Below are 72,089 nucleotides of genomic sequence, written 5' to 3' on the forward strand. Positions count from 1 at the left end.
ATTGCAACCCCCGATGAAAGGACAATTAAGAGGATAAGAGCAATGAGAATGTCCTCTAACCACATTATTGCTTTCATAACACTAGAATTTGCACTAGTAACAAAAGTATATAGTTTGGGCTGGAGCTTGGGTTGAACTGGAGTTACAGTTAAGGTTGGAGTTAGGATTAGGGCCAGAGCTAAGGTTTGGGCTGGAAATAAGGTTAGGGCTGGTTGGAAATGTAATTTGAATGAAGTGATCTGTAGCCGAATGAAGGTATACAACATTAACCTGGGCTACTTGGCATAACACAGTTAGTTCAAGGCCAGGAATGGTTATCAATCAATTCATTCAAAAAGGACAGCTGTCGGCATGTTGGGCTTATCTTAGCCTATGATTAGTTGGCTACTTTAATAAAAGTGTATTAACTCATTAAACAAGCAAAGATTTACTGAGGGAATATAGGAGTAGGTTTGGGAAATAAAACTTGGTTCCTACACTGCCACGCACCTCCATTCATAAGCTGTTTTTTGTTCTCCCAAAAGACAAACCCGAGCTGTAGCATAGTAGTATGCTTAAAGGGTTAGTTCAATATTTTTCAAATTATAGTCAGATGGCTCCTTACCATATAGTCTATGGGCCAGGAAAAGAAAAGTGAAACATTTCTGGCCAAATCAACTCAAAGTAACTTCCAACAAAGTCAGAGAGTTCATTTGAGGTGATTGTGGCCACAAATGTTGAAAATACAATCTGACTATATGTTTAAAAATATTTAACTAACCCGTTAACCCTTTTTCTATCAGAAACCTTATACTGCATAATATTTAGAATCACCACATTTCTCACAGGGAAGGTCACGTGTATAAGTGCAATAATCAAGATTTAGAGAATCAACAGATCACACAATGATCTCTATCAGCACAATGAACCTTTATTTATTGTGTGTAAAAAACAGTGATTTATTCAGCCTCATGTAGAATAATAATAATGAAAATATCAATAGCGACCATAAATAACACAGCTAAATATTGCCAAATTGATATATTGATAAAAAAAAAGTGCACTTTTGATTTCTTGGTCAAAACAATATAGCCCTCTTGTACACTGCACTCCACTCTGTCAGCACGTTCGTTAAACCTTAAACATATCGTTCCGCCAAGACTCGTTAATGGTACGCAGCAGGTGAAATTAAACCGTGATCACTGCTGAGCAGGTGCATCAAATTAAAGCTGCTTTAAACCAACACAACTTGACGTTGTAATTGAGTTTAAATTGAACATTCCAGGACACACTGCATGGATAATAAACTGGCGAAGTTGCGGCATTTTCCATACGTTGGAAGAGGCCCAGCAGGTCTGCTTAGAAATAGAAGTTTTCTTGAGTTCCCAATGTATTGTTTTTAACTGTACACTTGGCATTTTAAATCATGTTTACCCTCGCCCTGTATACATTAATTAATTAATGAAATAATGTTAGGGTTAGGGCTAGAGCTAGGTTTAGGGATAGGGTTAGGGCTAGTTAGGGTTAGGGAGTTAGGGTTATGACTAGAGCTATAGTTAGGGGACGTAGGGGACATAACCCGCCCTAAATATTACAAGAACTACGGCAAAAATGTTGCCTTACTGTGATATTAACAAGGCCATAAAGGTTTCTAAACTGAAGAAAATAGCTGACATTATGTTAGAGCTCATAGATGGATACCTACTGACCCCTTGTGGCTCTAAATGGACATAATCTGAACACTATGAGAGAATAAGGTGAATTATCTTTATAATTATCCAGATGGTAGCCTAGAGGATAAACGTATTGCCTTCAAAGTTGGATATCAATTTGGACTATTATTCATGTTCATCTTTCTATATTGTTTGTGAGCAGGATGGAGAGGAATCTCCGTCTCCAGAATGTTGTAACTCGTTGATATCATCAATGACATCAGTCGTGTCGAGTTTAAAGCGATGTTTGTAATATGTTGGTTCTTCTATTACAACAAAGCACTGATACATTTTACAGTTCTCACACACAGGGAGGGGATATGTCTGTGTCCAGAGTCGCTCGAGTTGCGCAACGCTGCGCAATTACGCACACATCAATGTTGTTTCTGGCTCCCTAGCTTACATTAACACTACCGAAATAAATATTTTGGTATGTGTAATTTCAGCTATACAATTCGATCGGCTGGCATCTCTCATTTTGACATCTGAGCTGTGTGCATCTGTTTTCATAGCGATCTCTCTTTGTGCACTATTCTGCGCAGTCGGTACACTAGTGAAAGCAAAGGAAAACTGACAAGGGATTGCCAAATCATTTCCTTGCTTTGGAATGACGTCCCCCGAGCACATTCCAGTTATATTTAGAGCCTATATATAGTAGAGTCGCCCCCTATGCGTTGTTGATCCAGCTTCACTCGGAAGCCTTTCCTGAACTTCGAGGGAGACATGTCCTGAAATATTGATGTCACATAGAATCACAGAAGTCAAACTGTCATGATGATTGATTTGTATTAGTATAAGCTATATATCAGCACTACTTTATTTCATTAGAGACATTGTTTTAGCGCTGGCATTACGCCCTGTGTCACCGTCTGAGTGAAAACACATCGATCCATGAGGTTTCATAAAATAGCTGTCGACATAAGCACCTATAGCTATTGGGGGTGGCAGAGGAAACAGAGTTTTATTGTACATATTGCGACACTCGTAAGGGATATCGCCGAAACCGGTTGAAATCCTCTGCTATGCTTTCTGGGTAGTGAGCTGTACTACGCTGCACCCGGTATCCGCCCATATTCGCGTTTAGGCCAACCTCAGCTGAATCGAGAACAGCAGGCCGAATGCTGGATCAAATGGAAAGTTCAATCGATTAATTTCCTCTCTTTCATTTGTTCTCTTTTGCATTTCAAATAAATTAAAGCAACACAAATGCGGCCGTTTCAGTGTGAGGTAGGAAATGCAGAGATCGTGTGAAAAAGGAGGACTAACTGCTTGACTTGTTATTTGGTCGCTACTTCGGACGCGGAACTCCACACGCAAAAGGTAAAACAATTGTACAAGATCGTTTCATTAGTATCCATTTAGACAATGACTGTCTAAATGTTGCGACATTGTATCTCCTTGCCGGTAATTTAATTCTAGGTTTGGGACTCTAATGGTTTCATAATTTGCTGGACATTTTCAGCTAAAAGTGTCGATGTTTATGCAAACTACGCCCAATTGTTAACCTAATGTCTGGCCCTGCAATGCAGACCTATGCGGTATTTATGGCGGCTTAAAACTCATCGGCTGACCTGAATGATGCAGACTACCGGGTTTACGCATATCATTCAATCAATTGTGCCTACATACTATAGAAATGGGGTGCAGGACAGGTTCATCCCAGTTTATTAGGCCTACTGTGAATAGCCTACTATAGTCTACCCATGTGTACTCGCTCTATTTAATTTTTGCCTGACCGACTTCCAAATGTAATAAAGCTTCAGTTTTATCAGCTGATGCTCCTATCAGATTCCATACAGTCGTCTTGGAAATAGGTAGGCCTAGTGGTATACTTTATAGGTAGGCTACAGTAGGCTAATCTACATGCTGTCATACGGCCTCGGGTGCCAATGGAAATGTTTGAAAGCCTCAATATATTACCATTGTGAATAAGCAATATGTTTCAAATGGACACTTGTTCCTTTTGTGGCTAACAATTTTGTTGTATAATGTTTCATACTTAGGCCGACAATTCTTACTCTTCTAAGGCAACTTCTGATTGATAATCGAGAAACAAACTCGGGGAGAGTGCTTGATTGGACGTAACAACCTTGTTGATGATTGGAAATGACAGCTGACTGTACAGGTGTCAGATCGAGCCAATCATGTGCAAGCTTTCGATTTCCAATGTGACAATATGAAATGGGTGGCACTTGAGTCAACTTTGCAAGCATTGTAGTTTAGTAATTAGGCTACAACAATATTAGGCTACTTAGTGGAATAGGAAAGTCACGTTTCACTTGCTCCACATCTTACCCACTGGAGGATAGGTAGGATACAGGTATTTTTTTGGGGATTACCGGTATACTCCTTTGTGGTGGCACTTGCAGGCCTATTTATGATTTAATGCCATCTACCCACTGCTCTCTGCCATTCCTTTGTTAATGGTGTTGGTGGTGGGGGCAGTGGAGCAGGTGTGGAATGTTACCTACTTGAGGCTGATCATTTCAAGAAGAGTTAGAAAAGTGTACTGCAACACTAACTTGGTTAGTAAATGTATACCATAGTTTGCGTTATGCCTCTTTATGCTTGGGGCTTCTTTTTGTTTGTCTAGACGTGCCAAACACCTTAGAACATCTCCATGACCGTAGTGCTTTACTTAGAAGTGTTTTGAAAAGGGAAAATCTGTGGTCAACACTATTGATAGTTGTTGTTCATATTAGTCTGAGTAGAGGAGTGTGCCTCCCAGTTGCTTGTCAATTTTGGAACCTTAATGTAAGGTCATAGATTTATGCCTGGGGTTAGTTCCCATTGTGTAGCCGTTACTCAGAACTGACTATTGAATTTGTGTCACTAGATTTAAAGAGATATTTCAGTTTGTGAAGGGTTTAGGTCTAATGTATTTTATCTGTTTACACATGTCTCTCTTATCTGTCCCCATTTTGACGTTATATAGCCTAGTTTATATTTGTTTGTTTGGTCCTTATTGTGTTTATATAACAGTCAGAATAGAATGGAACATTATTCATGGCAAACATTCAATATATCTGCAGAGGTTGTGATTTTTGTATTCCTTCTTGTCTTGAAGAACAAAAAATGGCCATTGTGCAAATGAAAGGCAATGTGGAGATGATCGGGACCAAAATCTAATTTTGCATTTGGCGGGCTATGTGCACATGAGAAGCTTAACAGATAGGGAATGATCACAACTAGACCAGATGGTTGTGTGGATGTTTTTTGTTTTTTTTCTCAGCTGAGTCTTGTGTGAGAAGAGTTTGTTTAGTGTTGATGGCCTAGCTTAATAAGTGTAGCTACTAAAATGTTTATTTTTTTTACTGACCGTCTGTGCTTTTCTCTCTCACAGGTGAACATGACAGAATATAAGCTGGTAGTGGTGGGAGCAGGAGGCGTGGGCAAGAGTGCCCTCACCATCCAGCTCATCCAGAACCACTTTGTGGACGAATATGACCCCACCATAGAGGTAAAACTGAATTTTGTGTGTGTGTTTAACACCAAGGTATGCCTGTTGGGCTCACTCCTTTGAAAAGGTCTTTTTTTGTAGGTCTTTTAAAAAACGCCTTTATAGCAGGTTTTTCTGGTTGAAGATGAGAATGACACCAAACAGGTTTTTGATCATTTTAGTGCGTCTGCCTACTCGAGGGACGGTGCTGAGCCATATGAAACATAACGGCAATCAGAATATGATAGTTTTATTTTAATAAATTATCCATGTGAAAATGCAAGTTAAAAACTTCAACTTGAGATTGTGTTATTGAATGCATGAATATTGTAATATCAGAAACAGTGTTTTAAGTCAGTCCATCAGTCGGTGTAATTATGTGGGTTCGGTGAAGTAAGTTGATGATGGATATCTGCTGTATGTGATTAAATGCTTGAGTGCTTTGATGTGGGAAATTAAGACCTCATTATATTCTCTGAAAGCCATACATTTAGAAGACTCCTGTAAAATTGAGTATATCACTCTACAGGAACCCTCTATTGTCTCTTATCCAATCTTACACAATCCCATCCACTCTGTCTCTCTCAGATTGTAACTATGATTTCTCCTCTAAGAAGTGATCCAACAGTAGTAAGATCATACTCTAATGTATGGCTCATTACCGCCACTTTATCAGATGTCATATGGAAGTATCCTGATCCGGCTTTCTCTCTCCCTCTTGTTCCCTCCTTCAGGACTCGTACAGGAAGCAGGTGGTGATTGACGGGGAGACGTGTCTGCTGGACATCCTGGACACTGCAGGTCAGGAGGAGTACAGCGCTATGAGGGACCAGTACATGAGGACAGGGGAGGGCTTCCTCTGTGTCTTCGCCATCAACAACACCAAGTCCTTTGAGGACATTCACCACTATAGGTGAGCTGAGACCTAAAGTCTGAAGGGCCTTTTGATGGCAAGTTGATGGTCCTCACTGGTTACAGGTGACGCAGTGTTTCAGGTGTCTAAATCTGGCAACTAGGAGCCAACATTGTGCTCCACATTAATGCATTTGTCTATTTTTCTAACCCTTTCAGATGTTTGAGTGTTTCTGTTTAACACAGAGAAAAAGGAATATTATGTTAATTGAATCTGAACGTGATATGTGTGTATTACTGTACTGCTATTCAAATAACCACTTACTTGGGATGACCAACACATTGCACAGTGTTTGATTGTTGTTGTCCCTGTCCCTGTCCCTGTCCTTGTCCAGAGAGCAGATCAAGCGAGTGAAGGACTCTGAGGACGTCCCTATGGTGCTGGTGGGGAACAAATGTGACCTCCCGTCTCGGACGGTGGACACCAAGCAGGCTCAGGATTTAGCACGAAGCTACGGCATCCCCTTCATTGAGACCTCAGCCAAAACCAGACAGGTGAGGGACAGAGACGACACACCCTAACTAGCATCCTCTCACATGGGTTAAATGAAATACATGTATTTTATATTGTGTTCTATCTCTATGGGTTAAACAGCAACTGGGCTTGGGTGAGTTTTCCTGAAAGCTTCGTAGCACTATGATCGTCTTGCAGTCAATGCAGTCCATTGTAGTCTATGGGCATCCAGGTGCTATGAAACTTTTAAGGAAATTCCGTCCTGTCTGATTGACAGGCATAAGTCCCATTCCCAAGGTAAGATTTCGAATAGTGAGGGGGGTTGCCTGTGGTGACAAGGGTATTGGCAGGCTGGAGAGGGGGCCGCAGCCATTTAAACGACTTTCTCCACAGATCAATTTTCATTATTACAGAGAGATTAGTTCATACCAGCTGTGTCAGGCGTCATTGCAATGGCTTTTTTTAATCACAGCGCTTCAATCTCATGAAATGCCATGGTCTCTTGACTCTTGAGGGGCTTTTGATTTGTGGTGGCATCAGTGGCTATATTCTGTCTCTAAATGGTGTTTTGAAACATATTGGGTAATGTACTGTATGTCGTTAAACCCTCTTTGGTTAATTGATTTTTTTTATTTATGGGTTCATAATTGAATCAGTTGCATGCCCCTCTGTCATGGAAATGTGGAATTCTTTCACCATTAGGGACATCCATAATAGATCTTGCATCGTAATTCATCAACAGATCAGTAAATACTTGTCATAAAGTCGCCATGGCACGGAAAATTGTGGGTAATCATTTTGTGGGGTCATAATCATGCTTGACGGACAGTGGGAGTGATCTAATATGTGGTGTGTGTTGTGATGCTTGCGTGGCTGGTTGGCTGCTGCTGCTGCTGTGATCTGTGGGGCAGACAGACCCTCTCCTGCTCTCTCTGCATTGGTCAAATCACAACTCCTTCTGGTGCTGGGGACACATCTCGGACAGTGATTCATCTCCTTAAGCTCTCCCCTCCAATCCCTCATCATGGGTGCTCGCGCAATTCGGTGGCTACTTGGTGTTGCTCTTCTGCTGCAATCGCGAGTAATACACACCACTTCCTCTGTCCACAGCTACTCGCAAAAATCTTAAAGGAGTTCTTCTGAGTATGATGTTTGTATTAGACATCTCCCAGTGAACAGGTAGCTTAATGACTCATGATGACAGTACTCAAACTGCATGCAGGCCTACTCTCAACACATACATGTAGCTCTACATTTAGATATCTGTCCAAACACAGCTATATGTAGTCTTGTCAGTCATATGCAGCCTATATGCTTATTATGGCACTGCACCACACCATAACACCTTGAGAGTGCATAGTTGCCCTGCCAACACTGGGCTGCTTCTTCCATATGACTGCCTCTCCCTGGCCCTACTGGTCCAGCTAGCCCTCCCCTGTATTCCCTAACACTGAGGGGAGTTGTGTTTCGCACTGCAGAGAGTGGAGGATGCCTTTTACAATCTGGTACGGGAGATCAGGCTGTACCGGCTGAAAAAGCTCACTAAGGAAGAAAAGACTCCGCGCTGCATCAAGCTTAAAAAGTGTGTTGTGATGTGAAAGGGGTAAGTGTGTGAAGCCGCGCTCCCGCCAGATGTGTGTGTGTATGTGTGTGTGTGTGTGTGTTGGGGTAAGGGGGTGTGAGTGAGGGGATGCCCTCTGCTAGGCATGGTTGACGGAGGGATGACGGTGCTTTGTGGGGTCCATCCCTTTCCAAGCTAACCTACTGGGATCTGCTGGGGATTCTGTGGGATTCTATTAGAAGTGGTTGGTCGTGATTTCTCCTCCTGTGGTGTTTGTGTGTATCCCTATTGGTGATCATTCTGTAATCTGCTGAGATCAAAATGGAGAGAGGAGTGAACTGGTGATTAGCTGAGACTGCAATCATGTGGGTTGAAATTAAGTGTTAAAATGTTCTCAATGACGTGTGATACCAAGAGGGTGGCAGAGAGAGAGAGAGAGAGAGAGAGAGATATGTTGCTGTGCACCAAATGCAAGTCCAGTCCTGTGTGTGTGTAATATATATTCCTGCACACACACACCCTTTGTCTCTATCTATCTCTCTTCCTCTCACACTCTAAGGTGACTTGGAGCACTCTGCTCTGCAATTTCCTCCTCCCTGATGCAATGGCTAGCAATGTCATGCTTAGTGAATGGCAATGTCCTGGTTATTCTGGTCCCAACCTGTTTCTTTGTGCCATCCCAGATGTAAGCTAAGCATTGTGTCTGTTGTTGTCTGCTGGGCCCACTCCCACCAAACATCCACAGTGAAAAATCAATAGGTGATGAACATGTTGACATAAGCTAATCTAACTAGCCCGCACACTCCATGGTATTTGTATCTGGGTTATGTTTGCTGACAACTGAGTTGACGTTCAAAAGCTTTATTGTGCGTTTTCAGGATAAAAATTAAAATGAGTATTCAGCTTCCATGGCAAACTTCCATTTTTATCCTGAAAGTTGACAATATAGCTTTGGAATTTGAATTCAGTTGTTATGTACGTTTTTGAGAGGATTTTAAACTAAAAATGTGTATTCTTGATTTATTTTACAGGGCGTTGATGATGCCTTTTACACATTAGTGCGAGAAATCCGGAAACACAAGGAGAAGATGAGCAAGGAGGGAAAGAAGAAGAAAAAGAAGTCCAAGACAAAGTGTATACTTATGTGAATAACCATCCCCCTTTTCATGATAGACTAAAAAAGAAAATGTGTTAAACCGTTCAAGTAATACATTTTGTACATTACACTAAATTATTAGCCTCTTTGTCATAGTACCCACAATACTGAAATGAACCCTATTTTTCTGCCTTTTCTGTTATTTGCTATTGGGAAACAAATAAGCTTTATTTTCTGTTTAGTGCCAGTTGCCCACAAGTGTTGGTCCAATAGCTCGATTGATTCTGTAAGAGGGTACACAGTCAAATTTGAGGAGGATTTTATGTAACTGAATTTTTAGTTATTAATTGGTTTTTATACACACATTTTGGACAACATATTTAATAAGATTATGAAAATGCATTTAATTTGTTCCTCTGCTGGGAGGGGCTGACCTATAAAGGTGGTATGCTCCTTCCAGCATGGGATGCCAAAGAGTTTTTAATTCCATCCCATTCAATTGGACAAGGAGTAAGAACTGGAGGCAGGACCAACACTTTAAATGGGAAAAATCCAAGTGTCCCAGCCACTGTGTAATGCCCATCCTCTTATTTAGACTCCTAGATAGGAATTAATAATGTCATGCATTTAATGAAAGCATGCATGTGAACTTCTACTGTACCTAGTTTAACATGTCCTGGTTACCGATTAATTCACCTGTAATCTGTTAATGCTTTTGTAATTTCTGGGTAGTGATTTTTCTTGCCTACAGGAGAGATTTTCCTTTTTGCATGCAATGTGTTCTTACTAGTTAACTGGGAATGGCAAACTGTTGCTAATACTGTATATGACACAGCCACTAAAGCCAGGAATGGGGAACTGGGGTCCAGGTGGGCCCCATAGGGTTTTGTAGTGTTTCAGGGTTTGAGTTTATTGATATTCATCATACCTGATTATTTTGGTAGAAAAATCAGTTTCTGTATGGTCAGCAACTGAATGCCCCCTAGTGAAGCAGGCCAGCTGTGAAGCAGAGAGTGCTGAATTGAATCTTTTGGGCATAAAGGAAACCAGCAGACCACCAAGACCTTGCTCTGTTAGTGATGTTGAAGAGGATATGCAGCTGGTATTGTGGTGCTCAGTGGCACTGCATGTTTCTTAAACCCATGCATTGTCACAAGCCAGTGTGTTCTGTAGTTTGGTTGATTCTGTTGGTCAGTTTATCCTGCTTATTCTGATCATTTTAAAGATGGGTCAATGCCTTTGTTCCTGAAGAGACTTCGTTTGACCTTTGGATTTCCCCCCTTATCCTCAGGATTGTTGTATTTAGCTTAAGATGTTGTGTTTTTGAAGGACAAACCTCTCCCATTAAAGGGATAGTTCAACCAAATTACAGATTTACTTCATTTTACTGTACCTCATCAAGTGGTTTATTTATAGCAACAGCCATTTTTTTTTATTTTTTTTTTGCATTTCCAGGTGCGACCCATGTTGGCATGCTCCAAATTGCCTAATTCAAATTAAATAGTATTTGTCATCTAATTATGTAAATTTGGTATTTGGATGAACTTTCTCCTTAGAAATATTTGATTCTCTGTCTTAAAATGCAAGACAGGATCTTAAAGCCCAGAGAACAGAGTATGCCTTGCACATTTCCCCAGGCCTTTTTTTTCTTTTCTTTTTTTAAATATATATACTTGCTGCCATAAACCTACTCTCCTGTTTTGGATAGGCTAGATTAGGCAAAGCAACTCTTCAAAGAAGGCCTTTTTTGTCGAACCACAAATCTTTTCTTCTGCTCTTTTCCTCATGTTTTACTACTACAAAAAATGCATCCCATAGTATGTTGTCATGAAAAGGGTGTTTAATATGTATTGTTCATATGAATTTTCTAATTCCAACATTTACATTTGTATCGTAGGAGTTTGGGGTTTGTTTGTGCTTGGCCAGGCAATGGTTTGCTGGGCTGCCTTTCAAGTGAGAATTACTGTCTGGTAATATTTTTGTCATTTTGTCTCTCACAAAGGTTGTGTCTGAGTGATGTAACTGGAACTGATGTCTGTAAATGAGGCAATAATTGCCATTAAATTAGTTTTTAGAGAAAATAAAAGTCTGAATTTATAGATAATGGAATAGTTACTTTTCAGGGTCATCACATATTTCACCAACCTATTTCCAGGCTGTTCCTAGGGGCTCTTACATATTGCCTTTTATGTTTTCATTGGGTGCTTCAACCTCCAAGCAAGGCGAGCTGAGACAACATTAACTCTTTCAAGTCTCAGCTTAAAAGATCAACAAAACAAAAAAAATGCTGTTTAAAGGGGCAATCTGGGATTGGTACATACATTTTTGGACTTTTATATTAATAAAATATAGCTATTGATTCTTGAATATAACTTAAATGCGTCATGAGCATAGTTCAACTGTCTTACCCCATCAGAACCAAAAATATAAACTGGTTTTACTTCATTGTTTGTAAACAATGTAATCGTAAACAAACACTGTATTGCTTCAAAACATGGTTAAAACTGTCATTTTGATCTCATGGATGGTCAGTCCTCACATCCATAGCTCTGTCTAGGAAATTGAGTGGTTACATTTCCCCATCTCCATCCCTCAGCTGTTTACCAAATAAGTGGCGGGGAGACCGCTTTTTTGTTGTTTCAATCCCAGATTGCCCCTTTTTAAGGCAAACACAATTACAAGTGAAATGAAAAACACAGAATACAATAAACTTAGTTTTTAGGATTGATGCTTTTTGACCCAATTGTATTACCTCTTTTTGTTTGTTAAGTAGATATTAACAGTTAATGCATTGATTATGGAACCCATTTGTTAACAATACTGTTTCAAAAGTGATTCTACCGAAATGTTTGAAATGCCCCCCCCTTTTTTGCGTGCCAACGGCTGATTTCTGAAATGTATCATTTATACCTGGATCGTATTTTAACAACCTTTGTATAGTTGTGATACTGAAAGGTGCATATTTTGTAAATTGTGCTTCATTTCGTTGGTGTGTCTAAATGAATGTTGCTTTAATGGAGTGTCACTCCTGTTTGTGTATGTGACTTGGGAGTGTGACTGGGTCCAGGGCTTGGGGAGTGAATGAATGACCACTGTTCAACACATCCATTGAGAGCTCTCTGTGGGCAGTGTGTAGAGTGGTGATCTGATGTCAAATCAGTCTATTTTTTGCCATGAAACTCACCACTCCTATTTAATGTGTAATAAAGAAAACAAATAAAAAGGAATTCACTCTTTTCTTTTGTGTTCTTGTCTTTTCTAATATTTGTGCCATACTAATTGTAATTTTGGTTTGTCTATCAATACACAATAGCACACCCAGAATATTTACACTAACACACTACTTAGTCATATTCTTCCTGGTATGCTGTTTGGTCTTTATTTATGAGCCAGAGCAAGTTGTAGGTGGTGGTGATGTGTCATAGTGTTGGCTAGAAATAAGCCTACTACTGTATGTAGGCTTCATCAGGCAAATGGCTTCATCATCAACAAAATAGATTGCCAGATAACTGACTGTAGATCATATGCTAGAGAAACAAAAGCCTAAAAGTTCAGGTTGAAAGAGATAATTGTTTTGTAGATTCTTATGTGCTATCAGATCATGAATTTGGCCACCAGGGGACACTGTTTTCTTATTCTCTGCTGTCTGACCAAGGCTCACATACTGGGATTCATGTCACCGCTGAAATGAGTTCCCAGACATCCTTCTGCAAATTGCATATGATACCACAAACACTCCAATTATATTGGGCCGAGAGCATTTTAGCTCCATTTGAAAAAATATTTGATCAAAGTAATTTACGTCACATTTCTACATTTCTCTTGTTCGTACCACTTCAGCAATCAACAAAGCATGCACAAAAACATTTTTGCAGTTTTGATGTATCAAAGGGTGAAAATATCATACCGGGTAACCGTCTGAGGTTGAATTTGAACAACAAAAGTGCTTTGAAATTGGTTTAATTCACATCACAACTGTAAATGATTCATGCCGGCATAAATGTACATGGGTATGCTACCATATAAAAAGATATTCGGCAAATATTAAATTATGAAGATATCATTTCATTCGAAATACTTGTGCGCAAATCTGAAAAAACAAACAAACACTCATATCATATGGGGTAACCAACTTTCTTGACTGCATAACATGAATTTTCTCCATGTGTCATGATATCAAAGCCTACACTGTGATGGATCCTCTGTGCTCCAAAATTTCAAATTATGTTACAATGCACTTTATGTTGCTTCTTTCAATCAATCGCCTATCTCCACTGATGATGTCATCATGTCTTTGCACACCCAGGTAAACAGAAATGGTGACAGCAAGCTAATTTTCAGTAACAGGCATACTTTATTTTAAACTTGAGGCAGTTTAAAATCACTTAGAGTAAGTGTAATGCACACACACTAATTCTAAGTTATCAATTTCAATAGATGGGCTACTTACACCTCTATAGAGGCTATTGTGGATGCATTACTTATATGTCTCATTAGCTAGCTAGCCAATTACCAATTAGCACTAACATTAGCCAGCATATGACTTGGTAAATACTCTGCAGTCTTTAATTAACGTGAGATGTTGGGTCACACTTTACAGTGTTCATATTAGTGTAATTGTTATTGTAGTACACTATTGTGACTAGTCATTGTTACATTGTAGGCTACTACTAACATGTTAGGCTATATTCATCTGCACTAAAATGAAGACTAAAATAAAAACTATACCGCAGTCTAAATTATTTCAAAATTGTAATTATTTGATGAAATCCAAGACACTGCCTGAGTCCCATTTGTCCACCCTTCTCCTGAATACGATTGGTCTAAACATGGGCTTTTCTACCAATCTATTCCCATCTAAATAATGCTATTAATCAAATAGGATGCATATGCAATGTCAAATCTGTATGGTAAGGCTAGACGTAATTCTTAAAAAAAAACAAAAAAACATAACAATATAATAATGTTAAAAATAAAAATGTACCTTCTAAACTCATCGTTAACATAGGGGTATACATGTGTTGAGAATTGCCTCATGAATTCACTAGACATCATAGCCAGCCCTCTGGAATTAACCTGACATACGAGTTATACAATCTTGGATCATACAGGGTAACATCTATTTTGCATTCCCAAAGGCTTCCAATTACTGCAATATTTTTTCTCTCACATTGAAACAGTCCTATTTCTATGGGAATAGATGATTTTAGAATGCTTTATTTGAATTTTTATCTTTTTACAGGAATTTCCTCATGGACAGTTCTTATAACTTTGAGTTATAGTAAGTAAAGAACACAACATTGCTCCTTACATTATGTCATTAATTTAGATTTATTAATGCATATGCATCTGAAATAGTCTAAGAATGACCAAATACAAATATTTTGTGAGACTTTTACTGAAAATGATTAATTGCAAAATAGAGTGGTTACCCAGTATGATCATTTTCATGGCAATCCTGTTTAACTTTTTTTTTTCTTTTTTTTAAAATTAAAAACTGAATTTCAATAACCCTAACCCAAACCCATCATTAGTTTATAGACAACACTTTAACATACCCCCCAGAACAAGTGCCATCGGCAGGCACAGTGCTACACTTTTTTTTAATAACGGCAATGTAGGGTGTTAGGGGGAAGAGAGGTCTCAGGAGGAAGAGCCCAGGTGTACCCTAAAGAAATGGGTCTTTTGTCTACGTTGGAAGATTGGTAGTGACTCCGCCGTCCTGACAGTGGTGAGAAGCTCATTCCACCACTGTGGTGCCAAGACAGAGAAGAACCGTGACTGAGCAGAGCGACCACTACTGTATGTCCTCGTAGAGATGGCGGTGCCAAGCGGCCAGCAGAGGTGGAAGAAAGGAGTGATCGGGCCGTGGTTTGGGGACTGACCATCGATTGCAGATAGGGAGGGGCTGTTCCCTTTACCGTGTCAAACATGGCAGACAAGTCCGGAAGAATGAGAACAGAGGACGCTCTGGCAGTGTGGAGGGCCTCTGACAGCAAGGAGAGCAGTCTCAGTAGAGTGAGCAGCCTTGAAGCCGGATTGAAATGGGTCAAAGAGATTGTTCTAAAAGAGATAATGCGAAAGTTGGTTACAAACAGTACGTTCAAGAGTTTTAGATAAGAATGAAAGAAGGGATACCAGTCTGTAGTTTTAGCAGATTTTTTTAGCAGAGACAAGTTTTAGGACGTCGAGAGAGGGGAAGTGATGATAAACCACAGCCAAATCTACTAGTGGTAGTAGTGATAGCATGATATGTGAAAGAGCTGCTAATGTCATCAGCCTTCTTTACAAAGTAGGTGGCAAAGTCATCTGCAGAGAGGGAGGAGTGAGGGGGAGGGGAAGGGGGAGGGGGAGGGGGAGGGGGAGGGGGAGGGGAAGGTGGGTTGAGGAGTGAAGAAAATGTGGCAAGCAGTTTCCTTGGGTCAGAGGCAGACGATTGAATTTTAGAATGGTAGAATGAAGCTTTGGCATAGAGAACTTCAGGAGGAGAGAGTGATAAGATGCTAGGTCGTCAGGGTGGTCAGTTTTCCTGCTCAAAGGCCTGTTATACTAGTTCAGAGGGATTCAGACAGCCATGGTGCGGAAGGAGAGGAGAGTGGACACAGAATCAAAAGATGAGGAGAGAGTGGATATGAGGTTGGAGGAGGCAGCATCAGTAGATAAAAGGGAGAAGGATTCAGCCGAGGGTAGGGACAATAGAACAGAGGAAGAGAGAGGTGGGAGAGAGGGTCCACAGGTTGCAGCGGGTAATAACAGAACAGTGGGTTTGAATGGGAGGGGATGGATTTGAGGGGAAGGGAGAAGGATACAAAGTAATGGTCAAAAACCGGAAGAGGGGTAACAATAAGGTTGGAGGTGGAGCAGGATCTGGTGAAGACAAGGTCAAACTGATTGCCTGCCTTATGAGTCGGGGGAGAGTGAGACAGGGTAAGGTCAAATGAGGAGATAAGGTTAAGAAATCCAGAAGAGTAACATTTCTCTGATTTGATGTTGAAGTCACCCAGGAGCATGAACGGTGTGCCATCCTCAGGGAAGAAGCTGAGAAGGACATCCATCTCATCTCGGAAGCCGCCAAGCTGTGCTGGAGGGTGATAGATAACAAAAATGTGAAGTTTGACAGGGAAAGTAACAGAAACAGCATGGAATTCAAATGAGGATATGGACAGATGTGATAGAGAAAGAACATTAAATGTCCACTTAGGAGAGATGAGGAGCCCTATGCCACCCCCTCGACCAGAGGCTCTAGAGGTGTAAGAAAATGAGTAGGCAGTGGAGAGTGCTGCTGGAGTAGCTGTGTTCGCCAATGTGATCCATGTCTCAGTGAGAGCCAGGAAGTGGAGAGATTGAAAGTAGGCAAAGGATGCCTCTGCTTTCCTGACTGCTGACTGGCAGTTCCAGAGTCCTCCGGCAACTGCAAGATCAAGACATCTTGAGTGTGTGGGGTACACCAGATTGGATTGGTTGCTGCAGTGAGGTGGAGTACCTCATCTAAGTACCCTATGGAAGGTTGAAATAGCAGGGATGGGGAGAAAACACATGATAGCAGGTGAGATTCGATTGAGGGATTCTAAAGCAAAAAGGAATATAGCGCTGACGGCAACAATACCGAAAGCAAATACTCAGCTGTCTGTCCTTCCTCGATTGGACTCCCACAGATAGACTCCCTTGTCTTTGTGCGCCCAAGTCTTTGTGCTCAGAAGCTGAGAAGAAGTGGCTGACACTACAGCTGGCGCTCTCAGATCAGTGACACCTACCTAAGCAATTGAACAGAGCCATAAACAAATATGACCAAGTGATAACTGTAACGATTATTCTCTGGTGAGCTCTCTGGCACAAAATGGCTGCTGTGGCATCAACCAGGTGGGAGCTACACACTAGTAGTGGATAGTAGACGATAGTTCCCCCTCCATACAAAGTAAAGTGCATTGAGCACCTAAAGAAGAACCGTTTAATAAATCCAATCCATGGTTGTCTTTATGTAGAACAAGGAGAGGAAGCCATCAACGTGTATTGCTACTCTGAAACTGAGAGGGGTGTTTTTGGTAACATGTAATGGAATGTAAGTGTGTGACAATGCCCTTTTAAGATGTTTCCAAAGCCAGTATTGTTGTTTAGCTTGTTATGGTTCAGGGTAGTGCTAAGGTAGGAAGGCTGACCCTAGAACAGTGGTGAAATGAATAAATGTTTTTACATGCTAAAGCATAACAACAAATTGGTGCTGTTTTCTGTCTGTTTAGAATTGGTCTTGAACAACTACCTATTGTCTTATATCTATACCTCTCTCCATACGTTCTAGTGCTGCTGTATGTGCTTTTCAGACGACTATTTTTAAGACCTTGGACAGGTCTGACACCCGAGATGTGACTCTGAGCCTTAGATGAACCAGTTGATGGGGATGTTTTGACGTTTTGTTGTCATGCTGGGTGTTTTATACAACAGAGGCTCCTCATGGCATGATTCCAGCTGCAGCCTATACTAACTAGCTCGATTTACAGCCATATCACTTCTGCTGCAGTGTGTCAGAAATATTCCTCTGGCTTGTGCACGAAAAAAGCATGCTTGTTTTGTCATATTCTGGGAAAGGGGCTGTCATGTAACATCACGGATTTGATATTTTCACAGGCAGTTTGTCGTGAAATAAATGCCAGAGAGATCAAGTCCGGAAACAAAAAACAAGCCCACAAGGACGTGGCTGTGTATTTGCTGTGTCTGAGAAATAATAAAACAATGCCTGGTTAAGTGGTTGAAAAGTAGAGCTTGGTGGAGTCCAAAACCTCTTAGTTATGTAAGTTACTTCCTAAATTACTGATCATAAGGAAACCACTGTTAAATAATTATTGTATTTAGAATGCTCAGCCATGATCATCTTGCTTACGTGGTCTTATTAATATTTATATGCTCCTGTAATTGCCTCTGGATAAAGGTGTGTTATGCCAGGGCTATATATTAGAATAGCACACTCAAAAGGGAGCCTTGCGGTTTTTGTTTTGTTACAATTAAATATACACAATGTTAACACCTTGTGACACACACCATTAGTCTTCACTCTAAACAATAGTGTGGTACCTACTGCAAAGCAGCTGAAGAGTGAAAGAGAAGGGAGATCCGTTAAATTATGCAGAGAGGGCTTTCTCTCAGCCTGACAGTCTGAAACCAGCCTGGAGAAAATTGTAAGAGAAGTACGGAGTCGGAGCAGCCTTCACAAATCCCCCCACCCCCCAGGGACAGCTTAGGCCAAGGCCTGTCAGTCACGGCCCCCTCCCTCTGCTGTAATCTGGGGACGGCACTGAGAAGCCTGCAGGTCTGATAAAGCACTAAAAAGACGGCCAGAAACCAATCCCTGGCACTCTGGGCCCCCGTCTGGGAGACGGGGAGAGAAGAAACGGCAAGTGTTCCCAAATTGATAACAGCAAGGCTTAGTCTGGTTCCACCCAAACCCTCTCAACCCAGACCGACCAGCAAATCCACCCCTCCTCCCCCCTGCCCCTGTGCCCACTATCGAGCACAAGTACAATCACAATCACACGGCCTGCCTGCTACAGAACGCATCGCATGCAGGAGGAATGCACAATGGTATGACTGTCTGTCCCCTGCCTTGTTAGTGCAGAGAAAAGTGAATTTCCTTTTTATTTTAATGAAGCGTGGCTTCTTCCTCCCCGTAAGGCAGCTCAGTGCAGGGCAGCAGAGTGCACAGGCTGGTAATGAGAGGCCAATAGGTTCAGGTGTCTTCAAACAGCTCCATATAGAACAGACTTAACACAGCAGCCGCGTTCCCACAAACCCTGGAGGAAAAAAGAACTCTTGATGAATATTCATGCAACAGTGATAAATTGCGTCGCCTACAGTGCTGTGGCACTTTGAAACCCCCTCGATGCCAGCTCTTTTATCAGAGGGTGGCCTCGCGACTGAACCTCACGGGCCACGACAAGCGTCCTCAACAACCAACTACCAATTATCATCTCAGATCATTAACTGATTATGTTGACACAAACACTGCAATTTCAAATGGCCCTATATTCCAATGACCCTCTCAAAGAAGACTGGGTGATTGAGTTGATTGGATTGTTTTTCCTTGCAAGTTGCAATCACTCAGCTAGTGATGTTTGAACACAAATAAACAGTGTTCAAATTAATAATATACACTGACAACTATAGTATGTGGAAACTATGTTTTAGATGCAGTTAAGCTGGCATTTGAACATCTATTGTAACGTTTGTAGTAAATGTTGTAGACAAACAGTCATCATTAATGCTATCTTGTTGAATGTCTATTCTTTGAGCCATTTCGGCAGGGTTGCCTTCATGCTTATGGGCGGTCACGGCTGGTGTGTGGTGGCGGGATGGTGGGACGGAGGCAATGGAGGGGTGGTGGAGTGGAGAGGCAGAGGATCCTGCCTGGGGATTGAGCAGAGTCATGTTCAGCAGCCCCAGACGGGTGATTCATACCAGCCTCATCACGGGCAACCGACAGGACATCCAGCCCTTTATTACCTCCATCCATCACCATCACTTCATCAATCTGCGCCCCTGTGAGCCAGCTCTCCAGCTCTCCAGCCAGTCCCCAAACAGCCATACCAACACGCTGCTGAGGGGAGATTTACACCCGCTCACTCACACACAAACACCAGAGAGAAGGGCCACTCTGCAGCCACAAAAACAAAGAGAGAGAGAGAGAGAGAGAGAGAGAGAGAGAGAGAAGGGCCACTCTGCAGCCACAAAAACAAAGAGAGAGAGAGAGAGAGAGAGAGAGAGGAGGCCATTCTGCAGCCAGACACAGCTTGACATTGGCCCCCTGAGGGGCTCTCTGTGACAGGCTATCCTGCATTCTGAGAGCCACTTACACATCGGACACATCATACCACCTACTGCTACTGACCAATGTGTCAGGGAGGCCTTCTATGATGAATACACTCTGCTGTGGTAGAGATTATCATGTCCACTGCTCTCCACTTCATTATGTCCACCTAATATTTTCCATAACAAAGCATTATTCAAAGACTCACTGGGAGCATGTTTTGTAAAGGCAAAGCATTAAATATACAATATTTGATTGCAAGATTTTGTTTGGTTATTTATCAAAATATTTTCGGTGCATTGTTTTATACGGTGCATATTATGTGTACGACAGAGAGGTTGAATGCGTCTATTTCTAAATCACTGTCTGACTTATAAGTCTTACTCCCCCTTGGTGGGAAAATACATATTTCAAGAGGCCATTTTCAGATCTATATGTGAAGGGGATTTAGAGGACAAACAGAAAACCAATCACTTTTGGACACTGTGTCAACGTGATCTATGGATGCTATTATATGTCTCCAAGGCTTATTTTATTCATCAATGTAAACCCGCCATTCCGATGTATACACTGAGACACATGGGGTATCATTAGAGAACATAAATGGGGCCAACTGGAGATAGATAAATCAATGTTCTATTTTAGAAATATTGCAGTTTAGAACTAGGAGCAGTATTGAATCATGTACCGTATTGTGTGATATCATTGTGGTTTTAATACGTTTTAATGACTGGAGAATAATATGAGCTCATTTGTTTCTATTTGACTCATTCAAATGTGTATGGGCCTCTCCTGATGTTGCTTAGATGTTTACTGGGTGCTTGATGGAAACTGGACTGAAGGGGAATGAAAGAGTGAGAGAGAGAGAGAGAGAGAGAGAGAGAGAGAGAGAGAGAGAGAGAGAGAGAGAGAGAGAAGGGTGAGGGGGGTGAGGTGGGGAGAGAAGGAGACAAAGCTTTTAATGTAAGTGTCTCTGTCAGTGGAGATGTTTGGGTAATGGTGGTTTCCCTGGCGACAAAGTGAACAGCAAATACACTGACGCAGAAACATTTTGTGCTTTTGGAGCGCTTTTCTGTTTGGAAAGTTGGGATTATGGTTGCTTTGTTTACAAATGCCCTCTTGAGTACTGTTTGGCGATGAATTCTCAAAGCTTAGTTCACAATCTGTTCCTGTGTGTGTGTGTGTGTGTGTGTGTGTGTGTGTGTGTGTGTGTGTGTGTGTTTGTGTGTGTGTGTGGTGTTTGTACGTGTCTGTTTGTGCATAAGCATATAAATATACAAGTGAGAATACTGGAAATTGAATGATAATTTGTTTTGCTGGCAACTATTCAGACTTACAGTCTGCTTTTCTGGCATTATGCAGAGCAAGCAGAATTTGCTGTTTATGACAAATGTTTGGTCTTGGAAGTCATACATTTTATCATGAAATAATTTGTGTGTGAACAAATGAGATGTGTTCTTTTGCTGCAGAGATTTACGTTTATTGTACAAATCATATCATAATATCACTATCTGCATTCCTCAGCAAAATGTTCAGTATGGTTGAGGTTGACAATATTTTGTGCAGGTGTATGAACTTATCATTATTTAGGTATGAATTTAAGAGAGTGTGTGTGTGTGTGTGTGTGTGTGTGTGTGTGTGTGTGTGTGTGTGTGTGTGTGGGTGTGAGAGAGTGTATCAGCGTTATCTCTTCCTCATTCAAGTCATGTCACAGGCCAGACACTCCATTGTCAGGAGAGGCTTTCATCTGCTGACTTCAGATGTGCCTGTCATCCAGTCCAATTATACAGAGAGAAATAGGTATTGTTACACTCTGGGGATTGATTCAAGACAAAATAGAAAAGTGAAGAAAGAACTATGGACCGATCTATAGTCACACTCACTTACACACACACTCACACACACGCTCGCACGCACGCACGCACGCACGCACGCACGCACGCACGCACGCACGCACGCACGCACGCACGCACGCACGCACGCACAGACGCAACATGAACACGAACACGCATCCTTGGTCTCTGCTTGAGCTCTAATTAGGTGCCTTGATTAGCATTAGCAAAGTATTTTGGATGAAATATGACTTCACTAACCTCACTATGGCCAGGTAATAATCAAGTAGGAAGTGTCTGGCTGGAGGGCTGAACCAGGCGGGCAGACATTTGCTTCGTACCTTTAGCCTTCTCAAACTGTCATACTGTGTTTTTGTAGAGATGCCCAGGTAGGGCAGTGTGTGAGAGATATATCTCAGCTAAAGCCTGAGTTCAACCATTTGTTTGTAGCTCAGCGCAGCTCAGACTTCAGTCAGCAGGCCTGGCATGAACGTCCCATCCCAGCGCTTTCTGCTCTCCCCCCTCTGATGAACTGACAGTTCCCAGAACCAGCCAGTACTTGTCAAGAACTTCCACTTACGTACTGTACTGAGACCGCTCATGGAGAAGAGATCCAATTTAATACAATAGTCAAACATCACATTCTGATGTTCGGCAGACATGCTTTGCAGGCTACTTTTTGACATCCAGAAAAGTAGTTGCTGGGGTAGTGTTGCTGGATTTGTTCATTATTAGTATTGTGAATGACGGAATGAAAGAGCTTTAGCTGGCTTAGGGGCATCATTTACCTCATACATCATTTAATTAATGTGTCAGGTGTCACCTTGTTTAGACGCACACATTGTGACAACCCAAGATGGTAGACGTCTCAGTTTAGAAAATCCCTTTATGATTTGTCAACTCACTGTCTCAGTGATAGCTGCCGATGTCCTTGCCTCTGATATTGACTCACTGATGTGGAACCTGGCTGACTGAGATGGTGGAGGGCATGGGGAGAGGGGATTTGCTCCCCAGCTAAGCTTGTTCTCTGGGTTGATTCCTACTGGGCCACGAGCAGAGATTCACACACGCATGCACATACACACACACACACACATTCCCTCTATCCCAAACCAACTGGCTCTGTTTTTCTTCCATCAATCTCCCTAATACACGCAGGTAGGTTTTAAAATGATAAAATTCCCTCATTACATCCATGATTAATAATTCATTAACTTACTGCATGCTACCAATTTTGGTTGGTAGCTTTTACAGTTTGTTGTACCTATTAGCCAGGGTATCTGTGTTCCCAGATACATTGCATCGTACCTCTTTCGTAGATGAATGCTTCTTACATTTTGTACAGTAATTCAGTGAAATGGCTGGGTGCAACAAATCGATTCCAACAATACCAATTCATTTTTTGCAACAAAATTGGTTGTCAGCGAAGACAAACCACTTGCTGTACAAGGCAAAGTAACAGTGAAAAGATAGACCATTCCTTTATGCAGAAAAATGGCATTGAACGTCATGTCAAAAAATAGATTTCTACAAGCAATGTGGATTCTTTTTATAGCAAACACATTTAGGTGCACCAACTTATCTCTCCACCCATCTCCCCTCCTCCCTCTCCTTTCCTCCCTCTCTCTCTCTCTCTCTCTCTCTCACTCTCTCCCTCTTTCTCTCTCTCTCTCTCTCTCTCTCACACACACACACACACACACACACACACACACACACACACATGCATGGACACATACACACTCACACAAAGGAGGAAAAGTGTCACTATGGAAACAAGGAGGAGAGATTCTAAAGCTACCTCTTGAGAGGAGAGTTAAGACAACAAAAAGGAGTCCACAGTGTGACTGGCAGAGTAGCAGCAATATTCATAATGTCATCTCTCCCTAATGTCTCCCTTTCTGTCACCTTAAACGTCAAGATCAACCAGACCTGTCAACTCCTCTTCTTTTATGAGTCTCTCCTTTGTGCATGTGTGTGTGTGTGTGTGCGCGCGCGCATATGCACGCTTGTGAATGTGTGTGATTGTGTATGCATGTGTATCTGTGTGTGATTGTGTTTGCCTGTGCTAGTGTGAGACAGTGTGTGTGTGTGTTACTGTAATGTGCAGATAAATGTGTATGTGGTTCTTTGGCAGCTGTGTATGCGTGGGTTTTAGTGTAATATGCACCACACATTCCTTTAATAGGGCTAATCCATTTTAATCCCACCTGCCACTGTTACCTTACCATGATGAATGTAAGCCTAAATGAGTTGAGACATAGAGAAATGCCCGTGGAGGATAGGAGAGAAGAGGCAGAGGTAGTGGTGTGTGTGTGTGTGTGTGTGTGTGTGTGTGTGTGTGTGTGTGTGTGTGTGCGTGCGTGCGTGCGTGCGTGCATGCGTGCGTGCATGTGTGTGCAAGCATGTGTGTGTGTGTGTGTGTGTGTGTGTGTGTGTATGTGCAAGTGTGTGCGTGCATGTGTGTGTGTATGTGTGTGTGTGTTTGTGTGTGTTTATTAAGGCTCTGCACCACCTCAAACTGGTTTTTCTGCCCAATCCTTTCAAGGCTATTTCCTGCAGGTCTGTGCTGGGTCACCCTTGTCCTTAGTGATGTCTCCTTCAGCTGTAATCAGCACCATGGACAGCAACATGTAGGAGCTCTCCCTAGAACACAGGCCGGGGATCAATCTCAAAAAGAAGCTTCATCTCCTTGCCTCTTCTCCTTCAATCACACTGATCTGAAATAATTGGATTGGTGAAAATCATGATCCCCAGTAGGTGATATTGCTTTCATCTAACAAAATATTTATCAGTACAGACAAAGGAAAGGAGTCAAGGAGAGGAAACCAATTTAGACGACTGAGGCTCAACCCATGCATCCTCATCTGTGAGTAAAGCTTTGGAGGGATTACAACACCCCAGGTAGGCGATACCCCAGTCTTTCTCCATGACGACTGTTTCAAAAAACCCTGATTAACAAGACTGATAGAGAAACAGTCTGTTGGGCCGTGTAAAGCAATGGCTTAGTCTAGCACCTGCCACAGAAGATAGACACTTTCTAGTGCCAAGGTGTCTCACTGACTGGGGCTTCATTAAAAAACAGAGCCAGTCTGAAAAACACAGAGCGACAGGGGCGATCGCAAGAGAGAGAGAGTAAAAGAGAGAGAGAGAGACAGAGAGAGAGAGGGACGGGGGAGGGAGGAGGGGGGTAGACATACTGTACGGAGCGAGTGAGTGAGAGAGAGACGAAGAGAGAGAGAGAGAGAGAGAGAGAGAGAGAGAGGAGGGTGCAGATAACGGGAGGGGAAAACCTCCTCTCCGGTAAGGATGATGTCAGTCTCTGCAGCTGAGCCCCAGTCCCCGTCTCGCTGGGTTGAAGATTCACTCCTCCAGCCCCAGTTTGGGAGAGACAGGGAGAGACAGACAGTCTGCTCAATGGAGTCATGCAGGTGCGTATATACCGAGTCACTATCTATTTTGGGTTCATTCATTATTGCCTTTTGTTGCATGTTGAGGGACTTCTCAGATGCTGGCACAGAGTCTCAAATATTATGCTGAATGCATTCTTCATCTTTAATGTAATCATTTTGTGTCACATCCAACACAGAGTGTGTGTGTGCGTGCGTGCGTGCGTGTGTGCGTGCGTGCGTGCGTGCGTGCAGGCGTGCATGCGTGTGTGCGTGCGTGCGTGTGTGCGTGTGTGTGTATGTGTGTGTGTGTGTATGTGCGTGGGTGTGTGAGTCAGTGTGTCTGGTTTGGTGATTGTGTGAAGGGGGGGGGGGGGGGGGGTATCACCTTAGACAGTCATTAATGGAAAGTTTCCAATTAAGAGAGATGACTCATTGTCCTCTATTTTAATCCTCTATGGGGAACAGAGCTTGCCTCACTTCCTGTAGATCAGAGTATGAGTTTATCAAAGATGAGGACATGACCATGAGAGTGATGAGAATCCCCCATGGTGTGGGGATTGTGCAAGTCAGGAATGATCACTACGGTGAGTGCACCGGCAAGGTAGAGTGGTTTTAAGCTTGTTTTGTCACAGAGCTGTCTCTGCCTATGAGTGGCCGTGCTGAGTGAGAGCTGTGCTTTGTGGGATACCGGTGGTCAGACAGGTGGCAGTGGCACAGCTGTGGTGAGTCATCACCCTGTTGCATATGACACCCAGACACTCTGGGTCTCGGCTGCTTCCTATTGTAGATTGTCGACATGGTTACTGTGATTTACTCGTTGCAGGAGCATACGTGGTCAAATAGTGAAGGTAAATGAGTGTCCCTAACGGACAAGTTCAGGTAGCTGTACGTTTTCTGTTGTCAAATATTTGCTAGCGTTTAAAGCATATTGACTGCGCCTTGATCAGTAACAAATCTAGATCAGGGTGTTCAATAGGCAAAAACAGGAGAAAATGTACCACGAAATAAATAAAAAAATGTGCGTCCTTATTGGACAAGGTCAAGTAGGGCAGTGCTTCTTCCGTTTTCAAATGCTCTCAGGCTGTTGATCTAACAGGCAGTCAGACAATAGAGCAGGTCACAGACCAGTCTCACAGGCAGTCAGACAATAGAGCAGGTCACAGACTAATCTCCCAGCCAGCCTTTCACACTGTGTGTTGGTGGACTACTCAATTAGTCGCAGCATGGATTACACTCTCTGAGAGGCTCTGAGAAAGAGACACACTGAAAATCCAATTGCGCCACATCAAATGTCAGAGCAGATCCTTCACATTCACTATGACGACCACGGAGAACCCAGCAGAGAAGCTGAGAGAATGCGGGTTGTGGGTGTGTGATGCTGGTGGAGGAGGGGTGGAGAGGGGTGGAGGTGGGTAGAGAAGGGTGGAGGGGGTGGAAAGGGGTGGAGGGGGCGGATGGAGGTGCAGGGGGGAGGATGGGGGTGGAGAAGGGTGGTGACGGAGCGGTAGGGGGGATGTGGGCTTACTGACCATTAGTGTTTGACATGAAAACGTCAGAACGGGGAATCTCTTTTCTTATCTCATTGAATGTATAGACCTTTTGTTAGATGTCTACTGTGAACATTTATAAAGTGTGTGCACATGTACATTTATATAAGTAATATCTTTCTATTGGCCCTAAGGTTTTATTGATGTGTGATACCAGGTTGCCAATCAATCAATCAATCGGTTTATCGGTTCCACTCTGGAGCTGAAAACCATTAGAATGTCATTAAATACCGTCTTTAAACATGAGACATTTGTGTTGACATACAGAGTCAGAAGTAAATATTCTAAAGATTAGCCAAGCATGGATTTATAGAAGGCTTACATTTAACAAACTATTCATTTTTTGCCCTTTCTGAAATATGTCAGATAAGCGTATTATGGCAGCACTTCTTTTGACGCAAGCTGTTCAGCGCCAATGTTCCGTCTGTACAGACACAGAGGCCAGCCGAACCAACAGGCAATTGGTTTGTTTGCATAGCCCCTGCAGAGCAACCCCATTTATTTCTCTAAACCTGGAACATCAAACAGGTACTTTTAGCTATTGTAAACAGCCTGTTCCCTTTCTGCAGCTAACAGGAATGACAAATGTTCTTGTAGATAAAGGCTCCATTGGCAGTAAAAGACCATGGCTTCACACAGAGATCCTATTAATTAGAAGATCTAAAGGATGTAAGACTTTGTGTAATGTTTACTATTCCACATTTCCAGAAATGACTCTGATCTGTTGTTGGCCCATTTATTTAGTATTGCCTTCATCTATTAATTCTTATACTGCATCTACTTGTTCATTTTGATGCTATTAAATGCCCTAATTCCTTTGACTGGTATTTTCAGGTGGGTATCCTGAGGGAGCTTTTCCTACGTAGTTACTCATCAGCACTCTTGTATGAAGATTTTGGGGGAAGACTGGATGTTTTGATGGTTGTCGAGCTGAGTTAGTTTGATGTCTTGATTTCAAAGACTCCTTTGTCTCCTTTGTTCACTCTGTGGGAACTTGTTTGTTATTGAATTATTCATATCTGTTCACTGTATGTCTTAAAAACACCACAGTGACTTCAAACATCGTCCCTCTGGAAATCATAATTCTCTGCGTATGATGTAGACAAGGTTTTCCCAGATTCAGAGAGGGTTTGCACTCAGTTATTTCTGTACTTCATGCTTCATCTCTCCCTTCTATCTCTCTCTCTCTCTCTCTCACTCTGATGGCTGAAACCCTGAATCCCGATAGAGGCAACCTCAGTGCCCCTCAGCCTCCATGTCATTACCGCTGACCAGCAGTCCGTCTCTATCTGCCCCTGATCTTTCGACCTCCCTGAGAGGCAGCCAGCAACAAACCACACAGCCACAGATAGAGATAGTGATGGGGGGAGAGGGGAGATAGGGGGAGGGGAGATAGGGGGAGGGGAGAGGGGGGAAAGGGAGGGGGTGAGAGGAGATAGGGGTGGAGAGAGGGAGAGGGGAGAGGACGGACATGGAGAGGGATTGGAAGGTGAATGTGTGGGGGGTGAGTGAAAAAAAAAGAGAAGGGTGAGAGGGAATGAGGTAGGTTAGATAGAGGGAAGTAGAGAGAAAGGGAGAGGGAGCAAAGAAGTGAGGGGAGAATAAATGAACAAGAGAGAAAAGGAGAAAGAAAGAAAGATAGAAAGGGGAGAAGGAAATTCGAGAGAGGGGGAGAGGGAATGAGAAAATGAGAGTTTAGCAGGAGAGGTAGAGTGGCAGGAGAGGTAGAGTGGCAGGAGAGGTAGAGTGAGTGAGAGGAGAGAGAGTGATCAGATGAGAAAGGGAGAGAGACCGAGAGACAGAGCGAGAGAGAGAAAAAAAGAGATGCTATTTCAAGGCCAGACTTACTGATAATGTCACTCTACTTCAAAGTGCAAAGCGTTCCTGTCACGCTCCTGCTTGGCTGCGCCTCTGGTGAATTCCCTCAAAGATCAGATGATAAGATGCGGCGTAACGGAGGTGTGCAGCCCTTGCACGTTTCATTTGACATGTTTCTAGGCTAAATTGTGACAAAATGTGAACTGATTTCTTGTTTAATGTTGTTGTAATTAACATACAGGTGCTGTCCAGAGGCGCTAGAGGACTCCTGCTGAACACCAGGCAAATTAGGTAATATAGTCAAGAATTAACATGCCGTTTTATATCAGATTTAAGTCAAGGCTGCCAAACAATAACATGTCAGCTGAGTATGTTGCAGAGGTATAAAGCATCCTGACATTGAACATTGATATGTGGAATGTTGATATGATGCATGTTCATTTGGATCGTCTTTGGTTAACTCTTTGATAAACCTACACCAAAAGATTCAACTTGGCTTTCTTACTTTGCAGGTTTTTAGATGCAATTGAAGGGGAATCATTTATCATGATAGGCAAGGTAAGGTAATCAATATTTGCAAATTGATAACGAAATTACATTTATGAAATGACCTTTGGTGACAAAAAGATTCGATTTCAGATTGCATTTCAAAATAAGTCCATCATAGTCGCATGAAGCCAAATGAGTATATGGAATATGACAGAACACACACTATTGTGATGTTTTGAATGGGCCATTTGCCAACTGATGAAGGAGTGTTGAGAGGACCACTAGACTCATGAACAGCAGACAGATGACTGACCTATAGAGAGAATCCATCTGGACAAATAATGTCAATCCACTCACACCAGGAACACCAACAATACAATGTAATCTATCTTCAACCTCTAACTCTTCTCCTCTCATGCTGTGGGTCTACTGTAGTAAAGTAATCACATTTTCCTCTGGGACCAAACAATGGTGTGAGTGAACAGCATATGTTTTACTTCAGACAGAACACTGTTTATTGTATTCCCCATAGCTGGGTCCTTGAGCTTGGGTCCTTGAATGAGAAAATAAGCTCTCACTTTTCTCCTTGTCTGTCTACATTCATTCTCTCACTCAATCTATCAATCTCTTCTCTCTTTTCATTCCCTCTCCACTCCCAGGTTGGTGGGTCATTTTGTGGATGACGTCAGCACCCCCTCCACCCCCCCCCCCCACCCCCCCCCATGCTACGGCATGTCTGCCGCATGTGTCCTATGGCTTTTTATTCCTATGTGATGACAGATTGGGCTCATGTAGGAATAGAAGCCACTTAACACACGGTGAGAGAACAACATGATGGCTGCTTGGGGAAAACAGGAAGTGATCCAGTCCTACTCGGCCTGCTTGACAGTCCCATACGACTTGTATATATGGTTTGATGAATGTCACTGTTTCTGCTTTCATGTTCCCTGTAGTAAACATACATTTACGCTCATCCTTTAGATAATGAGGTAGCTCATTGAAGTGCTGAGGAAAAATGAGTCAGACTTTGTTATGGTTGTTTCTGCACCTGTTCTTGCCTCTAGGCACAAATGGCCTCCGCTGTTTCCAATTTGTGAAACTGTGGTGACAGCGACAGTCTGCGGGGATGGATGTTGGAACATGTGCAAAAGATGTCATAAACAAAGGAAGAAAAGAGCGTGGAGAGACCAATACAGATCTTTAATAACCAACTTGACAAGAGGCACTTAGTGAACCACTTTACAACCTACAAGAGGCATTGCATTTCCCTTTCTTCTCGCTCTTTAATTCTGTTGCACATTATTAAAATAAAACTTTGACATTGAGCATTGCACCGGAAATAATCTACCTACAATATAATACAATATAAGATACATATAAACAAGATAAAGCACCTTTTTTGTCCTAGTAAATAATATTCTTAATTAAACACTTGGACAGACACAAGAGTGTTTGATTGGTGTGTGGTTATATCAGTGCATGGGAGGAACTCCTAATACAGGTCTCAGGACTGTGAATTGTCCTTGTATGCACCTGAGGTTGTACGACAGAGGCTTTCCTAATTTCCTTTCCTAAAGACTTACAGATGAATACTTTGTTGTAATGGAAGTTGTACACAGTATGTTTAAGAAACTACAAAGAACCAGCACAAACAGTTGGATGAATGAAACGGCTACAGATCTCATGTTCCCTTCAGTTAAAGGACATTGGTGTTCACATTACAATAAAAAATATCATAGCACCAGTTAATGTTTATACAAAAAGCTAATACAATGAAGGTCAATGCAGTACAGTAAGGTAAAAATAATACAAAAAGAGTATTTTTTTTAAGCATATACAAAAGGTGCACTGACATGGTCCAGGTCAGTTGGGATGTCATTTGGTCCTGTTGCATAAAAAACAATATCCTCTATGAACATGTGAATGTGAAAATGTCATGCATTATTTGGAAAAATATTCTGTTTTATTTTCAAGTATTCTTTTTTCTTTCCTTTTCTATAAATGAATTATAGTCTCTGAAACTTATAATGTTCACCCTAAGAATAGCAGTAATAGTCAATGATTTGCCCTACTAACATATTCATTCTAGAATCATAAACTCTTCTCTGCTATAAGTCCTCACATTTGTGTAATAAAAACATATTTACAAAAGAAGAAGACATAAAGTGACTAAATAAGTATTCTGAAGAACATTTCACAGAAGAAAGCCATGCAATCTCAATCATGTTCATGAATTGTCTTGATCATCTGTAAAGTGAACATCATTATAGTCTCTTTTTCACAGATCCCTCAACCCCCATCAGTTTATTGATTCTGAAGTGTCCTTCCTCAAAGGAATCTTAAAGCTTGTGAGCTTTTGGCCAAACAGCTGGCTCAGGAGGTTGTTCTGTGACTCTGCTGTCCGGTAGGCATGGGTCTCCATTGACCTAACCCCTGTCTTTGGCCTAGACTTACTCAAGGAATTGTTCATGGGGGGAGTGGACACTTTAGAAACTGGGAAATGCAGAGGCCGCCCAGGAGGCCCCTTTTTGGCTTTGTAATCCCCATTAAGATGATGCAAAATTTCTGCTTTCTTTGGTGTACAGTTATCAAGGGAAGTTCTCTTTGGTTGCAAGCCTAGACTCCCGGTTTTGTGCTTGGAGACTATTTTGTTGCTAACCACGTCGTCCCTTACAGAGGAGAGCACTGGGTAGTCGCTAGGGCCATCAGATTTCCTGTGCACAGAGGGACTCTCACACTTGCTGGGACGGAATTTCTTTTTGGTCCTCGCGTCGATGCCAAGGTTCTCTCGCGTGGCAGGCGAAGAAACCCTCTGCAAACTGTTAGGTGATTTCATCTCTTTCCTTTTCTTCTGTTGTCTCACAGAGTCCTTGTCCTCACTTGGGGTGGAGCCCATGGAAGTTAGCTTGGTGTGGAAGACTGGCATTGACTCTATAACCCTTGGGCAATTGGTAGAGTTGTGTTTAGTGCTTTCACTTGGCTTGGTTGGGGAGGCTTTGTCCTTAGCCTGGCTGCTACATTGCTGCTCAGAGCCATTAGGTGAGAACAGGTCCTTTTGTTTGTTGTCATTGTTGTAATTGCTGGTTGAATGTTGCCCTTGCTCATCCTCCCTCATTTGGTCCATGACAATGGCAGATGTTTTATGCTTTGTAGAGGGATGGTGGAGGTCATGTCCATGATGTGAATCAGGTGTCTTTGAGCTGTTGATCATGTTTTCATGGACTCTGATGTACAACTCTTCATTAGATGTAGTTGAATCTCTCCTCTCCATCCTTTTCTCTTCAGCCTCAACTGTGATAATCTGAATGCTACCCTCCTCTTCAGCTGCACCATTCTCTTTTGGGGCCAACCATTGTGACATGGTCTCCTCTCTGTTACAGAGTGAATCATCCTCCTCCTTCACATCACAGGGCTCTGTGAAGGATTTGTCATCGCCCTCACATATGTCTCTAATAGGCAGCTTAAGCGAATGACCTGGGTCAATGTCCTCTGTTTTGGGTGTAGCAGTGGAGAGGCTCTCACATTCTGAGGAGCCCATGTGAAACGAACAATGCTTCAGCTCTCCCAGTATGTCAGAGTAGTCCTCAGCGATGTCCTCAGTCTTCACACTAGCATCATTTGTGTCTGTGTTATATTCGGCTGCACTGGTCTGTGTGGAATCTTCCGTTGTGGGTATAGTGGGTTTCAGGGCCTGCATCTCAGTGCTCTGATTTAAGTGCATTGAGGCTATGCTGGCAATGCCACTGTCTGAGCTGTTTTCCTGTAGACTCTCAGTAAGAATCTTTCTCTTCTTGCTTGTAGGCAAATCACACTCTTCGTCTTTTGAGGCAGATGCTTTGATAGGTCTGAGAACTCCTCTGAACTTGAAGATTTTGTTACCCCCTGATAGGTGTTTTTCCATGTGACGGTCAAACTGCTCTTTCTTAGAGAATGTATAGTTGCAGGTGCTACAGATGAATGATTTCTTAATTACATGCATGACATCTGCACACAGCTCACAGGTGTAGAGGGTGGTATGCTTTGAGTCTAGCTCATCCACCTCCTCATGCTCGCTCTTTAGGTGATCTTTCAGTTCCTGTGGTTCTTGATAGGAAACTGGGCATTTATGACACAGGAAAATCTTGTGTAAATTGTGCACCACAAGGTGTCGCTGAAGCTTGAACGGTTTGGGGAACTGTTTCCCACAGTGGTGGCAGTCTCTGGAGGGGTCTTTACAATTGGGGTGCATCTCCATGTTCTTTGGCGCTGTCTCTGTTTTGTGCAGCACCTCGACTGGTGTTAGTGTGTTCTGTTTCACACTTCCTCCACAACTACTTTTGGTTTTGATAACTTTGGGCTCAGGACCCTCTGTAGTTTTTGCCTCCTGCTTTGTGGTTTCTGTTGCTACTTTTCCCTGCTCCTTCCCGGCTACCTTACTAGACTCTCTGTTGGCTTTGCTGGGGCGGCGCTGCATGATGGAGGTGATAAAGTTCTTCACAGCAGTCTCCTGCATGAAGCAGCCTGGCATGCCTAGCATGGAGCTCTGTGTCTGGCCCTTGCGTGCGAACTGTGTGGCGTGCTCCCGTAAGTGCTCATTGTACATCCAAACATCTGATATCTCCTTCAGACACATGCCACAGGTCCAGATGCCTGCCTTGTTTTTGGCATGTTTCTCCCTAAGGTGGTCCCTCAGCTGCTCCCGGGAGCTGAATTTGCGCTGGACACACATGTAACATGTGGGGGGAGGAGAGGGGTTGTGGGATAGCTTGTGGAAGTTGAGCTCCCCCAGGGTGAGGAACCAGGTGAAGCACACCTTACACTTGTACTGTTTGTCCTTGATCTTTATGCTGCCATCTTGACGTTTCCTACCCCTGCGCTCTGTGGGCTTCTTGGGCTTTGCAATCTCTTTGATCTCCATGTCATCAGGGACAATGAGTCCAGCTACTGAGATGTCCTTGTTAGAGTCAAAGAACTGGATTTCGGGAAGTTGGAATGTGGTATTGGGGTTCTGGATGTCAATGCTGTGGAAAGGAGGCACGTTGTCTGTGCCACATGGCTCCTCAGGATAAGGTGCAGAGGAGGCTATGATAGGGCATGGTGTGGTTGAAACTTCAGCTTTACATGAACTTGGGTCAGGAGAGATCAGAGTATCTGTAACAATACTGTTCAGGTTGTTGGAGCCACTCCATGCTATTGATGCTTTGTCGATAGTGCTCTCAGTTGGACAGAGGAGATCACTGCCAAGCTCCTCTGTATTGTCATGAATATCCTGGTGGTTTATATCTCCTTTCATGTCAACTACTTTCTTGGCATCGCTCTTTAAAGTGCTATTATGACACATGTTCAACATGATAGCATCATCAATAGATATCGTCTCATATTCACAATGCTCATTTTCTGTATATTGGTCTTTCTTTTCTGGAAATATGTCAAGAGAAGGATATTCTTGAGCTATTGGTGAATCAGGTGACAGTTTTTGCCTTTTGTTTCTCTTGCCATAAACCCTTGCACACTTTTTCCTTTTCATTTCCTCATCTCTGGGGAATAACTGAGAGAATGTGCTTTCATCATCAAGGAATGCCTTTAAATCGGGGCTCAGTCCAGGAGGACTAGCAGGGGGAGATTTAAAACAGGAGAGGGGATCAACCTCATCTGTGGGGGAACAGTTTTTCTCACATTTAATCTCCACTGCAACTTCTCCCATTATATCTGTGGCGAGGCTCTCATCTGAGGTCTGTTGCTCACACATCTCTTTCATATCTTCTGATATATCTCTGGACTCATCATACTCCCTACTAATATCCTTACTAACAGAAACTCCATAGTCCATACTAACATCTGTACTAACTTCTGTTACTCCATTGTCAATCTCTGGCAGAATTGTGACTTTCACCTCCTCTGTATCAATTTTGCTTTGATTCACATCCATTGTCTGGCTGAGCACATTTGTCTCCTCTGTTTCAGATGCGGACACATCTTCAATGCCACTGTTAACAGCAATAGTGAATGGGACCTCTCGCTCCTCTGTCACATTGTGGTTAACATGGGAATTCATTTCTTCTTGTCTCTCGGGTGACTTGCAGCTGCCTTGCTGTACTCGGGTTTGAAATTCAGGAGTTATAGCTTGTAATATGTCTGTTTTTAATATATTGAGAAGCTCATCTGAGAAAGGGTCAGGCTTTATGTTCATCTCAGTGCTTTTGGTCTTCCGTGCTTTGTAGCTTCTCTTCACTTTTGTCAGCAGAGGAGGCATTTTCTGGCCTATTTCATCTGATGTCATTGTCATAGTTGTTTCACTTGCAGTGTCCTCCAAGACTAAATCTGTTTCCCCTTGTTTTGCAGTGAGTGAGTTATTAATTATTTGAGGGCAGTGATTCTCAGAAATCCCATTATTTCCTGTTTGCAAACAGGCTTGTATATCCTGAAGCCCTATATCACCTTTATGTGCTGTGTCAATACATTGCGAGGGCTGGTAAGTGTGTATTGATGGTGCATTTTCCAGTGGGCCTCTATCTGTCCTGACCAAATGTTTCATGGCTTTATGTCTCTTTAATCCTGGCACTGTCCGGAAACACATGGAGCATATTTCACACACAACTTTGCCTTGTTGAGTTATGTGTGTCTGTGAACTTGTCTTTTTCTGGAAGGTGTCTTCCTCTAGCTTCTGGGAGTACTGAGCTTCCACTGCTATTTGAGGTTCTGGTTTGTTTGATGGTGATGGCGATGGGCATGGTAATGGAATTGTGGACTCATTCTCACAGATGATGAGTGGTTTGGGAGTGTGCTGATCATCTGAGATGTCCTCTATCGAAGGAGGGACATCTTGCTCACAAGGAACCTCATGAATATCCAGGATCTCTGGGTCCACTCTCTTCAGGAGGTCAACATGCAAGTCCAAATAATCAATAGTCGCAAGGGGAGTAGGGCAAATATCCAAATCCTCCTTTATATTGTCAGTTGATGGAGAAGAGCATTTACTGGGAAAACCCAATGGAATGCCTGGGAATTGTAGGTTGTTCTCGATGCTGTTGTTGCCCAAAGATTCATCCAGTTGGCTCAGCCTGGCTGAGTGCTCTGGACTCATTGGTAACTCTGTGTCTATGTCTGTCATTGTTTTATTTGACATTGGTGCTGTGTCATGACTCAGATCACAAGGTTCACAGTCATCTCTGGGGCTCTGCTTATTGGTTGGCTCCTCCTCCACTCCGCTATTGACTGGGGAGATAGGAATATAATCATACTGATTCAGTTGCGGAGGCTCATCATTGTAGTTCAGTGGGCTTAGTTTAAAATTGTACAGTGTGCCACTCTTTGGGAGGGCATCTAATACATCAGATGGCTCTGTTATGTTGGTCAAAGGAAGCACAGAGGGGATGCTGGCTTCAGTGCTAGAGATTTTACTCTCTGTGATTCCTAAATCCAGTTGAGGAGGACTTATTAAAGAGTACTCCATCTCAGCTGTTATTCCTAATGGTTCATCGTTATGCAGTGCTTCTTTGGCATTTAGGTCATCACAGCTTTCTTCTCTGGGTGATTGTATGTCTTGCAATATGCTCTGTGATTGACCCTGTTCTTCTTGCATGACAGCGCTCTCTGTGGGTGTGTGAGGAGAAATTGGCTGAAAAGGAGTGGATGGTGGAGCAGCCTCCAAAGTGAGGCCCTGGCTATCATTTATCTGCAAATCCTCTCTACATATTGAAATCTGAGCAGTTGCCATAAGGTCAGTAGGAACTTGCTCATGGATGTCTTCAACATTTGGAATCTCTTCTCTTTCTTTTTGGATGGTCTGACATTCAGGATCTATTTCAGTTGTTGCTTTGTCCTCAGGGGTAGATATGTGTGCATCATTACTGAGAAGGTTGTCAGGCTCTTCAAGGACCAACATAGTGCTTTCACCATCTGTGGTTTCAATGTTGGCAAAGGGTGAGCTGTGCCTTGCATGTTCTGTATTGGTCTCCATCAACAGTGGACTATATGGCTTATCTGTAACCTTCTCCATAGAGATATGGGTAGTTTGATTAGCAACATCATTCTCAGGGGTGCTACATGTAGGTGGAGCAATATGGCTAATCAGCCCAACCTGTGTGGTAGTGTTAGATTCAATCATGCCTTCCTCTTTCATACATGCTGAATTTCCTTCCTTCAGTTCTTCAGTAGATGGTGAACAACAGCCAACCTCAGGGTTGTTTTGGATCTCTATGGGTCTTTCCTCACATGCATTTTCAATTGCATCAAGCTTATTGTCAAAGTCATCATCCATTTTCTGCTCTGCTAGGTTGGAGACAACTGAGGGAGGACTCACAGGCAGAGTACTGAGATTGATGTCCTCCACTGGCCCTATTTCTTTATGATCATCAATGGGAGCATCTAATAGATCAGAAAGCTCTGGCTGGTCACCAATGTCGTTGTGGATTTTGTCTCCACAGTCCTCCATGTTATGTATATCACAGGTCTCCTCAGTCACTTGTGGATTATCTACTTCCATATTTGAACAGTAAGCACCCTCTATCATACTACTGACCTCAGTGATATCTTCCACCATTGATATTTCTTTAGGTTCTGAAGTATTGTTATGGTTTTCTACAGATTCACTTGACAGCAATGAAATAGCCTGTTTTGCATCAGATGTAATGTCTGTATCTTCAGAGAGAAGAGGCTGTGTCTCATTCATAATGCTTTCAAAATTCTCCTCATTAGGAATCACGTCCTTTTCACTATGATCTTTGTCTTCAGCTGCAGTGGTAGCTTGACATTCACCATGTAGCTGTTCTGGGCTGTTGAGTGCAGCAATGTTCAGCTCCTCCAAGTCAGGTGTAACAGGATCTTTTCTGAAAATTGAATCTGAAATAACTTCAAGGCTTTTCATAAGGTTTTCAGCATACATTTTGCTCTCTAGAATCTCCTCAGATTTCTCTATGGCAGTTCTCTTATCATCATCTGTTTCCTCAAGTTTGTGGTCCTCCTGGTGCAGTTGCTCTTTTTCTGCATTCGAGGCTGTGGTTATGATACTGTGTGCATCATCCTCATTCTCAGTCAAATGCTCAAGGACACCTGGTTCAGTGTGAGTTGGAGTATGGGGACTCTGATGTCCATCCATCAACTCAAACTGGAATGGACTAGACCATGGTAGACCCGGTTCAGTAAATGGCTCTGATGGCATGCTTGATACTGCCATTGCCATGCTTTGCACAGGGCAGCCTATATCCAGACCAGTGTCTTCACTATCAGATTCATTATCCAGTCGCAGTGGGGAGAACTTGCTCATCTTCAGCTGTTTTGGAGAGTTTTCAGTGAGCAGTTGTGGACTACTCATCTTAGCTGTCTGGAGCTGATTTTCTAGCTCTGTCACAATTCTCTTTATCTCTAGCTCATCTTCTGACACACAGCTACTGAGATTTGCACTGTAGTCCATTATTTTGTCTGGCAGAGACAGAGGAACATGATTGTAATCTGATTTCTTTTCATTTGATCTATCAGAGTCATCTTTGTACTGTGATATCTCATCTGGTAGCATTGGGCTGACATCCACCATCAAGCCCCAGTCCCTTTGTTCCAGGAAAGGAGAAAATGATGATCCAAACACCTCCTTTTTGTCACTTGTGGGCTCTAATGAGTTGAAACCATCTTTATGTAATGGAATGTCTGTGTAGAGGCCATTGTCAAATCCTGCCACTGTGAGGTCCCCAAACATTGATGATGTGTCAAATGAGAGGGGAGATTTCATGAGACTCTGGTCTTGCTCTAGGGGATATGGGATAAGATGGCATGTTTCTTTCTGTGTCAAGGGCTCCTGAAGTTCAGTTGGAGACAGGCACACTTCGTTCATGAGTCCACTGCAAAGAGTTGTGGTCTTGGGAACTAATTTATTGACTAAATTAATTGGCTCTTTCAAGGGGTAGATGCTGTCACTTTGTTTTTCAAATGTAGACATTTCTGATAGTTTTGACTTTGGTGGTATAGCTTGGGACCCCCCACTTTCTCTTCTTTTGTGTACTGATTTTCCCTTTGAGATTGTTTCATTGTTCTTATGAGAGCTAGTTTCTTTGTTATTGTTGGCGGCAGGATGTGATTCAAGCTGATGCAGTTTGAGATCAGTATTAATGGGATGAAGATGTATTGATTCCCCTTTCGGGGTCTTGATATCTATCCTCAGTGGTGTAATTTTGGCAGAACTTGCTGTTAGGATGATTTCTCTGCTGCACGAGCCCTCCTTCTCCCTTGAGGATACATCTGTGTTTCTGCATTTTTCTAGTTTTTTGACTGGACCCCTCACCTTAGGTAGTGCTGTTATGGGATCGTCATAGTTTGAATTATGGATCTTCGAGGCCACTGAATTGTCTTTGTTAGCAGAGAGGAGAGTCTGATAACCATTATACCTTTTGGTAGATTTGGTGAATGTCAGTGATAGATGTGTGCTTGATTCTTTACATATCTTTTGTGGTGATCTCTCATAGGTTTTCTGCTCTGGAGAGTCTTTCCTCCTGGTCTCCATCTTTTTCTCACAGTCAGAATCTGTGTGGTCAGTGCTTTTGGGGCTGTTAATGCTATCGCTGGAGATACTCACAGATGTGCTGAGTTCACTGCTAGTGGATGACCTACTGCCCCTCCTCACAAGTCTCTGATGGGAGCCATGTTTCTCTGGAGAGAGGGAGATGTCCTCAGCTTTCTTGACCTCAAAGCACTCCTTTGACTCATGCCTCCATGCTGCCCTGTCCCTTTCACTCCTTGCTCGCCATTTGCACTCTTTGGTGTAGGTGTATTTGCAGCGATTGCTTTGGCTCAAGCGGCCTTGGCTTGCTATCTTCACAGGCTCACACTCATCATCTGAGTCTGAGACATAGTCATACTCCCCAAATGTAGGGTTCTGCACTGTGGGTGTCAGTCTCTCCATCACCAGTGAGAACTGGAGATTCTTAGTACCTTTCACAGAGAGCTTGTGTAGCTTGTTTTTCTGCTGTACTATTTTGTGAATGAGCTCTTTGCTCCAAGTACCTGCACCAGTCCTTTTCCTTTTACTCTCCCTTGCTGCAATTCTTGGACTTGTAGAACTTGTGTTGACAGTGGAGGCTTGGGATGGGGTTGACCCCCTCAATGAACTATCCTGATAGCTTTTGACTCCACATCGTTCTGAAAACTTGCTGGATAGTAGAAACCTTGGAGCATTGGTGGTTTCATCTTCACTCTTGCACAGCTTGATTGCCTGTTTCACTTTGTTTTCCTGCTCCCTGGATTTTTCTCCTGAGGCCATCCTTGAATTTTTATGAGAGACTTCTTTCTTTATGTTAATTTTCTCGTCCTGCTTCAAATTCAGAGGAGTCTTCTCAAGTTTGTTCTCTGTGTGCTTGTTATCTGTTTCAAGGCTCTCAATGTCAGAGTCATAAAGATATTTTCCTTGTATCAGAGAGCTGTCATCATCTGTAGCTTGTTTGCTTTTGCTCTCAAAGACCATGAAGTCTTTGGTTTTCAAAGTCTGCCTGTTTGACGTTACTTTGACAGTGGTGAGGTCATCGTCAGCAAATGCATCTATGAAGCTGCTATCAATCTCTGCATTGTCTGATTGATAACCCAGTCCATTTAAGGCTTCTGTGATTAGGCTGTCTAATTTTGCATCCTCCATTTCTAAGTCAGGGAGAGAAACAGGAAGGTTGTTGGCCCCTGCGAACAAGTTGAGTTTCATTGGGTCTTCCTTGGAGTCTCCTTTTGTTTCACTGTCAGACATCAGCTCCCCATTTTTATTGAGCCCTAACAGGGAGAGATGAAGATCAGATGGTAACCTTGGCATAGACACACCTTGACACAAGTTGGTACTAGATGATGTAGCTTTTGACATATCTGTGTGGAATTTCCTTGTGTCTTCTACTTTTGACATGTCTTTGAAGTCATTCTGTGCAAATGCATGTTGTCCACAGTATTGCTTATGGCCGAGGAATGAAGCCAGGTTAGTGAAGTTCTGATCACACTGCTTGCATGTGAGAAGCACGTCCAGTTGGTCGAGGTTTGCTGTGGCTAAAGAGGTGGCTAATAGTTGATGTGCAGAATACGGTGGTGGAGGTGGATGGTGGTCTACTCCAAAGCTGTCCATATAACCCTTGTTGCCATCCATACTAGTCTTTGGGTGTCCATTGTTTTGCAAGTAGCTCATCATGTCGTCTTTTGCTCTCTCTGGGGCGTAAGGGAGGTTTCTGGAATTGTCTGAATGAAAAAGGTGAGGGTTTGTGCTGAGGTGATCTGTAGGTGCCTGTGCCTTCACTTGGTGCTGGTGATAGAATGGAGGGGGAGGTCCAGCCTTTGTAATCTGGCTATCCTCAGAGCTGAGGTTGACAGGGCTGGTTGAGGCTGGTGAGAGGGAGGAGCATGTGCTGCTGGAGTTGGGATTATGGACTGGGGAGGGTAAGGGGGATTCATAGGGGGATACCATCATTAGCCCCATGGGTGGGACCTGTAATGGTGGGTAACCATAGGTTCTTGATGACGCCCCAGGAAGTGATTGGTTTAGTCCAAAATATATAGGCTTATTCTTAGAGTCACAGACTTGTGCATGGCTTGTCTCTACTTTAAAAGATGATATTGTACTGCAGCTCTGTTTGACACTGTCTTGCCTTGGGTTTGAGAAACCCTCACTGATTCTATTGTTTTGGAATGAGTTGGGGCTTTTCAGTGATCCATTCTTATGTGATTTACTGTCTTCCTGCCAGTCAGAGGGTGACACCAAGTAAGTCATCTTTTGGTTGCTTAGTTGCCTAGACAACTCAATCCTGTTTTGGTTGGGTATGGCAGAGGTTAGGCGTATCTGTTGCCAGGGCATTCTGCTGCTTTTGGATGTGTTTGGCCTTTGGTCAAGCGCTGGCTGGCTCTGAAACTGAAACTTATCATTCATATTAGGATAAGGCATAGCGTTTTGTTCAACTGGTGAAAAGGCCTTACTAGCTCCCTCCCAGGACTGTGGTAATCTACTATGGACCTTGTTGTTGATGCTTTTGTCAAAAGGCACTGAGCCCATGTGGATGTTATTGAGTGGAGGGCTATTGTAGGCTTTGTTTGGGAAGTGCATTTGGGAGCTTGGACCTTGTGCAATATTTCTAGCATGGTGTACACTGCCTTGAACACGTGTTCTCTGATTGGCAGCTCCATCTTTGGGGTGGCAACTTGTCTTGCTCCCTGAGGCGAGGGCTGCATCCCTATTGTCTTGCTGTCCAAAAGCCTCTGTGCTCTCTGGCAGGGCACTCTTACTCTGCTCTGATTGCTGAGAGCTAGAGCCAGAGCTTTCACTACTTGCTGAGTCCTCGTTCAGGCCCCTGGGGCAGTGCATTGAGGAGGATGCCCCTTGTGGAGCTTGCAGGTACTGTGGAGGCTGTGGAGGATGGGAGTAAGATGACCTATCCTCTGACTGCTCATTATTGAATTGAGTGTTGTTTTGAACCACATCCTGCCCCTCCCCAGATGTCTGAAAGGAAAATGAGTTGTGGGTCACCTGTCCAGGAGCCAAGGAAGAGTCTATATAGTCCTGGGGTTGGGGGTTCTGATCACAGGGAAAAGGGTCTGGGGTGGAGTCCTCAAGCAGCTGGTATCCATACTGAAATGGCAGAGGCACAAAGCTGCCATTCGCCTTGTTTGTCTCTGGAAGAACAGTGGATTTTTGTGACGAAATCCCATAGTTAGCACCATTAAAAGTCCTCTCTGGTGACTGCCATGAATTGGAGGCACTCATCTGAAAATCTGGAAAGAGCAGTTGGCTGCCAGGCTGTGTATTATTGTTCTCCATTGGGCCTGGTTGCTGCTGCTGCTGTTGCTGAGAGAGGGGTGGGTGGTGTGTGGATGTCACCCCTGTGGAGCCCAACGCCTGTGAGGTATAGCTTGGGGTGGTAAGGTTGGAGGAGGTCTCCTGGAAGCAGCGGCTGAAGTTGAGCTCCTCCTGCTGCAGCTCCGCCTCTCGCTCTGGTATACTGGGCACGTGGAACCTGTAGCTGCCCGAGACTGGGCCTCGGCTGGCCTCCAGCTTCTTGGGTGGCGAGACCTTCTGCTGTGGGTAGGCGATGCCAATGGTGGGGTTGGCGCGTGGGTTTGTGATGCTCAGCCTGTACAGCTGCTGCGGGTTGCCACGCTCTGATTTGCCCGACCGCTTGCCCTTGTCACGGTTTCGGTTCTTCCCAGTCGGGGACTGGGGGCTGCCCTTGCCACCAGGCCAAGTCCTGTCACTGGAAAATTTAGGCCTGTTCTGCAATGACTTGAAATCAATCTTCCCTGCCTGCTGAGGCCTTATCACAGCCTCACGCTGCTGAGTATAGTCCCTCTCCTTCTCTACAAACGTGGTCACTCTGCTGACTGTCCTTGTCTCCGTGCCTGCGCTTGTGAAGTGCTCTGAAGATTCTTTTGTGGTTTTCTCAGTGAACTGCTCCAGTGCAGTCCCCTCATCCTGCAGTTTGGACTCAGCATCCAGCTCTTTGACAGCGTACCTGCGCTGAGTCTCTCCTGCCATGGTGCAGACAAGGCGTGGTGTGAAGGCCTGGTCCTCAGAGGCACTATCTGGGAGGCAGTGGCATAGTGCTATGGGAGTCTGGATCAGTAAGCTTCCAGTGGCAGGAACGGCAGGGAGAGGGCTGCTCTCTGCACGATCATCTCTTCACTTTCATCACGGACCTCTGATCAGGCATCAGCATTCAGGAGTCCTATAAAGAGAGAGAGAAGAGAATGGGGGGTCAGATCAAAGCTTTGTTTTCTGAAGAACACAGAATAAAACATTAAACTTGTATTACATAAGTAACATAAGTTACATAAATCAGCTGGGGTATCTACTAATCAAAACCAACTGAGAAGGATGGGAGGTGAGTGTGTCAGTGTGTTCCATCTTTTGCCAGAAGAGAGCAGCATTGCCTCAGTTTTACATCACAGCACTGCCCATACAGAATACAAAGAGCCAGTGTTATATCATGGCTGGATTCTTAGATAAAATGAGGTGATTCACACCCAAAACCAGATACTTTAGATATAACTATCCAAACAGTATAAACTGACTGATCTGTGATAACACAAACACGACACATTTCAAACAATATTTCCTTTCTTGTATACTGTATAACGGTACTGTACTGTACCTATTGTGTGGATGCAATGAACAGATACTGTAACTGGATAAACATCACAGATACACACAAATAATGATGCCGCATAAATCATCTGACTATGGAAAGAGTTTGATCAAGCTATGTGAAGGCTGTGGTTATGAGGATGAGGAGGATTCAAAGCTGAGAAGGCATTGCCAATGAATGAATCATAAAATCCCGGAGAGCCACAACACAATGACAGCCTGTTCTGATGGTGAAGAGGGGTGCAGGTTTAGATCATGGAGGAATATCAGGGATTAGTCAGTGTAGCTTTAGACAGTGAGGAGGGTGGGGACAGTTACGTTTGTTGCCTTTCCTCAGGCATCCCAGACACTGCTTATGTCCTGGTTTACTTTGGCCCTCTGCTGCTTCGTTTGAGGTCAGACCAGAAGCAGCGAGGAGAGTTAGCAGCAGAATGTAATTTCTGTGCCTGTTAGCCAAAATCCCACCCCCACTCCCTCCTCTCCTTCCCCCTACCTAAGCCAACATTTGATTTCAGTGACAAAGTGAGGAAAATGCTGTGTTTGTTCGCTGTGTGTGAAGAGCCCCTCCCCCAGACTGAAGTCTGTGACTCTCTGCTCCCCAGCAGACCACCACAGACACCAGGCAAAACACCCTATGACTGCGTGGACTCTTTGTACTTATATATATAAGACCATTTGGGGACAGGGAGAGAAAATAATCACACGCCAACACTTGCCTCGCAGTAGGAGAAGCAATGAATGTGGGTATTTTCCCTCTCAATAGCTCATTCGTTCTCTCAAACAATCAGTTGTTCAGTTGTCTGGCAATAAACTATTTTGGCCACTGACTCACTAATTCATCCAATGATGTTTATAAGTCCCGTCTCCATCAAGTTGTAAGAGCAGGAGAAGTGACTCTAATGGCTTGTGGGTAACTCTGATAGCTGAAACAGGATTGGTTAAGTGGAACCATGGAGACGCCTAATGAGTTGTGAAAAAAAGTGATGGTAGCTTTCATGACCTGGGAGGAAAAACATCTGGAGTGACTCCACCTTCTCAGAAACGTTGTTATGGTGCCCCCCGGGAGTCACATTAACACCTACACCTGCTTTAATTCACCTCCTCTGTGGACGCGGGTGTGCACATATTTGTGTGTGCATCTGTGTGCGAGATCTAGTTATCTCTCTAAAAGTATATATTGTTTGGCTTCTCTACACACACACATGCACGCACATTCAGTCCAACCCACAATTAGGGACTCCGGTCTTTCCCTGCCCTGTAACCCACAGGCCTATCCCTTGACCTCCATGCTCCTGTGACACGCATGGCTCTGCCTCTGTATTTTTAACAGCACAGCCCTGGTCTGTAATTACAGAGCACTGACAATGGCTGACGATGGGCGTGGTGACCGTACTCAGGAGGAGGGGGAAGGGCAGGGAAGGGAAAGGCCACTTTCACTGACAGTATGGCCCTATGGTCCTCCTAACCAGTGATACATTGACAAATTAAATGTCTGTGTGCAGGGTAGTACTGTGTGCTCAAGGTTGTACCTAACAAAACGTTTTTTTTGTAATAATTATCATCCTTTTTTTTTAAAGAATTATTTCAAAGCACTTTGATGCTTTGATCACTTTGTGTTAAGTGTTTTGTTTGTGATGCCTCCACTTTACTGTATCTGAATAAACTGTACTCTGAATAACCAGATAAAACAAAAGGTCTCTTGTTCACATGGACAGATCACACTTGACAGGAAAACTCTTAACCCTACTCTGATTTATTTCCTCTTCTACAAATGCTCAAATAGAAAGGCTTTTGATAGATCCCACAGGGTTAGTATAAATATCAAATATCTGTCAGAAATCTGCAGTTGAAACAGACAAATAGGCGAGCAGAGGCTAGCCTGGGGCCGGATTAAGAACACTCCTTGGAGAGAAGCCTATGAAACCAAGAAAAAACCTATACCTCAAAAACATATACTTGCCATTCTTCTGCATTTCTCAAGTAATAACAATCCATCTCCCTCTTGTGAGTGTGTGTCATACGTTACAAAATAGACCCATGAAACATTCTTCAGGTGAATGGGAATGGATAGATTTCCCACATATAACCAGAGGGTGACACTCTGTATTGGTCTACATGGGCTGTTTGTACAGTTTGTAACATGTACATGTACAAGTGCCCTTGTACATTTCAGAGACACACCTACATTCCTTCCCTTCAGACCTCAGCACTCAGGATCTGATAGGATCATCTGCCATACCATTGGTGCTGATAACCCTGACAATGGTGATGGACTGAAATGCAGGAATCCCCATGAACTCCTGCAAAACAATACCACTTTCAAGGGAAACACAAATAAGATCATGATGAAATAGCTCTCAGTTCTGCCCCAACACTTTTGTAAAGCACAGGGGATAATGTCTACTGGCCTTTGGGATAATGTCTGCACGCTGTGTTGACTGCTTTACAGTGCAAGTGAGACGCACAAGAGTGAATTGAGTAGACTCTGGGGCCCACTACAGTAGGTCTGTAGTCCCATAAGAGACTGTTATAAAGCCTGGAGGTCATGACCCTGCCTCGGGAACAGACAGGAGGACAGATCCTGGGATTGCACTCTTAGAACTAACAGTCCTATATGGAACCACATGATTTTTGATACATGTAAGGCACCCCTAAAAGTGTTATATAGAACCATTTTACATGGTTCTTATGAAATAACCATATGGGGTTCTCTAAATGGTTCTAATTACAACCATGCATGGTGCCATTTATGAATCATGGTATAGATGGTTACACTTGATAGTCTAAAGAATCTTAAATGGTTCTATAATTGGTTCTATTTTGTGGATATATTTGTAACTAGTAGAAGTAGTAGCCTAGCGTCAGGAATAATGCAGAGAATTTCACATTGGCAGACCACAAGATATGTCAAAAGTGAATGGCCTTGCAAGACAATTTTAATTATAAGAGGTGGAGGGCACTGATAGACTTGAACACACTTCATGCCAATGGGTGCTAATTGTGATATTTGGATCTTTATGTTGTAATATCTCACTAACCAATGTGCCTGTGATGTTCTTGTTTGCTTCTAACTGTATTACATCTGTGCTCACATTCATGTGACATCCCAACTTCAAACAGGTGTATTGCGTGGAACGAGATAGGTAAAAAGGTTCCAAATACAGTCGCACCTCTTTCATGAAAAGGTTCCAAAAAGCACCTCTTTGATGAAATGATTCTATAAATGATTTTGTCGCACCTCAATGGTGCCATAAAGAACTCCTAAGAACCTTTTTTTCTAAGAGACCTTCTCTTTGTACACACGAGGGGAGATGCCTGAATGTGGAAGACCCAGGCAGACAACATCCAGGGCCAATATGTCTAAATTCCTCAGCCTGGCTGACAAATGGCCCACCTCTACCCAGGTCCAGAGTGGTCACTGGTATGTATTTCCCTAGTCCTATCCCATCCACCCTCTGGTCAACCTCTGAGTGGTATTTAGCAGGTTGGGAGGGAGGTTGGGTGCTGGCTGGGATTGGGCCTGGCTGTGAAAAGTCACATCCCCTCTACAGCTCCAGAGGCTCTGAAAGCCGGAGTGTCTACTGCTCTCTCTGCCACTGGCTGGGCAGACGGGTGTGAATCGGCCTGCCGAAGGCTCCACCAGGCTTGGGCTCTTGATCCAGTCCCGGAGGGTCAACAGCCAGGCTCATACATCATGTCCGCACTAGCGTTACGCGCCCCCCGACAACAAAGAGAGCAGTGCGGGGATCGCAGAGTCCTCATAAAAGTAGCACCAAAGCCTGAGCTGTCAGTTCACAAAGAGGACAGCTTCATTTATATCTTAACAACTGCCTGGTTCACTTCCCCAGCCCAACCAGCAGCACACCACCGCTGCTCCACAGCCAGTCCTTTAAGGCCAGAATTACTTCACACACAAGGTTTACACATATCAATCTGCCAAATTACTGGGCGTCTTTGATACAGCTTTTCTTTTTTATCTTTTAAGTATAAACTGGTCTTGGATTGGGAATAAAGACAGTGTGGCTGTGACTGAATTGTTAGCTGTGCTTGTCTTGATATCGAATCTCGTGTGACTGGTCTGAAATTTCTTCCATAAAAGTGCATTTTAGTGGGTTTTACAAGACAATTAAGGCAGTGTGTGTGTTCTGCAGGCCTGGTGTCAAATCACCAAGCCTCATCAGCAGCAGCTCCCCATATGTAAGCACCACAACACCACCCAGACTCCTACAGTGTGTATGAGTTACGCTGAGGTTGTGTATATGTGAGAGAAAGAGAGTGAGAGAGAGTGAGAGAGAGAGAGAGAGAGAGAGAGAGGGAGAGAGAGAGAGAGAGAGAGAGAGAGAGAAAGAGAAACAGGGTGCCAGCATTTACGTGCTCAAGAGTTTGTGTACAAATGTACTTATGCAGCTTGCAGTTTTTCTCACACAGAAAAGGGGGAGTAGGTAAAAGTCCTCCAGTGAAAACTCAATTTCCTGAAAGTCTTTCCCCTGTCGTTTTGGTGCAGGATGTATGTGGTGTAGGTTTGAGTGAAAATATGCTGGTAGCACTTTTTTCGCACCGTGAAAATCTCAGTCGATCCATCACATCAGTGCCGTAAGCCCATAATTGCTTTTGCATTTTCTATTTTCCAAGAGGCCACAACCCCCCAGAGAGCTTCATATCTCTCAAGGTCTGTCAGACTGCAAGCCTAATAGTTATTTCTCTGTATACTATTTCAGTATCTGAGCATTTGATATGGTAGATCATTTCGAAAGTAAAATAGAAATGGATACTTTATACAGTACTGTATATTACCCATACAACATTTTCTTTTTTATGAAATTGATGCTTTAACAGATTGCGTATTTAGCGCTTCATTTTATGCCCCCCTTATCAGAATGTCTCTACCAATCCCAGTAAGCCAGTCACGATTATCTATAGCATCTATTCATACTAATGTCAACACAATGTTATGAGAGTGGGGGCTGTGGTGAGGTATAGCACCCAAAGGCTGAGTGATATACCAGAGACATAGCATATAAGCAACTAAACACACACACACACACACACACACACACACACACACACACACACACACACACACACACATACACACACACACACACACACACACACACACACACACACACACACACACACACACACACACACACACACACACACACACAGTAAACTCAGAGCACACAATACTGAAGACAGTGTCCCCCCAGAGACAGAGAGTACTGCCAGAGCCCAGGAAGGGCCAGCTGCCAGCAGAGTAGTCTGCTTTTACACACAATGGGTCCCTTCATTACAATGTAAATCAATAAGCAGCATTTGGTTAGGTAGCATTTCATTTTATTTCCCAACAATTTCAGTTTTTCCAGACGTTCCCTGTTGTGAAATATCACCATATAGTAGCCTGTTAGAGCTGTCTGAGAGAGTGGAGAGGAGAAGGTATGGGAGGGGGAGAACAGAGGAGAGAGGATGAGATAAGAGTGAAGAGGAGAGGAGAGGAGAAGAGAGGAGAAGAGAGGATAATGGATGAGGGGGAGCATAGTAAGCAGGTAGTGTGTGTCTAGGCTCGGTACGCTCAGGGATGCAGAGAGGGATCAGGTAGCACAGAAAGGCTCACTGACTGCTCTCCTCACACCTCTCCCAGCATGACGGGCCCAGGGAACGGAATGCTCAGGGAGAGCGGCTGGCTCCGGGCCTGCGACGGGGCACTCGGCCAAACCCTCGGTCAGCGTGCCTGCCTACTCTTCTGTATTTTTGGAAACATCCATTATCCAAGCAATTTGCCTTTAAGGTCTCTGTACTTGGGACCTTTAAAAATTCATAGGCAGGGTGGGAAGAGAGATACAGTATGTCAGCATGTGAGGAAAGCCTAGGCAACACTTAATCAGAACATTTTGTGTGTGTATCTGAGATTTTACATGGTGAAAAGTGTGAATACTGACACATAATAATACACCCACGACTGTAGGCTGACATGTTTGTTTTGCGAGTAAGCACTTTAAATGTAGACGTGTCAACACTGCCGTTCCATCTAGTTTATTTGCTTTTATTTTAAAAATTGCAGTTTAGATAAACAAAGAATAATCACTTATTCATTGCTCTGCTTCAATGTGGGTGACGTTTTCTCAGGCGAATATTTGAAGGATGCCATAGAAACCAATGACAGGACGGTCCAAATGAAACAGAGAGCAACATTGGAGGCTTGTTTTCTCCTAGCCTCTCCACCCCTGCCCCCAAACCCAAAATGTGGTTAGCTGCTCAGTGGTTGAGAAGGATGGATGTGTGTGCCAGTGTAACTGTGTGTATGTGTGTGTGTGTGTGTCTGCGTGAGTGTGTGGAGGGGTGCTTTAGTGTGTAATTCCAGAAGCTCCCCTTACCCCCTCCCAAGTTTCCTTTTTTTCCTCCCTCTCAGACAAGTTTTTTCTAACCGCTGGATTTTTAACTCCGTCTGTTTCCATATTGCTAACCACAGCATTCCACAAACATGATGGAATCTTTGTTTCAGGGCGTTTTAAAGTGACTTTTTTCCTCTTTTTGACACAATTTCCCTAATTTCTACAAGGCAATGGAATATTACTCATGTGTGGCGGGGAGAGAAATGGGGAAAAGTGTATGATATAAACCATGGGTGAGTGGATGGACAGGATATTAATGAGAGGACAAGGTAGACAAAGGCTGACTCTAGCCTATATCCACATAACCTTACCCTTAATGAACAAAACCCTCTTTTACTTTTTCACCCTCCAACATTCCTTTTTCCAGCGTTTCAATATTTGCTTGTCCATACTTCTACCTGGGTCAAAGTATTTGGTTGCTTCTCAAATGGAGTAGAGAAAGATGGAATCATTAATAATGACAGTGATAGTGATCTGTTACCCCAAGCTAAATTTCCTCAGAGCAGCTACTGTGAGTGAGTGTGTGTGTGTGTGTGTGTGTGTGTGTGTGTGTGTGTGTGTGTGTGTGTGTGTGTGTGTGTGTGTGTGTGTGTGTGTGTGAGTTTATCAGCGGACAGCTGATATTCAAGCTAAAACTCTAACTGACTTCAACTGGAAGATATTTAGGTAAGAACACACTCAATCAACATTTTCTCTGCCTCGCCATTGCCACACACCTCATACGAGACTGCTGTCCCTTTTCACTGGTCACTATTGTAACATTGGTTAAGTCCAATCCATTGAAGGGTATTTCATTGATTGAAACAATATTGAGTCTGGATCTTGTACGGACCCCCCACTCACATGTAAACAGATATTGAAATAGGGAGACCATGAGACCAAGGTACAGTTGAAGTAAGTTGCTATAAAACCTCTGATCTATTTTAGAATCACACCTCAATCATTACCATATGTCATTATCTTATGTTGAATTTATTGAAAAACAGAAAGTCCTCTTTGAAGCACGTACCTATTTCAAGTGTGAGTTAAAGGAAAGCATTCCCCCACACATATCCTTAGAAAAACAAAGTCTGGACAAAGTGTATTTTATTCTCTGAGGATGTGACATATGTTATTGTAACATTCTCCTCCTCTCTTTCTCTCTCTCTATTTCTCTTTCTATCTCTTGTTTACACACAGGCACACACACAAAGAGAGAGAGAGAGGGAAAGAGAGAGAGAGAGAGAGAGAGAGAGAGAGAGAGAGAGAGAGAGGGAGAGAGAGAGCTTTACTCCACTAATCCATCCTGGAAAAACATATGGACATCTATGTTTCTGTTAGTCAGCCATTCAAGAGACACTGGGTGGGTTAGTGAACAGTCACCCATTGACCAATGCTAATTTAAGAGTGCATAACGAAGGAAGTGTTCTATTTACACAACGACTCCATGCTCTGCTCCATTAACATTTACATATCCTCTACCCCTAGGAAACCAAAGGTTTGCTGGACAGCCCCAGTGCAGAGCTCCACAGCAGGGCCTATTCCTACTGACACCCTCTTATGAGAGACCAGTGATGGAGCTAGGCCTGCTGTAGCAAGGTTACAGGCTGAGTGTAGTCCTCCTACCATGAATCAATAGGACATTTAGCACACACAGGCATGCAGAGACAGGCAGGGTCATAGATAACAGTGTCGTGGTGTCACTCTCGACAACTGTTTTGACCGTAGTTCCTCTACCCTGAGAGGTAATGAGTAAGTGGTAGTTTTCAGCCTTACACATGCTCCAATTTCCATTTTCACACTGCAGTCTCTGACAGTTCGCGAAGACTTAACTAAACACTACGGAAGAGAGTTTCTAGGTCCAGAAATGCCCAGAATGCTTTTAGGTAGTTAGAGGGTACAAAGTTACAGCAGCGCAATAATGATCTTTACAGGTGGCATCAGACTGTCCTTTTCTATGGGAAGGTTAATCTTTTGAGCAGTTGGGAAATTCTATATACCTCCATTTATCACTGCAAACTGAGCTGACACAAACTTTGGAATGTAAAGCATTTCATATCAAGCACTTCAATATGATAAACAGGCCCCGTATATGTCTCATATACCAGGACAATCAAGTTTGATCTTGTTTCTGTGCTCATGGCTCTCAGCTCTCAGGCTCTCTAACCCTAACCCTAACCCTAACCCTAACCCTAACCCTAACCCTCGGGCACTGCTATGGAGTGCTGCACTTAAGGATGATGATAGTATATTAGCATCCAGCTAATAGCAGCTCTGTGAGTGAAGACTGATAGTCTCAGATTGCCTCCCATGCCTTGGAAGGTCCACTCTAGGGCTAAAAAACATGCGGTAGGGCAGGTTGGGAATGGTATATGGGTGGGCATGTGCCGGTATGATGATTTCATATTGCGGTAACCTTATATAAAAAAATGTCTTGGTGTATGGTATTATCTCTGTATTCATTCAATTTGATTAGAAAATTGTCCTTGCGAAATAAATTGGCGTCCGGCTTCAGGTTAAATCTCTCGGTGAGTATATCTCCACAGAAAGTATGTGGAGACGGTAGTCATGGTAGTAGTAGAAATTATTGGCGGTCTAATTACGTATGTGTTTTTTACCCAGATATATAGTGAAACCAGTTACCATCCCATCCCTACTGGTGAGCAGTCAGGTATAGGATTACATACAGTATGCCTGCAGGCCTCATTCTTGACCTTTGACCCAGTGTTTTTGCTTTGCCTATTACAGGCCTTAAGGGAGGATTCCATCCCTATAGCCCTAGCAGGGTAAACAGACAAGTGTCAACACGCATTTGTAAAAGGGAGTCACTAAAATGCATGAAACTACAGAGAATCTGAGCCCGATCAAAAAAGCTTATTTGTGATTTGTGTGTGTGTGTATGTGTGTGTGTGCACATTCACGTCTATATGTGTGTGTGTGTGTGTGTGTGTGTGTGTGTGTGTGTGTGTGTGTGTGTGTGTGTGTGTGTGTGTGTGAATGTATCTACAGCAGAGGTTCCCAGCCTTTTTTAAGCCCAACGCCCCCATTCTTGATTATCAAGTTACCAGCTGAAAAAAAAACACACTTCCATAGGGTATGACGCTACAGTTAATATACTGAAATACTATTGCTTTATCATTAAAAGCTTATATTCTATTTTTCATACAACCAAGGTTAGATAGTCAGTCAAGGGCGTAGAATGAGTTGCAAGTTTGTGGAAACAATTCAAAACACATTTTCTGCAATTCTACACATCAGTCCTGTTAACAATTATAACCCATGAAAATGCGGTGTTAAATTAGGACTGTGTGCCGCTCAGAGCCCTCCTGCAAGCTCAAAACGCCCCCTGGAGTGCGGTACCGCCCCCATTGAGAAACAGTGTGAGTCTACAGTATACATCTACAGTATGAGTGAGTGTTGGATTGGCGGGTCTCAGTACAGTAGATGAATGAGTGTGTTTAAACGGTTAAAGACAAACATGACTACAGGCATAGGCTGGCCCACAGAAGGACAAGGCAGCCAGGGACCAGGCAGATTGATGGACAGGAAGTCAAACATTTCCTATAGACCTGGCACCATGCACTGTGATGAATACTGAGTAGAGGGAAACTGCTCTAGGATGCAGGGGGAGGTATTGCAGAGAATAGCACAGAAAAACATATAATCATAATACTCCTTCCATTCCAACCAAAATTGTCTCCTGCTCTAGGCCAAACTACTAAGTATTTTTATTCTATTTGATTATTTTTTCACTACTCTGTGTGTATTGAGTGCTACCTACATCTTGTATTGCCCAGAAACCCTCTATCTTTATACCGGCAAATATCACAATGTGCTTTCTCCCCATTCCTGTTATTTCATCCGTCAGGAGGACACGTCACTGCTACACCTCCCCTCGCAACCATTAGAATCTAATCTACTCACCATGTTCAACTGACCATGATCTCACTGTCGCGGGAGGACTTTAGAACTGCCAGTCAGCGGTCTGGAAAGCAGAGGCTATCTCAGCTTACGCCTGCTTCAGGTCCCTCCACTTCCTTGCCCTCACAGAGACATGGATTACACCGGAAAACACAGCTACTCCAGCAGCCCTCTCTGATGTCTACTCCTTTTCTCATTCCCCTAGACTCTCTGGTCGAAAGGGAGGCACAGGACTCCTCATCTCACCTAAGTGGTCACATAATGTCCTTCCCCTGTCACACCTGTCCATATCCACCTTCGATTTCCATGCTGTTTCTGTCACCTCCCCAGTCAAACTTCATATTGTCGTTATCTATCGTCCTCCAGGTCAGCTTGGCCACTTCTTAGATTAGATGGATGTCCTTCTCAGCTTCTTCCCTGACGACGGCACACCACTCACACTACTGGGTGACTTCCAGTCAGAGAAGCTTCACTTGTCTGGAGTACTTGACCTTCTCTCCTCCTTTGGCCTTACCCTGTCCCACTCTCCTCCGACTCATAAGGCGGGCAATCAGCTCGACCTTGTCTTCATCAGATCCTCCCATACCTCCAACCTTACTGTTACCCCTCTTCCAGTTTCTGATCATCATTTTGTATCCTTTTCCCTTTCCCTCAAATCCACCCCCTCCCAGTCAGTCTCTACCCTCACTGTATCCTCTCATCGCAACCTGCATACCCTCTCCCTTACCGCTCTCTTCCTCTGTCTTATCCTCCCTACCCTCTGTTGAATCCTTCTCCCTTCTATCCACTGATGCAGCCTCCTCCACCCTCCTGCCCACTCTTTCCTCATCCTTCGACTCTCTCTGTCCACTGACCTCAAGGCCAGCATGATTCTCTCCACGTGCTCCTTGGCTGTCTGAAACCCTGCAAGCTTGTAGAATAGGGCTCTGGGCAGTTGAGAGAAAATGGAGAAAAACCGGTTGACCTAAAACCTTATCTCTCTCTCCTCCTCAACTACACCTCATCTGCATCAGCTACTAAAGCTTCTTACCACCATTCCAAAATTCATCCTCTACCTCTGACCCAAGGAAACTGTTCTCCACATTTTCCTCACTCCTCAACCCACCTACTCCCTGTCCTCCCTCCTCTGTGTCTGCGGATGACTTTGTCACTTACTTTGAAAAGAAGGTTGATGACATTAGCAGCTCTTTCTCTCTACCTCTCGCCAACACTGCTACCTCTCTTGGTCTCTGGTTTATCAGCTTTTTCCCCCTCTCCTCTGATGATATTCTAAAACTGGTCACATCGAAGCGGGCAACCACCCGCCCCCTTGATCCTATCCCCTCCCCCTTTCTCCAATCCATCTCAAAAGACCTCCTTCCGTTCATTATCACCATAATCATTTCCTCTCTATCCACAGGATCTGTCTCAGCTGCCTTTAAGACGACCAGAGTCAAGCCTCTTCTCAGGAAACCAAATCTTGACAGTCTGCTGTCCATAACTACAAACCGGTATCCCTTCTCTCCTTATCTAAAACCCTTGAACGTGCTGTCTCTAACCAACTGTCTCACTATCTCCTTCAGAACAACCTCCTTGACCCTCAGCAATCCGGCTTTAAGGCTGGGCACTCTACTGAGACTGCTCTCCTTGTTGTCACGGAGGCCCTCCACTCTGCTCAAGCTTCCTCCCTCTCCTCTGTTCTCATTTTTCTGGACCTTTCTGCTGCATTCGACACAGTAAACCACCCGATCCTTCTCTCCACCCTCTCAGAACTGGGCATCTCTGGCTTTGCACTCTCCTGGTTTGCATCCTACCTGGCTGATCGCTCTTACCAGGTGACAAGCCAGCCAAGAACCTTGGGGTGATCCTTGACAACCACTTATCCTGTGCGGATAAGCGATCGCACGCTCCTGTAGATTCTTCCTCTACAACATCAGAAGGATACGTCCATTCCTCACCAGAGAAGCAGCACAACTCTTGGTCCAGACACTTGTGATCTCTCGCCTTGACTACTGCAACGCGCTCTTGGCCGAGCTCCCCGCTTCCACCATTAGACTTCTGCAGCTCATCCAGAATGCTGCCACCTGTCTGGTGTTCAATCTCCCCAAGTTCTCCCATGTCACCCCCTCCTTCACCCCCTTCACTGGGTCCCGGTAGCGGCTCACATCAGATTCAAGACCCTGGTGCTCGCCTACCGGGCGTTAAAGGAACAGCCTCTCCCTACTTGCAAGCAATGGTCAGCCCCCAAACCCCCGCCCGATCACTCCGCTCTTCCACCTTGGCTGGCCGACTGGCACCGCTGCCTAAATGAGGATGCTGCAGTCACGCTACTCCGTCACAGCTTTTCATTGTCCTGGTGCCCCACTGGTGAAACGAGCTTCCCACTGCTGTCAGGACTGCAGAGTCACTACCTATCTTTCGCCATAGATTGAAGACCCATCTCTTCAGGCTACATCTTAACTGTCCCTCCTAAAGACCTCTTCATCCCCACTACCCCCCTGTACAGTTTCTTTACTATAAATTAAAAAAATAGCCCCTGGTCCTAGCATAGATTACTTTTTCTTATGATGACTGATGGATGGATAGATGATTCACTTACTTAGACAAATGTATTTGTTGTAAGTCGCTTTGGATAAAGGCGTCTGTTAAATGGCATAAATGTAAATGTAAATGTTTCTGCCAGCCTCATCCTCCACTCCCCATACTGCACCACCTGTTTTTATCTCACCCTATTAGTAGAAATGCTCGCTCTCTCTCTCTCTCTCTCTCTCTCTCTCCCCCCCCCCTCTCTCTCTCTGTCTGAGGAGCAGGTGAAAGGTGAAGGTCATTGCTGGGAGGAAAGAAAATATTTTTGAAAGAGTCAGGATGAACATTGTAAGGTGCTGTACTGTGATTGACAGTCATTGTTGAACGCCAGGGGGCAACTGAATAAACTATAGGATAAGACTAGGTCAGGAGGATTGGATTATATGGAGTTGAAGTTGTAAAGAAGATATGCTTCTTTACAGAGCCAAGTCTGTCTGTACTGTCTTAGGAATAGGCTGGAGAGTCTGCCACTCAAACACTGACCAGTATACTAATACACATTAGGGTAAAAGATGGGCGTTAAATAGCTGAGTGGTGAAATGCCGCCAGTTATCATTATTCTATTTATTTTTCACATTTTATTCCAATTTGCATCAGTTGCCAAAACCAGTAGTCTCCTGGCCAATAGCAAACAGGGAATTCCGGGCACTGCATGCGTGAGTCATTTTGTACCAGCATTTTCCTAATTCACCCTGCCTGCCTTTAAATAGTCCAAAGAAAATGTCCAAATGACCTAATTACGACTCAGCCTTTTCTAAGTATGCCAACGCATGACGTGGTATTCCAAAAATTAGGCAGTGAAAGAGCACTTTGGTGTTTTTCTTTTGTTTGGCCTCATGTTTTTCACAGTGGGACAGTGAGCTCGAGTCTGTCTGTGTCTGTGTTTCTGTCTGTTGAGTCTCGGTGCTGAGAGCGATCCTGGACTGGGCAAATCTTCAAAGCCTTGTGCACACTGAATGCTTTGCCAGAGACATAGACTTGACCAGGTCAGTTTATCACACTTTCATCTATGTCACAATACCAACTCTCAGTGGTACAGTCTGTTTCCATCCAACAAAGTCTGGTCTCTCCCTTAGTATAACATACTTCAGTATCACACACACACACACACACACACACACACACACACACACACACACACACACACACACACACACACACACACACACACACACACACACACACACATATTTTCCTCCATTGAGGAACACACATAGGGACAGATATGCATTTGCTCTGCCCAAACACATACCATTTCACACTTGTTTCTATCTTAGGCCTGTAGACTTTGGTCCACCTCTGAAGGCTAGTTGCACCTAAAGTAGGACCTGGAAACAATATCAATGAATCCTATTCAAACAAAAGCCTCATTCATATGAACTCAAGTATAGTTACACTCTCATTGGGAGACATTTCACCAGGATTCTAACTATATCCTTTTGTTTGTTTATTTTGTACTGTGGGAGACAAGGTGGTATGCATCCTGTTCAAAACCACTTTATGGTAATGGTTTGGAAATAGCCGAAGCAATTAAAGCAAAATGAAGGGGAAAGCGATGGACTGGTTGGAGTGCTTTGCATTCCTGTGCAGCGCTTAACCTAAGTGCTTTGCCGACAGGCCACCTTTGCGAGAGAAGCCCTTTTTATTTGCAGCTGCAAAACCTGGCTATAAATACCAAGTAGGGAGAATGATGACCTTGGGCGGTCTCTGACTCTGAAATAAGATATAAGACAGAGTTCACCACTTCACCAAGAACAATTATGACACCTGAGAATCCGGAGGGTCGGGGCAGAGAGAGATGAAGGAAGTACAGCTGAGAGGAGAGAGATCTCAGCCTTGAGGGGCTACTGACCCTCCATACTGTCAATTGACCACAGACCTGTGATAGGAGTATGGACATGCTGCTCTGGGACTTACAGACTAGTAATAGTGCTATCATTTCTCACTTTCCAATAACAAACATTTTCATTCAGAACAGTAGTAGTCCTGAGTAATAGGCTAGTAGCACTGACTGGAGAATGGCTTTCTCTCTGTTCTATCTGATCTATTAGTGGAGTAATAGAAATGCTTTCTCTCTCTCTCTTTCTCTCTCTCCCCCTCCCTCTCTCTCTTTTTCTCTCTCTCCCTCCCCCCCTCTCTCTGATATTTGAAGAGAGAATATTTCTCCTCTCTTTCTCTCTCTCTCTCTCTCTCTCTCTCCTTCTCTCTCTCTCTCTCTGCATGCCGACGGGTCCCTGGTGAGCCCAGCTTGGGGGACCTGCTGTGCATGCGGCCGGAGGACTGCCTGATGTGTCGCTGTGCGACGAGACCGAGGGGTGCGCTGCCTGAAAAGGGGCTCTGTGCTGCGCTTGTGGATCGCCTTACACGGCCACTTCCTGCTTCCGACCCACTCCTCACAGGCGGCCCTGTGTGCCCACGCCGAAAAAAGCCCAAACAGAGGGGTTCAGTCCGCCCCAGGGCTGAGCACAGGACCCTATTCATCTCCCCCCCCCCCCCCCCCCCCCCACCCCCCACCCCCGCCTCAGGATGGCTTTATTTTAAAATTCACGAATATTCCTCTCTTAGAGGCACTGAGATCAACAGCCACTCATTCCTGCTTTTGCCAGCAGTGCTTGAGAGCTTTGCTGTGTCAGTGTTACAGCCAGGCTGGGCATGTGAAGGGTGGCAGTGTGCCTCAAGTTGTTTGGGATGTGCCTTGTCTGTGTCTCTGAAGAAGCCACACTGCTGGCATCTACAGTGTCTCGTTATGTAAGGTAAGGGGTCACAGATAAATAGACAACTCTGAGCTGAGTAAAAAAGTTAAATAGATGTTGCATGGGTAAATGAGTTTTGTAGCTTCCTGTGGAAAAGCTGTCTCTGCGTGGGAACCCTTGCAGTCACAGTCGGATTGGGGGTGCACCGGAGATGGGGTGCGGAGTAAGGGGTCCCTCTGTGTGGGGGGTTGGGGGACAGGTGGGGGGGGGGGGGGGGGGTGGAGGTGATTGTAGGTGGTGCTATTCATGGAATGCTCACTTTGTCCCATCTGGGTCTGACCACAGCAGAGGAGACAGGGGCTGGGGATAGTGGGCTCCCATTGAGTGGAGTATTTGTGCAGAGGCCAGTCCCGGCGTGGGCCAGGGGGGCAGGGGTATTTAAGATTCCTGGGGAAATGGCAAAGTGGGCGAATAACTCTTAACACAAACAAACCCCGGGGCATTAATGATGGGGCTGGCGTTGGGCTGGATGTTTTTCCTTCTCTCACAGCTCATCTGAATGGAGAAGTCAAACGGCTAGCTAGGAGCCTCGGCCTGTTTTCACTACTGTCCTTGTCGTTCCTACCTTCGGTCATTGGACACTGCCTTGTTTTTCTTCTTTAAACGCATTAAAACAGCACCCGATACGTTCATTCCTACCGGGGGGATAGAAAAACATTCGGCCTGCCGGCTCCCTGGGCTTCCCCCTCGGATGTCAAGCCCCAGATGAGGGTGAGAAGAATGACGCTCTGTACGGCCACTGCAAGGAGCCATTCATACTGCCACAGAGAGCGTGCAGCACTGACCCATGGCGGCTAGAACAGAACCAGTACTGATCCAGTCTTGCGATCCTGACACCACACAACACCAGTATTGATCATCCAGTCCCTGCTGGACAGGGTCAGTAATACTGAGACAACATTAGTACTGATTCAGTAATATCATCACTGAATCAGTCAGACTGAGACAAAACCACCACTGATTCAGCTAGACTAGGACAGTTTAGGTTTGTTGATCGGTTGGCTAGGTCAACACCTGCACTAATACTAATACTAAAACACACATCCCAGTTATATCCAAGATTGAATCGATCCAGTCCGTCAGAGACAACATCACGACTGAATCAGCTCTATAAAATTAGAGCAGAGTAGCCAACGGAATCATTCCTTGCAATTAACCTATAAATGATCAACAAACTCAGTCAACCCGACCTGGATTCCAGTCCTCTCAGTCCCTCTGTTCCCTTTGCCTTGAACAGGAGGCCTCATTATGGGTCAGTGGCTGGCTGGAGGCAGGGGACCAGACCAAACCTCTGGCAGGGCGCACTCTGTTCCCCTCTGTGTGGACAGTGCTGGTCAGGCACAGTGGAGAGCAGTGCTGGAGGCCCGAGTGGAGAAAGTGGCCTCTGTGCGTCCGTCGGGCCCTGCCCTTCTGGCTCTTCATGCCCTGCGTGTGAGGTGGGCGGCTGGGCCAAGCCAAAGAGCAACCTGGGGAGAAGGCTGTGTATTTTGGAAGACGCTTTTCATCCCAGGTCTTATGGAAAATGTACCCTTTCAAAAGCACTTAATAGAGTATTTATGTAAACCTGACAAAGACAACATGTTTTTTTCTCCCTCTGATATGTAAACAATTTGACTGAGTGGAGATAGGATGAATGACTGATTTATTCCAAATATTTCAGACGATACTACACGAGGGACTCAAACTCTAAGAGTGTGAAAGTACTTTGGAGCCATTAGAAGCAGAGTGCAGTGTATGAGCAGAACATTATGAATTCTCCTTTATATAGTATGAGAAATGGATATGTTATTGCAACTTTTCGCATGTACAGTAATGTCCAACATAAAGTCTATGAACAAATTATGCCGAAGTCCATATGAAAATCAATGGATTACTCAAAATACTACCCATGTCAACATTATTTGAGCATCATCACTGATCCTTCATAGACGCTGCCATTTCAGATGTACCGCCTCTCTTTGAATCCTGATCCATCTGGCATGGAGCTGGCCGATAAGGATTGTGGTGGTGGTGACACCAGGTAGTTCCTCTCTATAGTGGAGGGATATGTATGTGCAACTTGGAGTAATCCTGTCCTCCATCACATGAATCATACTTTCCCTCTCTTCCTTCCTATTTTTACAGCTGCTCAGATCCTGATCTGCTTAAACGCTTTGCTCCTCGGTGACTGAGAAAGCCAAGGTACCCTGAGCATTCTCAACTCACTTTCTCACAGTTTCTCAGCCTCCACACACACTCACATAAACAACAAAATCTAGCCGCATGACCTCAACACACACACACACACTCACACACACTCACACACACACACACACACACACACACACGCACGCGCGCACACACACACGCGCACGCGCGCGCACACACACACACACACACACACACACACACACACACACACACACACACACACACACACACACACACATGCATGGATACAATCTTATCTGAGAATCAATTGGAAAGACTTATGGCTGAGTCACTGCTTTTCCAGTGTCATAGTGCCCACACATTCTCTCCTTCAGGACTTTACTGAGAAGGAAAGCAGGGGAAAAGATAACTAGAATATGGGACACAAAAAAAAAACATTTATAGAACATGTTGAAATCATCTAAATAAACATTAAACCACTTTGTCTAAAGTCATTGGGTTCATTGAGGGGGTGGCGATATTATATGAGCCACCACAAAGTATGGAGCTACAGGCAGAGGGAGTGGCTGCAAACCAGGAAATCAAACAACCCCTACACCCTACACCATATACGCTTGTGTAGATCTGAAATAATTGAATATGTACAGGCATGATGGTACTGTTGTAGATCCAACATTCCTTCAGGTAGACTCAATGGAATCCTGAACATATTGGGTCACACTTTACATTATGTTTCCCCTATACCTGTATAGTAGAGTAACTCTGTAATTACTCTAGGAACAACACTGTGCATTGGTAATTGCATTGAGCGGTTAGTGTTATTACACAAGTGGAATCCTTTTTCCACTTATGTAATGAGTTATTACTAACAATACGGACCGCTCAACTGTATACTGTTAATACAATGTTGTACTAATGACAGTGTTACTACACAGGTATAGGGACCACATATGACTCAAACGTTCCCAACCTTTCAGATCGGCGAGTGTCTAGGGCATAGGGGCTATGGTTAGTTTCTGTACAGAGCCAAACTGTTAGATTAGGTTAGGTAACAGTTGCTCTACTTTCACTCCTACGACCCAGACTTCCTCAATAGGACAACACGTCAGGCAAAAGAAAACACTCTCTTTCTTTTCACACAAAATGAAAAAAAAGGGAGGTGAGGAATGTAGACTGTAATTTATGTGTCAACCTGTGTATGCATGGAACGTGCTACTGTTGCACCCCTGAGCAGCTCTGATGAATAAACCATTCGGCCGGGGCTGTTGAGATCGGAAGCCCTGTCACAGTCCATTAGAGGGCCGAGATGCAGGGACAAGCCAGGGTCTGTGCCTCTGGGCCTCTGCCCTCTCTGCACCACCCTGTGGCCCTCAGACCAGCCTCATACGTACGGCTCAGTTACAGAGAGCAGCCGGCCGGCTGCACCCACGGTCTTGCCCTCTCCCTTACACTAGCCCTCACTCCCATTCGTCATGCCGCCATCGCGTGCCGAAAGCATTTGTGTTGGCACAGTCTGCATCCTCGGGCCAAGAGGAAACCCATTCATCTACAACTAGTGAGTGTTTAGGGCCAATGGGTGGAGAGAGAGACAGGACTAACCGGTCACCAACACACACACTCAGTGACCCTGCTTTTCGTTAAAGCTATGCATACTGTAAATATTCACACATGGAATGGGACTAAAATGTACTCAAGCAAACAAAAATACACACAGGATGCTATGGAAACCCACACACACAAAACTCAACCTGACAACACATAACTGTGAATAGCTGCAGAGAGAGAGAGGGAGAGAGAGAAAGAGAGAGAGAGAGAAAGAGAGAGAGAGAGAAAGAGAGAGCGATAACTACAGTAGCTGACCTTGAGATGAAAAAGGATTTGTTGAAAAAGAGATACATTTTGTCTCACACAAGGTCATACACAAAAGATCATGTGGAGGAGGATGTTTGCCACGGTTCTAGGAAAAAATAACATTTCCATTCCATCCTTTCAAAAATCCATCTCCAGAGGGGAGTCTCTCTATCCCTTTTTCCCTTTTTCATCTCTCTATCAGGCATGCAGACAGAGGAGAGCAGGGTGATTAAAATGAAATACAAGCTTATAAAGTTTTCAGAGGATCTGAAACGTTAAAAGGGTCGACCCACCTCGGAGGACATAAAATCCAAATCTCCCATGTGGCCCTTACAGGGTCAGAGAAACCCAACTGGAGAGGAGACGGAAAAATCCTCCCAAGGACACAATCTCCTGTCTGTCAATAGAAATACTTTCCTTTGTATGGCAAGGCAGGGGACTACGATTCCATGAAAAACCCAGCAATGAAAGCCAGCCGTGAACTCGGGCCGAGAGCTTAGGCTGTGTGTGTGTGTGTGTGTGTATGTGTGTGTGTGTGTGTGTGTGTGTGTGTGTGTGTGTATGTATTTATGTGGGTGTGTGAGAGGGGTACAGTCCATTCCGTGTGTATCGTGCCTACGGGACGGAACACTCTACACTCCAGTGGGCCTTGTACGTGCTCTGCTCCTGACTGGAGGAATTGATGAATGGCGTCTGGTTGGTCAGAGGCTCAGTCAGCACTGTGCTGCTCTTGGCCTCCTGCCGACCACTGCCTCCCTGCTGCTGCTGCTCTGCTGCTGCTCCACGGGGTTACATAACCCTCTACCGATCAGTGATGCAATCCCTCCTCAGACGCCACAGCTGATGTTCCATCGTAAAAAAAAAAGCACGGGAAGAATGACGTCACAGCTGGAAAAAAAAAAAAAAAAAAAAAAAAGGCACCCCTGACCAGAGAGGTTGTGACTCGTCACTGCCGAGCAGGGGCACGCCAGCATTTTTGTGTGATTTTGCTTTCTACCAAGTTAAAGGGCCCGTAAGCCATTTATCAGCGACGTCGGGGTAATTGCGCCGCTGTAATCGTGTCCTTGGCAGGCGATGCTTTTCTCTTTAAATTGTCTGAGCAAACGTCTGAACAAATGTAATTGCTGGCAATCTCAGCGTGTGTAGAAGCAGTGGGGATGAATCGAGGTTGTGGTGCGGTGGGGAGGACGGTCTGTCTTTAACAGCTCCTGTTTCAGCAGGAATGTGAAGCTCAAATGGGCCGACAGTCGGATCGGCACGGCAGGTCAGTGAGAGACTGCTAGGTGCTCGGTAGCAGGGTTCATCAGCCCTGACGACCTCAAGCCTTAACAGATGTGCTCCTGTCCATGTGGAGAGAAATGGCCTTGGACTGGGTGGGACGTTGCACTCAGGAAAGGCCTTTAGCCTAGAGAAGCCTCACATCCTTGGACAGCTCAGCTATGGATGCCAGCAAATGAGGGGACAGGGGGTTGTTTTGGATTCCAGGGGTGGATCTCAATGACCCAGGGCAGGGACACAGCCTGCTATTTTAGGAGCTGATTCCACTCTCTGTTAGACTTCTTTCATAAGGCTTTTGGCACAGAGAAACAAATGCCAATCCCCACTGAAAACAAACAGCAGTACACTGTCCTGTTTCATTCATATTCCTGGAAGTCTGGAAAAAAAGACCAATGTAACTGTAACAGAAAGGGGGATGACACATCACGCTGCCCTTAGAGGCATGCCACGAGGCTGCACGTCCAGCTGGGAGTCTGGCTGCTCTGGTATTGTAGCTGAGTCAGGCCCTAGGAGGGGGCAGGCAGGCATTTTAAGAATGGGGTGACTCTGTGGTGTGGGTGATTCACTGCCTGTGTGTATGTGTGTGTGTGTGTATGTGTGTGTGTATGTATGTGTGTGTGTGTGTGTGTGTGTGTGTGTGTGTGTGTGTGTGTGTGTGTGTGTGTGTGTGTGTGTGTGTGTGTGTGTCTGTGTGTGTGGTGAACCTCTCCGAGAAGGGCCCATGCCACCGAGCCCTGTAAAAGCCTGTATGTTATTGCACGTTTCTAAGCACTAGCTGCTTTTATTGCTGCAATAAGACTCACAAAGGCCTGAGGGCCAAATAGGTGTGTAATGGTGGTGTGCTGAGCCCAACTGGCTGAGACCTGGGTGAGAGGGAACAGTTGACAGCATGGGTGTCTAATCCCCTCAGCAGACAGACCAAAGCTGTATGAACTCACTCTCACTCTCTCTGAGCTTCCTCTCTCTCCACTGTCTTTCCCAGCCCTCTGTCCTTCACCCTCCTCTCCTCGTACGTTCTCATTCACTCTCTCTCTCTCTGTTTCTCTCCCCAGCCCTCCCTTCCCTTTCTCTTTTTCCCAGCCCTCTCTTGTTCACTGTCTTCTCTTTTGTTAGTTTCTTTCCAAAACTTTGGTCTTTTCATCCCTCTCTCTTCCTCAGTAACCCCACCTCCCCACCTCTCTCTCTCCCTCTCTCTCTCTCTCTCTCTCTCTCTCTCTCTAACTCTCCCTCTCTCTCTCTTTCTCTCTCCCAGCAGACCAGACTCCTTTAACAAGCATGCCCCAGTGGGAAGCAGACAGAGAGGGGAGGTTATTTTTAGATTGCACACAGATTAAAAGTGGAACTATTTCCTCATCCCTCGTAAAGAGTCCTCTTCCCTCTCTGTCAGTCTGTGATGGAGATCAGCATCTTTGTGGGGATTGTCACGTTACCCCCCCCCCGCCGCCCCCCCTCTCCTCCCCACACCTTCCACCCACAGATTCGTCAGATCCCTCCTCCCCTCTATCCCCTGTTGCCTTCCTTTTCCACACTCATCCTTTCCAAACACTGACATCATTCCCCAGACACCAAGATCTTTCCTTTTTCCCCCCTGCGGGAGCGGAGCTGTGCTCCCTATGTGTGTGCAGGACGAACCGGGTGAGTCTGAGCTCTTGTCACACACACATCAGGGGAGAAAAAAACAAAAACGAGCTGTCAGAAAACACGTCTGCAGCAGGAAAACAAGCCTAATGCATGATTACATCCCCACTGTGGTTGAGCTCGGCTCTCCCCACACGACCTCTCCCTCAGCCACAAACACCACACCACACCAGCGGTGGCTCGGGGCTCACACACTCAGCTCAGAGGGATGTGTTAAAAAATGGAATAAATCACGACGCTGTGTCGGGTGTAATTAGCCCAGCTCCTCTTGGCCCGGGCCTCGCCGAGGAGTCTGGGACATGACGGCGGAAGCTTGCTTCAGCATTTTCCTCTCTCTCGCTCAGCGCTCAGACCAAAAGCTCTCGCTTTTTTCCCACTGCCTGGGCAATATCCCCCCCCCCCACACACCTTTCCACCCCGTGTGGATCACCTCATCTCTGGCCCGGGGGGCGATGAAGTGAGAGTGGGGAGACACGGCCCTGTGGATTTTACAAGACCTCCTCTTGCTGACCTATGCCTGTGTCTTGGAGCTGGGGGGCTAGAAAGTACAGCTACTGTTACTCTCTCCCTCTTACTGTTCCTAAAACCCCCTCAAGGATCCAGAAATGCAGCCTGGCTGCTTTTAGCATCACTGCCATTTTCTTCACCCCTAATTGAAAGCAAGAAGCTCCTATGGAGCCGCATGAGGCCGCATGGGAGACAGCCTGGCGAGGAGAGGGAGGACATCTTTCATTAAAAATCATTCAGACCTTACATGACCAGGGTGCTGGCTCTCTAGTAAAATACGAACAGATACTGAAATACTGAGATCATTTTTAATAAACGGTAAGTGATTCTGAGCAGCTGCATCGCGTGGAGTCTCCCTCCATCCATCACAGTCTATCTCACCGGGCCTGGGAACTGAGCTGAAAACCATGTGTCTAGTCTGCACAACCCACAGGAGATACTGAGGACTTATGAGCTCTGAGATTGACAGCTCTGATTGAGGTTCGCTGTAGTGCTTGGACGTTTGGTGCAGCCTGATCAAAGGTCCATGGGAGAGAGGGGTGGAAATTCTGCATTTTATTTGTTGACTTTCATGTCACACCAAACATGAAGCAAAAAAACGAGAAAAACGACAGAGCTAGTGTGTCGTTAAAGAAGAGAGACAGAGAAAAGGGGAAGGAAATGTGATAAAGACAAAGTGATAGGAAAGTATGTTCTAATCACAGAGAGGCAGGATGCGTTACGGCACATCAAACAACCTTTTACGTGATTTGTTGACTTTTTGGGACTTCCAGTCAGAAAGCGACAGCAGACGAGGGCTAATTTTCTATTACACATAAAGGGGAGATGGACATTTGAACTCGTGTTACATTATCCAAAACATATGGCAGAATTGAGACAAGCTGCACGGAAAAAAGAATCCAACGTTTTTCATACTTGTTTTCCAAAACACAGAATGTCTCCCTCCTCCTCCCTCCCTCCCCCTCCCTCCCTTCCTCTCTCTCTATCTCTCTCTCTCATTTCTCTCTACTTTCTCTCTCTCTCTCTTGCTCTGTCTTTCTCTCTCTCTCTCTCTCTCTCTCTCTCTCTCTTTCTCTATCTCTCTGGGGGAGCATAATGGAAAACAAAATGTCAGCAGTACTGGTGAATATCTTCCATAATAACGGGTTGAAATGGAATAGCAGAGTCCAAGCGTGTTATTTAATAATCAGGATGCGAGTAAGTGCCTCTGGGAACATGAAGAGCACTATGGCAGCTCTGGCACCGGCCCAGCTCTCTGGATAGGGAGAAACCCGATAGCAAGCATTCTGCTCTGGCCTCCCCCTACCCGCCCCCTCCCCTTCCCACGCCACTCCACTCCCTCAGAGTGTGTCACATTAGTAGACGGAGGAGACTCGACCACAGCGGCAGCCTAGCATGTCATGGAGAGATGAGAGCTGACAGGTCTTGCATGGGGTCTCCTGGGGTCACACCAAGCAGAGCTTTTCTCTTGGGGTATGAGGGTCGGAGGGGCTGTGTTTGTGTTTGAGGGGAGAGAGAGGGAGAGAGCAAAGGAGGCTAGCAGGGAAAAATGTAGTAAAAAGAAAGTGAGCGAGATAGTATCACAGTGATCTCCAGAGAGAGAGAGAGAGAGAAAGAGAGAGAGAGAGAGAAATAGTTTCACTCCACACACATTAATCCAGCCTGTAGCAACATATGGACATCAATTCTGTTAGTCAGCCATTTAAGAGATCAAGGCTAATTTATGAGTGTATAACGAAGAGAGAGAGAGAGACAGAGATGATGATGATGATGATGATGATGATGATGAGATGAGAGAGGGGAATACCCCTACCCCTCTCCCAGGTGTGCGCTTGCGTCTGTCGGAGCAGTAAGCTCCATAAGCATGTTTAAGCCCCTCTAATAAAACCACCATGTATAGAGGGGCATTTGTGGTTCAGGAGATGATCTACCTATTAGGCTTCCTATTGTTGGAAGAAATACAAGTCTGAAAGCCTGGGTTTTCCTTTTCAGGGTTGCAGCAGGAAAAGCCTTTATGCTCCGGGGCTACAGAGCATTTATGTTGTTAGCATACCTGGAGCTGTGCCGCGTTCAGCTCGGAAAGCATTCTCATTCAGCCGGGGGTCTATGAGAACCACAGGCAGAGGCTGTAGCTTCAATGGGCCTGGCTGTTCCATTGAAGCTTGTTGGGGGCATTCTCATCAGAAGCCCCCCCCCCCCAGTCTACGTCACCAACATAGCCCCATACAGTACCAAAGGGTAAATAAGGTAGAAGATGGCTGGCTTAGGGGACTGCTTAATTCAATGGCTGGCTTAGACTCTCTCATGCAGCAGGATGCTGCTTAATCCAAACCATGCTTCTCTCTCTTGTTTTGTCCTCAACACTAACTGGATATCACGCAATTCTCATGCCATGGTGCTAAGCTCAATTCTCGCATCATTTAGTTGTAAAGCTAGAGTGGTGCTCAGACATAACCTCGAATCTTAAAGGCCTGTCGCCCCTGTGCTGCTAGGCAGTAAAACCGTAGTGTCTCAGTTCTCTGCTGTACCTGACGCGTGGCTGTGTAGAGTGTCCTTATATCTGGTATTATGCACGGGAGATCAAAAACTGTTACAAACGGGATGCACAGAGCGTGGGTTAGGTTCACTGATGTTATGCACGAAGACTCTGTGGGATTTGGAACAATTCAAACCATAAGATTCCAGGATCAACAACCTTATGATAATGCTGTCGACGTGGGATGATTTAATACTGTGTTAACATGGAGCAGGACAGCCTTCCCACGGCTAAACAAACACAGGCACAGCCCAAAGCAACGGCCATAAAAGGGCATCCCCACTGAGCCTCCGACCTGGCTAGCCGAGCGCTAGCTAGCACTTCTAGCACTCCTACCGACATCATCTGTGAACACATCCGCCTGGATCTGCTGCTCTGGATCTGCTCCTTCTATCAAACACACTCTCTGTGAGGAATGACAGCTGTTACTCTACTTGGGTAGACCTGCATATGCCCATTCACTATCTACTGGATGTGGGAATGGAGGTCATCAACCATTAACACTGACTATATGACAGGCCAGTTGATCAACATCCCATGAGCATGTGTTTCATTATAGGATTATAGTCAGGCCAAGAGAGTCAGGCCAAGTGTAGATCAAATTATACCTTATCAACTATCAGGCCATAGCAGTAAAACTCAACAATAGGCCAAGTTAACATCGACATAATAAGCGTTTCAGTTTAAGGCCCGACATCAGATGGAGAGTCAGAGAGCCACTGCATCCTTTGAGCTCCAGGGTGCTTTATCCCCCCACATCTGCACTGGGAGTCAGACATGGTTCACATAAGAAATCCCTTTCTTCTCATATCCATGGCAGTTTAGTGCTACATGCAACGACGGAAATGAGACATACACCGCTGCACAGAGGCAGAATGTTAAAGAGGAGAGAGAGGCTACGCTGTCTACTGTAGAGGTAAGAGACAGGAGAACAGGAACACACACGCACACACACACACACACACACACACACACACACACGCACGCACGCACGCACGCACGCACGCACGCACGCACGCACGCACGCACGCACGCACGCACGCACACATAAATTAGGTAGTTCCTGATAGGGTGAGTTATCCCCATTTAATATAAAGTGCTTTGAGACAGCAAAAATAGCTTTTTATAACCATAAGCGATTATTGTAATGATTATTATTATTATTATTACAGGAAGCCAAAGCAGCTTATCTGCCTAAAGGGCTTCTGTTCTTCATACAGGCTGCTTGACTGATGACATCTTAACTTACCCAGTTGGAAACAGTTGCTGCTCTTAAAAAACATTTAAAAAATTGGCACTACAATAATAAGCATGCCAATCAAAGGAACAGATAGATAAACTGTCTGAGGAATTATAAAAATAATATAATAAGTATATCCATTTTTCCAAAACAAACCTTTCATGGAAAATGAAAGCAGAGCGCATACACAGTTCAAAACCCTTCAAACAGTACCTTTAAACATTTGTTTTTACTGTCGGCTCGATCAAGTCCCATAAAGTCCAGTAAAGACCCGTAAAGAGTGTGTGTAAACCCCACACAGTGTCTGTGTGTGTGTATGTGTTAACAGGAAAAAGAGTGTGTGCAAACCGCACCCTTTTCCCTACAGTGTAACAGCGCGCTCAAATGAGACACCTGGAGCACTCTCACTCTCTCCCTCCCTTCCTCTCCCTCTCTGTGTCCCAGATGCATCACCAGGACACTGCATTTGGCTTTACAGCCTTCCGCTCGTTATCACATTCCAATCCCTTGATTTTCATTTGCTATTCTCTCCTTGAACAGCCTTGAAATGACCCAATCACCTTTGCTGTGTGCCTTTTCAGGTTGAATCACCCACATCACTTTGCTGTACTCTGTTCTGCCAAATCGAAGCAAAGGTGAAGACATACAGGCAGGGAAGGGAAGACAGTGATAGATACACAGAGAGAGAGAGGTAAAGACAGTGCCAATTCTATGAAGTCACTGACACTGACATGAAGTATGCTGCACAAGAGCAGAATTATATTTAAGCTGCACAGCGAGAACACACTGTTTTTGTTCTTGTCAGAGCCAAGCCAGCCTGTCTTCAGGGCAGCTCTTCTTATGACAACACTTTGCTGTGTGCATTTTCAGGTTGAACCACCCACATCACTTTGCTGTACTTTGTTCTGCCTAATCCAGGCAAAGGTGAAGACATACAACTACTTTATGTTCCTGTTTCTGATGAGGGACACATGCAGCTTTCTGTGTCCAAAAACATCTTCTTTTATACAAAATCACCCATAAAACAACAGCAGAATAATATGTAAGCTGCACAGCTAGATCACACTGTTAGCGCTTCAGATGACAACACTTTGCTTTGTGCCTTTTCAGGTTGAATCACCCACATCTCTTTGCTGTACTCTGTTCTGCCAAATCGAAGCAAAGGTGAAGACATACAGGCAGGGAAAT

General features: G+C 44.4%; 4 protein-coding genes across 5 annotated transcripts; 1 reads left to right on the plus strand and 3 right to left on the minus strand.

Annotated features, from left to right (window-relative positions):
- The first annotated feature begins 2,781 nt into the window (after nucleotides 1–2,781).
- On the plus strand, nucleotides 2,782–12,379 carry kras (v-Ki-ras2 Kirsten rat sarcoma viral oncogene homolog). 2 transcript variants are annotated; one of them, XM_083667115.1, is made up of 6 exons: nucleotides 2,782–3,011; nucleotides 5,035–5,151; nucleotides 5,865–6,043; nucleotides 6,378–6,537; nucleotides 7,975–8,099; nucleotides 9,089–12,379. In XM_083667115.1, the coding sequence occupies exons 2-5, from the start codon at nucleotides 5,041–5,043 to the stop codon at nucleotides 8,092–8,094; spliced, it is 570 nt and encodes a 189-aa protein (XP_083523241.1). In that variant the 5' UTR covers nucleotides 2,782–3,011; nucleotides 5,035–5,040; the 3' UTR covers nucleotides 8,095–8,099; nucleotides 9,089–12,379. The 2 variants fall into 2 exon arrangements, with proteins under 2 accessions (XP_083523241.1, XP_083523242.1); XM_083667116.1 differs by lacking the exon at nucleotides 7,975–8,099.
- A 17,860-nt stretch (nucleotides 12,380–30,239) lies between these two features.
- On the minus strand, nucleotides 30,240–36,116 carry LOC310802172 (uncharacterized protein; the record flags this gene model as incomplete). Its single annotated transcript, XM_083666464.1, has 1 exon — nucleotides 30,240–36,116. The coding sequence occupies one exon, from the start codon at nucleotides 36,114–36,116 to the stop codon at nucleotides 31,326–31,328; it is 4,791 nt and encodes a 1,596-aa protein (XP_083522590.1). The 3' UTR covers nucleotides 30,240–31,325.
- A 1,510-nt stretch (nucleotides 36,117–37,626) lies between these two features.
- Nucleotides 37,627–38,831, minus strand: LOC310802173 (uncharacterized protein; the record flags this gene model as incomplete). The annotated part of the gene is made up of 2 exons (XM_083666465.1): nucleotides 37,627–37,645; nucleotides 37,888–38,831. The coding sequence occupies 2 exons, from the start codon at nucleotides 38,829–38,831 to the stop codon at nucleotides 37,627–37,629; spliced, it is 963 nt and encodes a 320-aa protein (XP_083522591.1).
- On the minus strand, nucleotides 38,828–43,481 carry LOC310802174 (zinc finger protein 469-like; the record flags this gene model as incomplete). Its single annotated transcript, XM_083666466.1, has 2 exons — nucleotides 38,828–38,838; nucleotides 39,179–43,481. The coding sequence occupies 2 exons, from the start codon at nucleotides 43,479–43,481 to the stop codon at nucleotides 38,828–38,830; spliced, it is 4,314 nt and encodes a 1,437-aa protein (XP_083522592.1).
- Between the last annotated feature and the right edge of the window lie 28,608 nt (nucleotides 43,482–72,089).

The sequence above is a fragment of the Argentina silus genome (assembly GCF_951799395.1).
Source record: "Argentina silus genome assembly, chromosome: 3".
Taxonomy (NCBI): domain Eukaryota; kingdom Metazoa; phylum Chordata; class Actinopteri; order Argentiniformes; family Argentinidae; genus Argentina; species Argentina silus.

Coding starts and splice junctions, on each gene's coding strand:
- kras (XM_083667115.1), top strand. CDS start 5,041: ATGACAGAATATAAGCTGGTAGTGGTGGGAGCAGGAGGCGTGGGCAAG. Junction 5,152..5,864: donor AATATGACCCCACCATAGAG/GTAAAACTGAAT, acceptor TCCCTCCTTCAG/GACTCGTACAGGAAGCAGGT. Junction 6,044..6,377: donor GAGGACATTCACCACTATAG/GTGAGCTGAGAC, acceptor GTCCTTGTCCAG/AGAGCAGATCAAGCGAGTGA.